Here is a 71,258-nt window from a genome sequence, read left to right as displayed (position 1 = left end):
CGCGCCCTCTGGCCGTCGTCGAGCCGGCCAGGCCCGCTCCCTTGACCGTCGTGGCGCCGGTGTCGGTGGCCGCCCCGGTCCCTCTCCCGCAGCCTCAGAGCCTGACGCTGGACTTCACCAAGCCGAACCTGACCATGTCGGGCGCGACGTCCGTGACGTCCACGTCCTTCTTCTCGTCGGTGACCGCCGGCGAGGGCAGCGTGTCCAAGGGCCGCAGCCTGGTCTCCGCCGGCAAGCCGCCGCTGTCCGGGCACAAGAGAAAGCCGTGCGCCGGCGCGCACTCCGAGGCCAACACCACCGGCAGCCGTTGCCACTGCTCCAAGAGAAGGAAGAACCGCGTGAAGACGACGGTGAGGGTGCCGGCGGTGAGCGCCAAGATCGCCGACATCCCGCCGGACGAGTACTCGTGGAGGAAGTACGGCCAGAAGCCCATCAAGGGATCCCCTTACCCACGGTAAATTCCTTCCCTCGCCGATTGATTCAACACCAACAATACGAAACAAGATTTCGACGAACTGTCGTCATGATGCGTGCAAGGATCTGACATGGTTTGATGTGTGGGTTTCAGGGGCTACTACAAGTGCAGCACAGTGCGAGGGTGCCCGGCTCGGAAGCACGTGGAGCGCGCCCTGGACGACCCGGCGATGCTGGTGGTGACCTACGAGGGCGAGCACCGCCACTCGCCGGGGCCGATGCCGATGCCGATGGCGCCGTCGCCGGTGCCGATGCCGATGGGCGCTCCCGTAGCCGTAGCTAGTGTGTCCGCCGGCAACGGGCACGTCTGACTTAGCTAAATTTTTTCTTTCTTGCCCCTTTTGGTGGGGGGTGCTTCGTTCGTTCGCTCGCAATCTGTCTGATGTCCGTGTAAAGAAGAAGAAAGATTGTAGAGAGACGGAGAGGGAAACTTAATGCCAGAGATTTTTACTATCTCCAGACTCCACTTCGTCCATACAGCACCATTTTTATTTGCTCGTCGTGCCATTCCATGACTTTGAGTTGAGCGGCGTAAGATAAGATTCAACGCCACCCCGCAAAAAAAAAAATCAACGCCGCGGATCTGGCTGGGCCTGGGCGTGACGAAACTGCCATGTACGCGCAGTGACAGTTAATAAGGACGGACCGGCGGCAAATGCCCCGACTTTTGACCTCATAAACTCCATTGATTGCTACTGGTACTACTAGTACAATACAGGGCGCCAACTAGGAGTATACTAGTACGTAGTTTTTTGAGGTATAGAAAAGTCGGGAGGGAGAAAAGAACAAGAAGTCATACGCGGCCCCGCATAAACAAGCGCAATAATTGAATTGAATACTTTGTCGTGGGGCTCCCTCCCCCCTCCCCCTCTGTGCAGAGGTCAAGGGTGGGCATCCGCACCGATTGATTTGTTTGTGCCAGCAATTATTATTATTGTTTACTCATCACTCACCCCCTCTCTCTCTCTCCCCTCCGTCCTCTGTGGGCCCCGCCGTCTGGGTGAGGGGAGTGGAGGGCCCCACGCGATGGGCTCCCGGTCAAAGGAGGCGGGTGCGGGGTCGCTTTCCGGCCTGCCCCCCGCGGTTGACCGCACCCTCCGGCCCATGCCCCGCGCCCAATCTCGTCCCGTCACGCAGCCCGCCCAGCAGTGAGACGACACAGAGAGCGCGCAGGAAGTGTTTCTCTTCCTCCTCCCACCGCTTTTACTTTCTCGTTGTTTAATATAATTGATTTAATAATAATAGTAAAAGAAACGGAAGCAAGGGCTGCGGGTGGGCCCCGCGCCAGCGCCAGGGCCCAAAGGAGGGGTCGCTCGCCGTGGATGGGGCTGGCTCAGCTCGCCGTTAGCATTTCGGTTTCAACTCCTCGGTTTGCTCGCCCGTCGTCCCCCCTCCTTCGTTGTTTTGTGTAGTACTACGATCCGTTGACCCGCCCTGCGTTCGGTGCGGTGCGGTGCGGCGGAGTCTTTGCTTTGCTTACGGGCTACGGCTGTCGACCCTCCCCAGCCCGTCACGTCGCTTCAACACGAGTGCAACTCCTACTCGATCAACGTATCCAGCACGGCTACTAAACCAACCCAACCGTGACAGTGTGAATCAAGCGACGGCTCAGCTAGTCAGTCAATCCGTGAAATTCTGTACTAGTATAGCATAGCACCTAATTTGCAGCTGGATTTGTGATGCTTAGTTTACTTTACTTTACACTACCCACTAGCATAAGAAAATGCTTGCGAGTTGTGTATTTTGTTTATGGCAGCCTCCTGTCTGTCTCCGTGAGCGCGAGTATACTAATGATGATGACGCCGCCCATGGTTAACTGGTGCCCACCACGAGTATTTATTTACCCGTGGTGCTACCATTTTTATACTAGCACGTACAACAATACTACCCGTGTGTACGCAACGCTACTGTTACAAGTCAATGGCTGGAGCCTCTAGCTATAGCTCGAGTCGTACTACTACTCCTGGCATACTACTTGCTGTGAGAGCTCAGAGCCACCTTCGCCAATCTCCACCGGTCGTAAAAGTAAAAGTAAAACCATTGCTGTTACTTTTATTCCAAGCGAGGGAGCCATGCTTGGTGGCCGGTGGAAGGGAAGAAAGGAGAGACAGCTGGGACATTCTTTGCATCTTCCCTGCTTTCGGCCTAACCCACTGTCAAACCCCCTTTGTTTAATCACACTCCTCCTCCATTAAACAATGCGTTAATCCCTGGCTGAGTTAGCCCCCTTCCCAGATCGGATCGACCAATGCGATATTATATACGCCATTAAACAAACACAGTGCAGGGGGTCCCATCCATGCCAAGCTAGTCCCGCCGGGTGAGCTGTCCAAGTGGACTTTTGTTTCATCATCGTGGGCTTGGTGCGACCTAAAGATACACTAGCAGGGTGTGGGTGATCATCTCATCTCTCTCTCTTTTTCAATTAGTAGCATTGTGTAAGCTTAATAGGATGGCATGTAGAGGTGGTTGTTAGGTCTGATGCCACATCTGGGATCTACCCCCGGAGCATCAGTACTGCTGCATGCTCAACTTTTTCCGCCTTGTTTGGTGATGCTCGCTCTGGGTTGGGTTGTCTGATCACTGATCACGGCCCTTGTCTCTGGTCCAGAGCAGTCAGCGTGAGTCACCACCATGTAGTAGTAGTACTGCAGCTAACATGTGAGTGGCCATGGTGGTATCTAATCTGCTCTGGTCCTTGGTTTTGTCAGTGCATCAATTTGGGCTGTTTGTGAGGTCATAACACCGCCATAAATTAAGGCCACCTCCAACGCACGTCAAACGGACGTCAGATTTGTCTGGATTTTATCCGTTTGAGTAGAGCAATTGGACGGCGGCCGCCCGTTTTTTCGGATGAGCTGGTTGTGCGCCCAACACACAGGATGCATCTGGTCTGGTCCGACCGCCCAACACACGGACGCATCTGGTCTGGTCCGACCGCCCAACACACAGTCTGTCTGAATTTTTGCAAATAGTTTTTTTGTCCACCGTAGCCGTAATTCATGCAAGCGGTCATAGTTTATGCCTGCAACAAATCCAGCGACTGGCAAACATATGCGAGCCTACAAAATGGTCAACCCCTAAGTTTTCACGCCGGTAACAAATCCAACATCCGACAAACTTATGCCAGCCTACAGAATCGTCAACCCCCAATGAGGGAGTCCTGGATTAGGGGGTGTCCGGATGGCCGGACTATACCTTCAGCCGGACTTCTGGACTACGAAGATACAAGATTGAAGACTTCGTCCTGTGTCCGGGAGAGACTTTCCTTGGCGTGGAAGGCAAGCTTGGCGATACAGATATGTAGATCTCCTACCATTGTAACCGACTTTGTGTAACCCTAAGCCTTTCCGGTGTCTATATAAACCGGAGGGTTATAGTCCGTAGGATAACATAGACAACAGCAATCATACCATAGGCTAGCTTCTAGGGTTTAGCCTCTCTGATCTCGTGGTAGATCTACTCTTGTACTACCCATATCATCAATATTAATCAAGTAGGACGTAGGGTTTTACCTCCATCGAGAGGGCCCGAACCTGGGTAAAACTTCGTGTCCCTTGCCTCCTGTTACCATCCGGCCTAGACGCATAGTTCGGGACCCCCTACCCGAGATCCGCCGGTTTTGACACCGACATTGGTGCTTTCATTAAGAGTTCCTCTATGTCGTCGCCGTCAGGCTCGATGGCTTCTACGATTATCAATAGCGATGCAGTCCAGGGTGAGACCTTCCTCCCCGGACAGATCTTCGTCTTTGGCGGCTTCGCACTGCGGGCCAATTCACTTGGCCATCTGGAGCAGATCGAAAGCTATGCCCCTGGCCGTCAGGTCAGATTCGGAAGTTTAAACTACACAGCTGACATCCGCGGGGACTTGATCTTCGACGGATTCGAGCCACCGCCGAGCGCGCCGCACTGTCCCGACGAGCATGATCTAGCTCTGCCGCCAAACAGTGCCCTGGAGGCCGCACCCGCATTGGTTTCGACCCTTAATTCGGAGCTAACTGCGCCGATTGAGGATGGGCGGTTGGACGCCGCCTCTGGGGCTGCGATCCCAACGGTGATCGAGCCGAACACCAGCCCCGCACTCCGCGAGACTCGTGATTCCAAGGAGCCGGACTCCTCTCCGGACTCCGAACCATTCACGCCTCCGCCGATCGAATCCGATTGGGCGCCGATCATGAAGTTTACTGTCGCGGACATCTTTCAGCACTCGCCCTTCGGCGATATTATGAAATCACTAAAGTCTCTCTCTTTATCAGGAGAGCCCTGGCCGGACTACGGTCAGTAAGATTGGGATACGGATGATGAAGAAATTCAAAGCCCACCCACCACCCACTTTGTAGCCACTGTAGACGATTTAACCGACATGCTCGACTTCGACTCCGAAGACATCGACTGTATGGACATCGATGAAGGAGACGATGAAGAACCAGCGCCTATTGGGCCCTGGAATGCCACCTCGTCATATGACGTATACATGGTGGACGCACCAAAAGATGATGACGAGGAGCGGAAGGACGCACCGAAAGCTTGTTCCCTCGAAAAGCAGTCAAACCGGCGACGCAAGCGCCGCCCCAAATCCCGCCTCGACAGAAATAGCGATCACACAGACCCAGCGCTGGAGCAGGGCAAACCGCTGCCGGACAACGGCAATCCGGATAATCAAACCGAACAAACAAATTCTATCAAGAATAATGGTTCGGATGACACAACACCGGACAGGCACCCGGAGCAGCAGAATGCCCGTAAAAGGCTTGTTGCCACCGCGAGGAGTCTTAAAAAGCAGAAGCAAAGGCTCAAGGCCGCGCAAGACACACTCGAAATCAGATGGAGTAAAATGCTCAACACTTCAGCGAGGTACGGCGACAATCGCCCCTCCAAGAGCTACCCAAAGCGGAAGCTGCTACCCGAATTCGATGAGGAGGCCTCAGACCCCCCACAACCAAATATCAAAGCAGCTACCTGGTCGGATAGACGACCCCTCTACCAACACAGAGCGGCATACAACGCCGCTCACAATACAACACACGACCCATGCGAGGGCTCGCACCCAAAGGACGGCGCAACAAGATCCATTTATGGACCACGCAAGCGCGCCCCAGCATACAATGCAACACAACAAACATCCGAACAACGCGGCACACCCAGCTACAGGGGCGCCGCACACTCCCTATGTTTCACCGATGAGGTGCTGGACCATGAATTTCTAGAGGAATTCAAGCCCGTAAACATAGAGGCATACGACGGAACAATAGACCCTGGGGTCTGGATTGAGGACTACATCCTTCATATCCATATGGCTCGAGGAGACGATCTCCACGCTATCAAGTACTTACCCCTCAAGCTCAAAGGGCCAGCTCGTCACTGGCTCAAAGGCCTCCCCGAAAGCTCCATTGGAAGTTGGAAAGAGCTCGAAGACGCCTTCCGGGCAAATTTTCAAGGGACTTATGTCCGACCTCCGGATGCGGACGATTTGAGTCATATAGCTCAACAGCCCGGAGAATCAGCCCGAAAGCTTTGGAACGGGTTTCTTACTAAAAAGAACCAGATTCTCGACTATCCGGACGCCGAAGCCTTGGCAGCTTTCAAGCATAGCGTCCGTGACAAATGGCTCGCCAGACACCTCAGCCAAAATAAGCCGAGAACGATGGCCGCATTAACAAACCTCATGACCCGCTTTTGTGCGGGTGAGGACAGCTGGCTAGCCAGATGCAGCACCGGCGACCCCAGTACATCTGAAGTTAGAAATGGAGACGGGAAATCACGGTGCAACAGCAATAACAAACGCCGGAATAAAGAAGACAACACGAAGGGCACGACAATAAATGCCGGATTCAAAAGCTCTCGGCCAGGTCAAAAGCCGCCCCCTAAAGGCACCAGGGGTGAACTGTCCAGCCTCAACAAAATTCTGGACCAAGTATGTCAGATTCATAGTACCCCTGGTAAACCTGCTAATCATACCCACAAAGAATGTTGGGTCTTCAAGCAGTCCGGCAAGCTCAACGCCGTACACAAAGGGGAGGATACGCCAAGTGAAGACGAGGACGAGCCTCCCAAGCAAGACACGGGGGAACAAAAGAAATTTCCACCAGAAGTCAAAACAGTAAACGTGTTACACGTGATCAAGGGAAAAAACAACGCGGCACTCCCAGGAAAATATACCCAAGTGCCTGTCATCGCGAAGTCCTGCCACTGGTCATCTCAACCGATCACTTTCGACCATCGCGATTACTCAGCAAGTATCCGACACGCAGGATGGGCTGCCCTGGTATTAGACCCAGTAATTGGCGGATATCACTTCACACGAGTCTTGATGGACGGCGGCAGTAGTCTAAACCTAATATATCAGGATACAATCCGCGGGATGGGGTTAGACCCAACACAAATTCTCCATAGCAATACTACCTTTAAAGGAGTAACGCCAGGCCCAGGGGCTCGTTGTACGGGCTCCCTCCTACTACAAGTTATATTCGGCTCCCCCGATAACTTCCGTCGCGAGCATTTAACTTTCCACATCGCTCCGGTTCAAAGTGGCTATCAAGCACTGCTCGGACGCGAAGCTTTCGCTCGCTTCAATGCAATACCACACTACGCCTTCCTCACACTTAAGATGCCCGGTCCACGTGGCATCATTTCAGTGCACGGAAATATCAAGCGATCCCTGCGCGCCGAAGAGAGTGAGGCTGCCTTGGCAGCCGCACACTAAAGGGGCCCGAACCAGCGAAAGCATCCAGTAGGTCGTCAAGACCTCAGACACAACTAATCAAGTCCGGCGCCGCTACTTATTCCGAATAAATGGTCACACCCCTATTTGTCGATACAAGGGGCTCAACGCGCGCAGACAAGTGGCAGTTTCTTCTCATCTTGAATTATACATGGTTTCTTTAAAAAACCATCTTTTTGCACGACAACTTTTTCACCTAAAATTCCTCTCTTTTACAGACGATCATCGTGCTACACCCGTCCAGGATACGGCACAACGGAGACACAGGCGCAGACGTGCAGCAGGGACCCGTTCCAAGGATTCTTTTTAGATTAAGACCCTGCGTAAACCTTTTTTACTGTCTCTTGTTGATACATATCCACCGTTGAAGAGGATGTTGACGTCTTGGCATGTGGCCACGCTAGAACAATGCACGTACCTAGACAGAAGGGGCTTCTTACAAAGGCCATTATTTAGGCCCGGTTTATACCACTAAGACCGAATACCTTAGGGAGTGTTCGGCGTCTTGAGTTTGCCTTATATGCATCAGCTCCGAATCATTGTCTTTGGTCAAATATTGGGTTTGCCCGGCTCCTGTGTTTTGGTGCCTTACGTTTCGCTTTACCGGCTAAGGTAGTACCAGGAGAACTACTGCGATTGTGCCCTGGTTTTTCCGGACGAGCACCTCAGTAGAGAAAGCCGAAAACTGACTGTCATGATATAGCGTGAGACTGGTCAACCACTCGATGACCTGTTGGAATGTTAGAATTCCTCTGCCTTAACGAAGGGCCGTTTTCCGGCCAGGCATGTACGCACCCGGGATTGGGAGAGTGCGGAGCCACCAGGGGCTATCTAGTAGCCCCACTGTCAAACTCCTATGGCTAAGTGAAAGTGCTAAAGCATTATAGTCCGGTTGCCTCGCTTGCTCCGCTATCACCTCCTTAATAGGACCAAGACGTTGGGTTAAGTGTGAACGCATGTTTTTGCAAGCACCTCCGCATTATATGCGTGGGGGTTGAAGCCGACGACTGCAATCTTTCAGGTTATACACATGTATACATAAACGCCCACCCAGGAGGCATCATACTACTTTTAGAAAAAAGTATAAAAATAGCCTTATAAAAATCTATAAAAGCATGTCGCTTACAATGAGATTACATATCACTCAAACATAATATTTTTTGAGCACTCGGTCTCTATCAAACGAGCACCCTCAAGAACTTCTTCAAAGTAGTGCTCAGCAGCCCTTCGACCTATGGCCGAATCCCGCGCTGCAACAGTGCTAGCATCCATCTCCGCCCAGTATGCTTTAACACGGGCAAAGGCCATTCGTGCGCCCTCTATGCACGCCGACCTCTTCATCGCATTAATGTGTGGCACCATGTCAAGGAACTGCTGCGCCAAGCTGAAATAGCTGTTCGGTTTTGACCTTTCCGGCCATAGCTGATCCACAACAGACCTCATAAAGAGTCCGGACAACCTATTTAGTTCGGCCCATTCGGCTAATTGGTCAGGCAATGAAAGCGGACGCTCGGGAGAATGGAATTGTCTCCAAAACAACTGGTCTACTTCACGGTCCGTCTGACCCTGGAAGTACTTGGCCGCATCGGCAGCGCTCGCTGCCAAATCCATATACACATCCTCCGAACTCCACAGTCGATCCAGAGGGGCATACCGTGGATCTCCGAACTTCCTCCGTAACATAAAGGATTTCCCAGCTACAATATCCCCGGCTTCCCGCGGCTCCTCCTTCTTTGCCCTCATAGCAGAGCGGAGGTCTTTTCTCGTCACAGCAGCCTTCTCAAGGTCCGATGCTTTCGCCTGGTTTTCCTTTTCAAGAACCCGGCAACGGTCGGCGGCGGCTTTTAATTCTATGGCCATCTTTGCCATCTTATCTCGGCTCTCGCCATGCGCGGCCTTCTCGGCTTGCAACTCTTCGGCCGCCTTCAAAGCAGCCGCATTACCCAACCTCGCTTGTTCCTTGGCTCGGGCAAGTTCTGCCCGCAAGGCTTCAACAGTGGCAGCTCCATCTGCAGTCACAACATATTAAAGATACTGGCATCATGCTGCTCTTCCTATGTGGCGTTTACCAGATAATGACACTTACCCTGTGCCTCGTCAAGCCTTTTGTTAACAAGCTCGATGTCGGCGTCTGCCGCATCCAACTGCCGTTCTAAATGGGCAAACTCGCTAGTCCGGCTAGCCACCGGAGCTTCCATCACCTGCACATAGAGGTAGTATGTTTATTTCCTGGGAATATGATCCTCTGTTCGTCGTCGTTTCCGACGACAACCAGAGTCTCAGGGGCTACTATTTACACATGGCACGCCTAGCATGTGCAGGACTATCATACATTATTTTACGTACCTCAAAGCCTGTCAGTAGACTCGTAAAAGCTTCATGCAATCCGCTTTCGGCGGACGTGATTCTCTCCACCACCGTATTCATCAGCATACGGTGTTCATCTGAGATGGTCGCTCGCCCCACTAACTCCCTCAGAACATCCGATCGCACACTAGACGGTGCCGGACTCTTTTGTCTGCTCTCTTCGGGATCCGGACATTGGGAGCTCCGGGGGTCAATGGGATTATCTTCTGGCCTCACCGGATTCGGAGAGGCCCTCTGCGACGACACTTCGGGGTCGCCCGCTTCCGGAGCGGAGGAGTCCGGAGGAGGCGTTTCGCTCTCCATCATCTCTGGAAGAAGATCCCCCGAAGACGAGCTCATTTGAGAGGGGCTAAGGCCCGAACTGCAAAAGATATATGCGGTGGTTATTTCCTTAGAAGAAAAGATGGCATACCTGTGCTATTACAGTATTTCGGGTCACTTACGACTCGCTGGAGAATTGATTCCCCCGCGGACTTTGTGCGGCAAAAGCACCCCCAAGGTAGGACCCTCTGTGGGAGACTTTTTCTCCCGTTTGGAAGCTTCGGCTTCCGAACCCTCGGGCGCAGTCCTTTTCCTCCTCCGGTCGTCTTCCTTCATGGAGACGCTCGCTCCCTCGGTTAGAATGGGCAGCATTGGGGGCCCGCGTCCGCCCGTATTATCCTCCCCGGTATGTTCCTTCAAGGGCTCCGGGCAGGGTGCGACCTGGAGCATCTTTTCCAGTACTGGATTTTCCAAACCCTCAGGGAGGGGGGCCGAACACCGAATCAACTTCGCCTTTGTTAGCCAGTCTTGGTCAAAAAGCGAACTCTCAGAGATAACTTCGTAACAAATGAGAGATAGTATATTCGGCCGGAAGATTCCTTACCTGTTCGGCGGCATGGTTACTACTCAGGCCCACGTCCTCGGTGATTTCCGGACACTCTACCTGAGGTCCGAAGAATGACTTGTAGATCTCCTCATGCGTCAGGCCGAGGAAATTTTGAATGACACGCGGTCCCTCGGGATTGAACTCCCACAAGCGAAGGGGCCGGCGTTTGCAAGGCTGGACTTGACGGACCAACATAACTTGTATTACCGCAACCAAACTGAAATCTCCATTAAAGAGATCTCGAATGTGGCTTTGCAGTATAGGCACGTCCTTGGCTGGACCCCAGCTCAGCCCTCTGCTAATCCATGACATCGGTTGTGGTGGAGGGCCCGAGCGAAAAACGGGGGCGGCCGCCCACTTGGCACTTCTAGGAGCCGTGATGTAGAACCACTCCTGTTGCCACAATTCAGACACCTCTGGAATGGAACCTTTGGGCCATGAAGCTCCCGTCATCTTGCGTATTGAGGCACCTCCACACGCCGCATGTTGCCCCTCGATCATCTTCGGCTTTACTTCAAAGGTCTTGAGCCATAGGCCAAAGTGAGGGGTAACCCGGAGGAAGGCCTCGCACACGACAATAAATGTCGTGATATGAAGAAAGGAGTCCGGAGCTAGGTCATGGAAATCTAGCCCGTAGTAAAACATCAAGCCCCTGACGAAAGGATCCAGAGCAAGGCCTAGACCTCGGAGGAAGTGGGAGACGAACACGACGCTCTCGTTGGGTTCGGGGGAGGGGACGGCCTGCCCCCGGGGAGGCAGCCGATGCAAAATCTCGGCGGTCAGATATCTGGCCTCCCTCAACTTTTTGATGTCTTCTTCCGTGACGGAGGAAGGCACCCATCGGCCTTGAAGGCTAGATCCGGACATGACTGAAGGTTCGGAGCACCTGACCTGAACTTTGGGCGTTTGAGCTTGAGGCAGCGGAAGGATTCGATTGAGCACGGGAGGGAAAAATAAAAGCCTTGTCCCTTTATAAAGAGGGTGAATATCAAGCGTCCTCTCCGTGTCCGTTTGGACTTGCCTATAATCTAGGAGTCCTAGAAGCGGTTGGGTTACCCACGCCCGTATTGATGAGAATCCCGGAATAAGGGGACACGATCTCTGCTTTAACAAGACGTGCCAAGGAAACCGCCTCGCATGACGCACTGAGGTGGGATAATGAAACGACTCGGATAAAGGCTTGGCCGTGGTGTGTCACACTATGGAATACGTCAGCAGATTAGATTTGTGTAAATATTATTCTCTCTATGGCAATATGTGGAAACTTATTTTGCAGAGCCGGACACTATCTTTGTGTTCAAAATCTTCTATGAAGTACTTGGAGGGGGAACCCGCCTTGCAATGCCGAAGACAATCTGCGCGCCGGACTCGTCGTCATTGAAGCCTGGTTCAGGGGCTACTAAGGGAGTCCTGGATTAGGGGGTGTCCGGATGGCCGGACTATGCCTTCAGCCGGACTCCTGGACTACAAAGATACAAGATTGAAGACTTCGTCCTGTGTCCGGGAGAGACTTTCCTTGGCGTGGAAGGCAAGCTTGGCGATACAGATATGTAGATCTCCTACCATTGTAACCGACTTTGTGTAACCCTAACCCTCTCCGGTATCTATATAAACCGGAAGGTTTTAGTCCGTAGGACAACATAGACAACAACAATCATACCATAGGCTAGCTTCTAGGTTTTAGCCTCTCTGATCTCGTGGTAGATCTACTCTTGTACTACCCATATCATCAATATTAATCAAGCAGGACGTAGGGTTTTACCTCCATCGAGAGGGCCCGAACCTGGGTAAAACTTCGTGTCCCTTGCCTCCGGTTACCATCCGGCCTAGATGCATAGTTCGGGACCCCCTACCCGAGATCCACCGGTTTTGACACCGACACCCAGGTTTTCACGCCAGCAACAAAAGCCACTAGCCACCAAACATATGTCAACCTACAGAATGGTCAACCCCCTAGTTTTCACGCCGGCAACAAAGCCTGCGGCCGGCAAACATATGGCATCCTTCAAAGTGAACTAGTTTTCTCGCTGGCAACAAAGCTAGCGGTTGACACACTTGCCAACCTTCAAAAAGAACAGCCATAGTCCACGGCTGAGGCCACCCTAGTTTAGGCCGTTTTGATCGAACATCTTCTTTTGCCAGTTCGCGAGCCAATTTCTTCTCTTCAGGGACATGTTGGTCAAGTTCACGCTTATGATTGCTAGAACCACCTCTTTTGCTTTGGTGTCGGCATTGGTGGCCTCGGTTGTGAGCTTCTTCGATTGGGCAGCCTCCTTCATGTCGAGCTTTCTCCTCTTGGCAGCCTCCTTCATGTCAAACTTCTTCATCTGGGGCTCCAAGTATATCTTCATCTGCTCCTCCTTTCCTTGGCGCTTCCCCTCCTCCCTCATTTCCTTTTAAGTCATCATGTCGTGCAAAGTTCCTTGCAAGGCGATAGATGTCACATCGCTTTTGGAATGCGTTGATGCCACGGTTGCTCGCAAACTTGTAGGACACAAACTTCCTCCGTTCATTAAAGGTTTTACAAACTCTCGTCCAAAAGACAGATCCTTGTTGCTCGGCGCCGGTCTTGGGATCTTGGCCTATCTTCATCCAACTCTTGCAAATCAAAGTCTCCTCCTCTTTGTTGTATGAACCCTCTGAATGCTTTGCTTCCTCCTTTGTGCCTCGCCTCTTTGGGAGAGCTCATCGATAAACAATGGCTCCTCCGCAATGTCGACCTCTTCTTCCTCATGTTCGCAGTACATGTCCTCATCTTGATACCATGATTTGCCATGGTCGTTGGCCTATTCTTCTTCATGGCACCGTAGTGGTCGGAACCATCTTGGCCGCGCCCGTCTTGGCTTTGGGTCTCCTTGGGATTGAAGCCTTGGCCTTGGCCATCGGGGTGGAAGGCCTGGCCACAACCCTCAAACATGATGTTCTCCATGAACGCGGTGTAGTCAGGGTCGTCAGCCGCTAGCGTCGGGATTGGCATTTCGTCGAACAGGTTGCGGGTGTCGGGAAGGTTGGCCGTAGAATTGACTGAGGCTGCTTCCTTTGCATCCAGTCGGTCGACTGACCAACGCCACTGTACCCAGGCGTGACACTGAGGTCGATGACGGCCGGGTTGGCCGGCACGATCATGCTGCCATCCGACGACGTGGAGAACCGTTTCTCCGGTGTTATTGAGGAGCTCAGCCACCGGTACCGCGGAGGGTGAACGGTCGATGAGCCTGTGCTCGCCGCGGCCATGGCGGCGGCGGAGAGAATGGTCGGCCCGGGTTGGCAACACCCTAACATGACGAGGGCATACGTCGTAGCTGCCTGCGTGGCCTTGGGGAGGATTGCCTCATTCTGGTCAATGGCGGCCTTGTGCTACGCGGCCGCGTCCTCGGCAACGTAGTCGACAGCGTCTTTCTTCTCCGCCACAACGGTCTATCAAGCCCTCCTCTTGGCCGATTCAATGTCGAGCCGCGCGACCTCCGTTAGCATGAGCTGTGACCACTCTTTCCTCCTCTTCTTCGTCGCGGGGTGGGCGGTGGTGGCGACGTGGTCGACGGGTTTCTTCGACACGCCGGCCATGGAGGAGGGAGGGGATGGAGGTTGCAGGAGGGTTTTTGGGAAAGACAAGGAAACTGGGCGCGTTGTGTCCCCGACGGGCGGATTATGGGAGGACAAGGGTGTGCACCCCGTCCGCCCGCGCGTTGTCTGTTTTGACGCAAATGCGGCCTTAATTTGGGCCGGGAATGGGTCGACAGCGGAAAAAAGGGACATTTATCCGTTTGCTCCAGCGCGTTAGGCCGTGATTTGTGTCCTTTTGTCCTTAAACGGACTTAACGGAACCATTTGTGGTTGCGTGTTGGAGTTGGCCTGAGTAAGCAAGAGACATCCGGGCGGAAGAAAGAGGGTGATAATTCGTGCGAGTGGCGGCGGAATTGTTAAAAGCTGGGGGCAGCCAGAATAATTTGACTTTTGATAGTCATCTCAACTCTCCATTGAGACGCCTTTAATTAGTAGCGCGTTTCCGTCGGTCTTCCAAGTTAAGCTCTCCGTCCACGGGCCTCTGATTGGCTACCGGCTGCGCTAATTGCCTAGCCAGGGCCACATAATTTGACTAATCGCCATGGTTATCTTATGTGGTGCCTAGCTAGGAAGGAAGACCTATCTATACATCTGCTCGGCGACTTGTTCGTTCATTTCTAGAATCAAATATAGCGCCTTGATGGGGCGCCAACAATTGGACCGAACGGAGTTGATTTCCGCCCGAATAGAATAGCACTACTAACAGTATAGTACAGGAGTACTTTGGTTGGGATCATCATCGTGAGAAGGGGACAGATCGCAATGAGTTTGTTATTAGTGAAAGAATATATGAAAAAATGGGTCGCCGGACAAGTTGCGGAGGGTGGCGCCCCCACCCCCCAGCAAGTTGGGCGTTGTTTAGCGTTTGTTCGCTCGCCATGTTCTTTTTCGTGGATTCGGATCTGCGAGGTCAAACTGTGCACAGACGTAGGTAGGGCCTGTCTTTTCTTTTTCTTTTTTGCCCTTTTTCAGTGTGTGTCTGGGTAACTGCTCCATTGACAATCGGGTGTTCAGTCAGTGGATGTCAATGACCGAATGACGCTCCGTTTGCAAAATTTGTGCGCGTTCAGTTAAATCGGCCGGTCAAAAGCTACGCCTGCCTCGCTGTAGGAGATGGTAGTACTTTACGCGTGCTGAGCGCGTTCACTTTTGTCTGCACCGTGTCCCTTGACTCGGCGCGGTCCGGCCGCACTGGCCATCGTCGTGCGAAGCAAATTGCCAAATTCTCAGGATTCAGCAACGAACGAGGCAGCATGCGTGCACTCGGGACGGCATGACGTGACGAACATAGGCGCGGAACAAATCCTCGGAACCGCGCGGGCGCGAGACGGCGGACAGAACCGCACGACACAAGAGACGGCACGACCAACGACATGATCGACGGATAAACGGTCAAGTATAAGGCGTCACGGGTCCGTGCTGCTTTTTTTTTAGAACAAAGGTTCAAGAAGAGCCTGATTTTAAATTAACAAAGTCATCAACCGCCAGGATTACAGGACTGCCACTTACAACAAGAAAACAAAGAGCGAAAATAAAGATACATTGTGCTCAGTAGAACAACTCGAAGGCATAGAAAGACATCGAACGCCGCTAAGCCGAAACCAGCTAACCTACTAAGGCTATGGAAGGAAGGCACCACCGTGCATATTTTGTGTCACTGATTGCCATCAGAAGGAAAACAGGGGCAACACATGACCTGACTCCGCCTCCGCAAAGGGCCCCTACCCTTTCACCCGGGCTCGACGGGTGCCGCACCGGCGGCCTGCGGAGTGGTTCACCCTAGAACCCAGATCAGCATTCTCAAGCAACCGAAGGAGAGGCACCAGGAACAAACCCACACGAAACAAGGAGCCGAACACCCAGTCACCGTTGCCGGCAGCAGCAAGGCAGAGCACCGGACGAGAGTTGTCGAGACGAAGGCGCTGAAAACCCCGGAGAAGGCCAAGAGTATGCAGCACCACGCATCGGTCAAGGATAGGAGGCACCATAGCCCATGGCACGAGAGAGGGACCCCGATCCCCTCGCACCAGCGGCTGAAGCCCTCCACACCTGGCCCCGAGCAAGTTGCCGAAGATGAAGATCAGGCCAATACAATCCGCCGTCGAACCACCACCGACTCCACCACCACTTGAGCACTTCCCTGACGACGCCTTCAGGAAGGTTCACGCCACCAAGGTGCCGTCGTCGCCATGAAACGAGGAACTGAGGCTTTTACCCAAGCTGCTGGGTGGGGTGGGAGGTGCAGGAAGCCCAACGAAACCTTCAGCAAGGAGAACGACGCCCAAAGGCGACATCTTCAGTGTGGCCGCCGCGCCGGCCAGGGGTTTCCCCCCGGATCCGCACCCAACCACCAGATCCGCACACCCGGTATCCAGAAAACAGCGGCCGGAGCCACCAGGGACAGGGGGCGGCGCGGATCGGAGCAGATCGAGGATGAGGACGCCGATTCTCCAAGGTACATCCAGCCTACGAGGAGCTGCTGCAGCCGCCGACGCCCGCCGCCTCCATGCCGCCCGCCCGACCGGGGAGGCGACCCACCTGCACCCTGCGGCGCCGCCCGCCGCACAGGCCACGCCGCTGGCCGCCGCCCGGGGCCGCCGCCCCGGATGCCGAGGCTCTCCACGCAAAGTGGATCCGCCAAAGTCCCCGCCGCCACCATCATGGGTGCCGAGCGGCCGCGCCGCTGGCCACCTCTGGCGGCGGCGGAGGGAGGGAGGGGGGCGGGGGGACTAGGTGGCGGCGGCTAGGGTTGGCCCCCGAGTCGCCTCGGAGGAGACGACGCGGGGGGGGGGGGCACCACAGCGATTCTTAATTTGATGGAAACAGTTCGGTCCGTGCTGCTCCGTGGGGACTCCGCGAAGTCCCAGGAGAATCATAGGCCATTCCAGCATCAAATCGCTACGACATTTCCTATTTGCGGGTCAGTGTTTTTTTTTCTTTCAGGATCTCTGTGCGGCAAACTGTGGACCTATCGCATGGGTCACGAACAAAAGGACTCAACTGGGCCGGCCCAGTTAAAGCCCTCCAGATACCTGTTTCGGAAACTTCTAGAAGCTTTCGGATTTTTTTTCCATTTACGGATTTATTCCTTTTCTCTTCTCCCTTTCGTTCAAATTTTTTCGTAATGGTTTGATCTTTATTAAAAAATGTGTAAAAGTATGAAAAAACGAACTCCTATTCAGGAAAATGTTGTTTTTCATAATAATGTTCGGTTTTCAAAAAATATTCCCAAATTTGGGAAAACTGTTCAAATTTTAAAAATCCTTCTGAATTTTCATAAATAATAGACAAACTGAACTCATGTTTAATCTTTTGCTTCAAATTTTTTTACCCATGTTTTATTTTGAAAAACAAATGAAAAAAATATACTAAAAACCAGACTGCTATAATAACCCGAACAGCTACTCCCTCCGTCCTAAAGAGTGGACTTCCAACCTTGTTGTAGGGTCAAAATATCTCAAAATTTGACCGAGTTTGTTCATAAATATATCAATGTTTATGAAACGAAATAGGTATATGATGAAAACATATTTTATAATGAATCTAATGCTACTAATTTGATGGCATAAATGTTGGTATATTATTGTATAAATATAATCAAACATAAAAAAATTTGACGTTGAAAGTACACTTTTTCCAGTATGAAGGAAATACAATAGTTGGCTTGCGGTGCCGCCGGTATAGCCCATTAGAGGGCGCCCCCTGTGCTATCTGAGCCACAGTTTCACACAGACAACCTCTCCCATAGGAGCTTCTAGAAGATATTACAATAAGCCCAAGAGATGAATTTTGCGTTGCATCGTATTGAATGTTAGCTTGGGTTGGCCACGTCTATGAAAGGTCCTATTATACCCCAACCTAAACGTCGAACAGCCACGAAATATGCACCCCCTTGTCCCTCCCGTACATAGTTTGGGCCGGATCAAGTGCGGAAAGGGGCGGCCCTTTTTCTACTTTTTTGTTTCTTTATGTTTGAGACTTCAAAAAGTTCTGAAAATAGAAAATATGTACAGGATTTCAAAATAAATTCCACTTAAAAATGTTTAGGAGTGTGAAAAAACTATTCAAAAGAGCAATAGGAGTTCGCAATTCTAAAAAATGTTCAAGATTTGGAAAACAATTTTTTGGTAAATCAAAAAAATTCGTGGTTTTGAAAAAATAACCACGATTTTCAATAATATTCATCTATTCAATAATATTCATGAATTTGACAAATGCTTACAAAACTGAAAATGTTATGATTTCAATAAATAGACAGGAAATACAAAAATATCCGCGTACTCATGTTTGTGTGAATTTGTATTTGGGAAATCATCAATTCTCCGCAGATTCAAATAATGTTTTTGATTTTGAAAAAAAGTCCAGAAAATCGAAAAACAATTGCGGATTGTGAAAATATTTGTGATTTTCAAAAATTATTTGCAATTTCATAACCTGTTAAAAATTTCATATATGTTTACAATTTTAACTTATTTTTTTGGAAAATTTGAAAAATTTCGAAAAGATGAAAAAGAGAAAAGTAAAGGACACCGATAGGTGCCACACGTGTGGGCGTTAGAGAGTCCGCCCACACATTTTGTGTGGTGTATAAGAGGAACAGCCCACACATCTACGTGTGGGCAAAACAATTAGCGCCCACACGCCTCTTTTTTTCCCTCCCAATCCCTCTCACACGCGTGCGTGTGGGCGAAGTTGATAACGCCCACACGCCCGTATGTCAGGCCTCGTACCTCCTGGTCCCGCACGCAACGCGTGACGGTCACCGCGCGCCCGCAGTTGCCATGGTCCAGACCCTCGTCCATGTTCGTTTAATTGTAGTTGCCATGTCGCTGAACTACGGTTGCCATGTCGGACAATTTCAGTTGCCATGGTTGCTCAACTGCAGTTGACATGTATGGTCTGATCTAATATAGTTGCCATGGTTTCATAATTTTAGAAGTTGCCACATACTAACACTAGGCAGTTGAGAGAGTTGCCATGTGCTCACAAGCATGCTAGGGCAGTTGCCATGTAAAAAGGAAGAGTTGCCATCTACTTACGTGCACGTTAGGGCAGTTGCCATGTACATGCACGTTAGGGTAGTTGCCATGTACCATGCAAAAACATATGGCAACTCGGTAAAAGAGAGTTGCCATATGCTTACGTGCACACTAGTCAGTTGCCGTGTATCCTGCAAAACACATGGCAAACTCGGGTAAAAAAGAGAGTTGCCACCTGCTTATAAAAGCACACTAGGGGCAGTTGCCATGTGCAGTGCAAAAACACGTGGCAACTAGTAGCTTGGATGTGGGACAGGAGAAGGGCGTGTGGGAAGATGCCAAATGCCCACACACTGGCTCTTGTGTGTGCGTGCAAAGTGGCGTGTGGACGAACTGCTGAATGCCCACACACCAGCCCCTCCTGTGTGGTGAAACGGCCGTGTGGGCGACCGGCTAAACGCCCACACACCAGGTCAGTCCTACGTGGCACTAGAAACATGCCAAGATTCATGCGCTCACGAACGGACGCGGATCCACGTGTGTGGGCGAGATACAAACGCCCACACGTGTGGGCGTTAACATTTCCGAAAGTAAAACAAAAAATAGAAATAAAAATAAATACAATACCAGGAAAAAACACAAAACGGGCTAGCCCATACAACGTCGTTCGTCACCCAGTGGTATGCGGGGAAGGGGGCTGCTATTTGGAATATCGAGAGCAACTAGTTAATGAGCGCTCCTTCGAGAGCCACGCAACGTTCAACGCCACTTGGCGTGCTCTCAGCCATTCGCCACGTGTCGCATTTTGGACACTCCCTCTAGATTTTCTTTCGCACGCGTTTTCGGCTTTTTAAACGGATTTTTCCAGGTTTTTTCGATGTTTTGGTTTTTCACCGGTCTTCCTTAGCTTTTCGATCAAAAAAATGTGCAAAAAAACGTATTTTTTTTCCTTCGTGAGAGTTACGATTTTGCTTTCGCGAGAGGTACGGTTTTTCTTTCGCGAGAGGTACGTCTGTGTCTCTCAGAAATGAAAAAAATGTGTTTTCTATTTTTTCCCCTTTCGCGAGAGGCACGGTGTGCTTTCGCAAGAGTAATGGCTGTGCCTCTTGGAAACGGAAAAAATGCGTTTTATGTTTTTCCTTTCATGAGAGTTACGGTTTTGCTTCTGCAAAAGGCACAGTTCTTCTTAAGCGAGAGTCACGGCCGTGCCTCTCGGGAACGAGAAAAAAATGTGTTTTCTGTTTTTTTCTCTTCGCGAGAGTCACGGTTTTGCTTCCGCGAGAGGCATGGTTGTGCTTTCGCAATAGTCACGGCCGTGCCTCTCGGAAGCGAAAAAAAACACGTTTTCCATTTTTTTTCTTTCGCGAGTCACGGCCATGCCTCCTCGAAAACAGAAAAAAACGCGTTTTCTCTTTTTTTTTTCACGAGAGTCACGGTTTTGGTTCCGCGAGAGGCGCGGTTGTGATTTCGTGAGATACACGGACGTGCCTTTTTCGGAAAGTGAAAAATCTCATGCTCCTGGTTCGGTTTTTTCGTCTGTTTTTCTTTTTGAAAAAAAGTTCGTCAAAACCTAGCAATATGGGATCTAATTTTGAAAATTTCGACGTGAGGAATCCAACATTGAAAGCGGTTTGAAATTTTTACACACGGTTGGAGAGATAAAACATTTTGAATAAACGGATCCAGAAAAAAAAGGAAAACTCTCAAGTTGCACCAAGTGGCGTGCTACGTGTGCGCAACTTGTCGTAGCCTGGGGGTTGAAGTGATCTTTGCAACGAATACTTTTTAACTAGTGATTTCGTGGAATATTCTATTTGCCGCTCGGCGCGTCAAAATGTCAGGGTACCACACACCTTCGATCAAGACGGGCTGGCCCGTTTAGAAGCAACGCATGTGTTCCACGATTCTGGTTTTGGGAACCTTCTAGCAGGTTCCTGAACTGGGTTTTTTCTGTTTCTTTTCTATCGTTTTCTTTTCTTTTTCAATTTTTTTTTCTAATTTTGTTCACGAATTAGAAATTGTTCATCTGTTTCGAAATTTGTCCAAAATTCAAAAAAAGTTATGGGAATTTTATTTGTTCTCAAATTTAAAAATGTTTGGGAATTTCAAATAATGTTTTAGCTTTCCAAATTTGTTCACGAATTCAAAAATGATCATGTTTTTAAATTTTTCTCGCAAACTAAAAAAATATTCGGGGGATTTAGGAAAAAATGAGTTCTGAAATAATAATTCATAATTTTGAGAATTGTTTTGTTTCTTAATTTTTGTTCTTGTCTCTCAAAAAATGTTTGTGTTTTCTACAAAATTGTTCGTAATTTCAAAAAATCTTCTCATTTGCAATTTCTTTCCCTTTTTGCCAATACAAAATGTGTTCATGTTTCCAAAATTTGTTCTAAAATTCAACAATTGTTCCATCCTCAAATTTTGCTTATGAGTTTGAAAAAAGTTCCTCTTTTTATTTTTATTATTTTTTGAAAAAAACCTGTTCGCGTTTTCAAATCGTGTTCACAGAATCAATAAAATTCCCTTTTTACCAAAAAAAGTTGAATTTTCTAAATTTAGTCCATAGATTTGAAAAATGTTCGTGTTTCTAAAAAGTTACCTCGTTGAAAAATATTCGTTCGAAATGTAAGAAGTTTCAGGTTTGCAGTTGTATTTGTTCTGGAGAACTCGCGCTAGTAAATCGTGAAGGTGCGAGATTAGCTCTGTTGGCTAGCAACGCTTCAGGCAGGGTCACTGTTTGACGCAAAACGCATCATTGGCTTCATCGAGCTAGGGCGTGTGCTCGCTTCTGGGGGCGTCCTAGACGGGCTAGCCCAGCCGCGGAGAGCCACGGCCTATTTTTTTCTTTCTGTTTTCTGCTATCATTTTCTTCTTTATTTTTGTATTTTTATTTATACTTTCAGATATTCTACAAGTATTACAAAAAACACACTTTTAAAAACACATTTGAAAAGATGTTAAATAAGTATTAAAAAATGTTGAACAATAATTTAGAAAATGTTGAACAAGTATTTGAAAAATATTGAATAAGTATTAACAATGTTGGTCATGTATTTGAAAAATGTTGAATAAGTATTAGAAAATATTGAACGAATATATGAAAAATGTTGAACAAGTTTTTGAAAATGTGGCATAAGTATTAAAATGTTGAACAAGTTTCTGAAAAATGTTGAACGTGTATACAAAAAATATTGATCACTTATTGAAAAATGTGTTTGGAATATATGAAAATGTAGAGTGAAAACAAAAAAAGCATAAAAAATGGAGAAAAGAGAGAAAAAACAGAGAAAAAGAAAAAAAATAAAAAAAACCCAGAAAATAACTAGTGAAAACCTCGGCTTGTTTTGAGTTAAGAAACACCGCCCTTCACATTTGTCACAAACACGTGGCTAGCACATTAGCTAGTCGCACCTCCTATGAATCGGTGAGAGCAGGGTTCGAATTCGGGCGCGCCCCATTTCTCCTGCCCTTTTTTCTTCATTGTCTGCCATCGAAAGGGTTGGCCGAATTACCAGACTCGTTCAGCGATAGATCCCCTTCGGGGAACAGGCACGACGACTATATCTCTTTGTGTTAAATAGCAGGGGCGCGACCTACTTGAGCCACTCGAGCCGGTTTTCCCGGTTTTCCCTGGATATCTTTTTCCTTTTCTTGCATCTTTTGTTTCTTCTCAATTTTTTTGTTCACCGTTTTGTTTTAATTTTTTGTTCTTCTCCATTTTTGTTTTTCTTTTGTTTTATCTTATGTTAATTTTTGTTTTCACTTTAGATTTTTGTATACGTCAATCACATTTTTGCAATAAATGATCAACATTTTTTGTATACACGTTCAACATTGTTTGAACACTTGTTCTACCATTTTTCAAATACTTGTCCAACATTTTAATACTTATTCAACATTTTCTAAATATTGTTCAATATTATCCAAATACTCGTTCAACATTTGTAATACTTATTAAAAATTATTCAAATACTTGTTCAACATTTTTAATACTTATTCAACATTTTCAATACTTATTCAACATTTTCAAATACTTGTTCAATATTTTTTATATAGTCATTATTATTTTCAATACTTATTCATCATTTTCCAAGTACATGTTTAACATTTTTAATACTTTTTCAATATTTTTTAATACTTATTAAACATTTTTGAAGTACTTGTTCAACATTTTTCAAATGTATATGTGAAGAGTATTTTTTGTAATTTATATATATGTTGAATAAGTACAAAAATAAAGCAAAAGCAAGAGGAAAAAGGAGAAAAGAAAAACAATATAGGTCGTGGCCTCCTGCGCGGCTCGGCCAGCCCATCTGGGGCTCCCCCACGTGAGAGCTTCCTCCTGTCTCGCATAAAGCGAGACATGGGGCGCCCGGAAATAGGATCCGCGCACATCTATAGTGTTGAGTATATTGTGTACATGTAAAATTGTGTGCAGGGTCTATCTTCTGTTTTTTGTATAGTTGAGGTTGCGGTCCATCTTTATATTTATATATACGTGCCTGATGCACCGATCAATACATCAAGATTGCACAACCCATAACTTATCCTTTTATATGGTATCTATCGCAGCACGATCCTAAACCCTAAAAGCCGCCGCCGCCGCCACGCTCTACACACCGCCGTCGCCGCCGCTACTCCCCGCCGCCGCCACCCTCCTCCTGGTCGCCGTCGCCGCTGCTGGTCGCCGCCGCCTTTCTCCACTACCTAGCACGTCGCTGGTCGCCGCCGCCTCTACCCGAGGCCGCCGCCGCCGCTTACTCCTACTTCCGCCTACGCCCTCCTTCTCCCACACCGTCCCCTCCCACCCGCGCCGCACCCGCACCACCCCACCCCCTTGCCACCTGCGCCGCCGCACCCCGTCTCCCTCCGCCCGCGCCGAGTCCCAAACCCTAACCCGCGCCATGAGCTCCTTCTCGTCCACCGTCTCCAACCCGTTCGCCGGTCCCGATGTCACTCTCGTCCGTGATCTCAACATCCATGAGCGTGTTCCGGTCAAGCTCGATCACACCACCGCGTCCTACTTCGCCTGGAAGCGATATTTTTTGCTTGTGTTCCGTGAGTACCTCCTGCATGGTCACGTGGACGGCACCATGGATTCGGCGCTCATGATCAACGACGAGGAGTGGATGATCCTCGACGCCACCATCATCCGCTGGTTCTACATCACCATCTCCAGCGACCTCTTCCACACCGTGGTGGACGACGAGAACGACGCCCATGCGGTCTGGACCAAGCTCAATGGCCTCTTCACTGACAACCGGCTGCAGCTGCTGCCCCTGACGGCCGCGCCGCCTCTCCCGCCGGCATCGTGGGACCCGGCCCTCCTGGCGGCTCTCCACAACACCCCTTCACCGTCCAGCTACACCGGCGGCGGCGACTGGTACATGGACAACGGCGCCACCGCTCACATGGCGGCGTATTCCGGTAACCTCAACACCGCTCATCCTGTCCACACTTCCAACCGCATCATCGTCGGTGACGGATCTTCTCTTCCTATCACCCATATTGGTCATGCCTATTTTCCGTCTAACTCCACTCCAATATCCATGCCTAATATTCTAGTTTCTTCTGAACTTATTAAAAATCTTGTTTCCGTTCATTGTCTTACACGTGAAAATCCGGTTACCGTTGAATTTGACGAATATGATTTTTCTGTTAAGGACGCTCGCACGCGGATGGTGCTTCACCGATGTGACAGCCCCGACGAGCTCTACCCAGTTCACTCCGTCACCTCCACCACTTCCGCCGCCCCTGTCGCTCTCGCCACCGGAGTGGATCTTTGGCATGCTCGCTTGGGTCATCCTAATCCTGCCACCCTTCACCACATACTTCGGAGTTTTTCTTTCACGTATAATAAGAACGAGGATCACTCGTGTCATGCATGTCGCCTCGGCAAACATGCTCGTCTTCCGTTTAGGGCTTCTTCTTTTGTTGCATCGTACCCGTTTGAGTTAATTCATAGTGATGTTTGGACCTCTCCTGTTGCCAGTAATACGGGCTTTCTTTATTATCTTGTCATACTTGATAATTTTTCGCATCATGTGTAAACCTTCCCGTTGCGTCGCAAGTGGGATGTTATATCCACTCTCGCCGCTTTCTACTCCTATGTTCTCATGCAGTTTGGTCGTCCCATTCTCGCGTTGCAGACAGACAACGGGAAGGAGTTTGACAACCTCGGTGTTCGTAATCTTCTCACCACACATGGCACAATTTTTCGTCTCACTTGCCCGTACACCTCGCAGCAGAACGGTCGCGCTGAGCGCATCCTTCGCACTCTCAATGACTGCGTTAGAACTCTTCTCTTTCATGCCAATGTGCCTCCGCGCTTTTGGCCTGACGCTCTCGCCACCGCTTCTCTCCTCATCAAGATCCGCCCATGTCGTACTCGCGGGAACTTTACACCTCATCATATTCTCTTCGGTGCACCCCCCTCTTATGATGGGCTTCGCATCTTCGACTGCCTTTGCTACCCTAGCATCGCCGCTACTGCGCCTCATAAGCTTGCACCCCGCTCCGTCGCCTGCATCTTTCTCGGCTACCTACCTAACACTAAGGGCTACCGCTGCTATGATCCCGTCTCCCATCGTGTTTTCACCTCCCGACACGTTTACTATGATGAGATGGTGTTTCCGTTTCAGCAGCAGGTACCTCTTGTCACCTCGTCACCGCCGGCCACCGGCGGCTCTTCGACGACTACGTCAGGCGGACGATCTCGTTCGGCCCGTGGACCGCCTCCGGGCTTTGGCGGTCCTCGCGCCCTCACGCCGGCGCCGGCCCCCTCGGCCTCCTCGGCCGACCCTGCCGGCACAGCTGGCGCCCCTCCTTCACCCGCCGCCCCTGACTCGGGCGCTGCTGGCTCGGCCGCTCCTTCAGCCGCCTTGACGCCGGCCTCCTCGCCGACTCCGACGCCGGCCACCACGCCGGCCTCCTCGCCGGCTCCGACGCCGGCAACCTCGCCGCCCTGACGCCGGCCTCCTCGCCGGCTTCCTCGTCGGCCTTGACGCCGGCCACCTCGCCGGCCCTGACGTCGGCCTCCTCGCCGGCTCCGACGCCGGCCACCTCGCCGGCCCTGACGTCGGCCTCCTCGCCGGCTCCGACGCCGGCCACCTCGCCGGCTCCGACGCCGGCCACCTCGCCGGCCCTGACGCCGGCCTCCTCGCCGGCTCCGACGCCGGCCACCTCGCCGGCTCCGACACCGGCAACCTCGCCGGCCCTGACGCCGGCCGGCTCGCCGGCCGCCTTGCCAGTGGCTCCGACGGCACCGGCTGGCCCAGTTACACGGGCTCGTACCGGCGTTCATCGTCCGAGCCTCCGATACTCGAGCGACGAGTATGTCCTCGCAGCCTCCACCGCGGAGCCATCGCCTCTTCCCGCGTCCGCTCGCGCCGCCCTCCGTGATCCTCACTGGCTTGCGGCGATGCAGGAAGAGTTCGATGCTCTTCTACGGAACCACACCTGGACACTGGTTCCCCGGCCTCCTCGCGCCAACGTCATCACCAGCAAGTGAGTCTTTCGCCATAAGACCCGCTCGGATGGTACTCTCGAGCGCTACAAGGCTCGCTGGGTGATCCGTGGTTTCCGCCAGCGCGCTAGAGTGGACTTCACTGAGACGTTTGCCCCGGTTGTAAAACCGGGCATGATCCGCACCGTCCTCCAGCTTGCCGTGTCCCGCGGCGGGCCCGTTCACCAGATGAATGTCTCCAACGCCTTTCTCCACGGCCATCTTGAGGAGCAGGTGTATTGTGAGAAACCCACCGGTTTCGTCGACGCCTCACTTCCTGGCCATGTGTGTCTGCTGTCCCGCTCTCTTTACGGGCTCAAGCAGGCACCCCGCGCCTGGTACCAGCGGATCACCGGGTTTCTTCAGACACTGGGCTTCAGCGTCACTCGCTCGGACGCCTCACTGTTTGTCTATCGCCACGGTGACACGACTGCATATTTGCTTCTTTACGTCGATGACATCATCCTGACGGCCTCCTCCGCAGCTCTTCTTCAGCAGATTACTCTCCGGCTGCGTGACGAGTTTGCCATTAAGGACTTGGGTGCTCTACATTATTTCCTTGGCATTGAGGTCGTTCGGCGTCCGGATGGTTTCTTTCTTCATCAGCAGAAGTATGCACATGAGCTTCTTGAGCGTGCTGGCATGCTCAACTGTCACCCCGTTGCTACTCCTGTTGACACGAAGGCCAAGGTCTCTGCTCTTGAGGGCTCGCCTACGTCGGATGCTCCTTTCTACCGGTCTATCATCGGCGCTCTTCAGTATTTGACTCTCACCAGACCGGATATTCAGTATGCTGTTCAGCAGGTGTGTCTCCACATGCACGCCCCTCGTGGCTCCCATTTGACTCTTGTGAAGCGGATCATTCGTTACATCCGCAGCACGATGACCCTCGGATTGACACTCACGGCGTCTACTTCTCTGGAGATGGTGGCCTACTCCGATGCAGACTGGGCTGGCTGCCCTGATACTTGTCGGTCCACCTCCGGCTACTGCGTCTACCTCGGTCCTTCACTCGTCTAGTGGTCGTCAAAGCGACAACCCATGGTTTCGCGCTCCAGCGCGGAGGCTGAGTACCGAGCTGTGGCCAACGCTGTTGCCGAGTGCACCTGGCTACGACAGTTACTTCAGGAGCTGCATCACGACGTCTCCCAGGCTACGATTGTCTACCGCGACAACGTTTCTGCGGTGTACCTCTCCGCCAACCCCGTTCATCATCGCCGGACCAAACACATTGAGCTGGACATTCACTTTGTGCGCGAGCAGGTGGATCTTGGACGTATTCGGGTTCTCCATGTGCCGACTGCACAACAGTTCGCCGATGTGATGACGAAGGGACTGCCGACTTCTACCTTCGAGGAGTTCCGGGGGGGTGTTAAGTATATTGTGTGCGTGTATATTTGTGTGTAGGGCCCACCTCCTGTTTCCTTTGTATAGTTGAGGTTGTGGCCCACCTCTGTACTTATATATACGTGTCTGGTGCACCGATCAATACATCGAGATTGCACAGCCCATAACTTGTCCTTCTACATATAGCTCTCTACAACAAGATGCAATGTAGCATCTCAAAGAGAGCCCGTAGTGGACTTGTCAGCAGGGAGTCATTGCTTCGGCTCATAAGTAACTTGTTTATAGTTTGTTTGTATCGTAGGCGTCATCTGATAAATTTAGGTCCCTCACCTTCGGCTGCCATCTTGGCGCTGAGAGGTGGGGGGACCTCAGATCTTCAAGGCATCTATGTTCTTCCTGCACATCTAGTGATCGTCATACTTTTATGAGAATAAATTTCTTCTCGTTCTTTTGGCGATATCATGCGGTTAGAGAGTTTTCCATCCTTGCAGATCTGATGAGTTTATGTTGATATGTCAAGGTTTTTTCTGTTGGTTTGGTTCTTTATGAAGGTGATTTTTTTTTCATCGACACCATAGTGAAGATATAGTAATTCGACGACCTGCGCTTCTAGGGGATCAACCCCTGTCCAAGTACGATCAAGGCTTCTTATCTTTTTGGATGAGTGACTCTAGGCGCTTTCAAAAACAATTATCGGTAATGTTCTTGCGGGTGAAAGAGTGACAAACGTCGTTCCTCCAGTCCAATTACAGCCCCTTTACCGAAATCTTTGCAATATTTCTTCAAGCAGAGATAGATACCGTGAAGAAGGTTTTTTCAAGAGATTTCACTGTAATTCTTTTCATAGGCGTTAGTTTGTATTTTCTTGGATCTTAGGTCCAATTTAGTGTACCTGTAATTGTTATGAGTAAGAATAAAGTAACAAGTGTTAAAGAAAAGAGTTAGTCTGTATCCAACAGCATGTGGATTTTGAGCAATAAAACTTCGTGGTACCCTAAAAAAAGTAGTTTGTTCGCTTCGATTTTTCCATTTTGTTTTCACATTTTTTTTGTGGTCTTAGTTCAAATTTAAACTAAAACCATGACAAGAATTATGAAATGGAGGAAGTATTTCAGAAACTATGCAACATATTTTTTCTAAATGTTCACCGCAAATTAAAATGTCCTTGCAGTGTAACAATTTTTTGGTGCATTATTTTCGAAAACATTGTGACATATTCAGACGTTCAAAAATATGATCATGGCAATCTAAATATATATTCATGAAAATGAACAAAAAAAATTCACGTTGTTTTAAAATATTCATATGGTTCAAAATTTGGTTTAGCACATTTATAAAAATGTTCACACATTTTAAAATATGTTTCATGACAGTTTTTTTAAAATCATAAATTTAAAAAATTTGTCAACTCAGTTTTACAAAAACTTTCATGACATATAAAAGAATGTTTGTGCTATTGTAAAACAATGTTGCAACATATAATAAAATGTTTGCACATTTAGAAAAATATTGATGACACTTTTGAAAAATGTTCAAACATGTGTTTGTAAATGTTCACCATGTATTAAAAGAAATTTAATTCTAATTTTGCAAATGTTTAACATGTACTGTGATAAAGGATCTACGTATATGTGAAAAATGTACAACCTATACACATAAATTGTTCAACGTGTGCGAACCAACCTGTGGTTCGATGGTTAGAGGGACAGTGGTATCCCCAGTCCACCAGGGTTCAAGTCCCGGTGCTCGCATTATTCCTGAATTGATTTCAGGATTTCCGGCGATGCGCTTTCAGTGAGAGAAGACGTTTCTGTCGACGATGAGGCGCCTACGATGAGTGTATGTGCGTATGTATGAGCGCTTGCATATGTACTGTGTTTAAAAATATATATTTGTTCAACACGTATTTTTGAAAATTGACCCGTATTTGGAAAATAGAAAAAAGAAAGAAAACCAATAAAAAAAGGAATGAATTAAAGAATCCCCAAACTAAACCATAAGAGAAAACCAAAAGAGAACAATTGCACGAAAGGTCCTAAAAACGGCCCAACCCAGCTTTATGGAAGCTTCCCATAAATTGCTTCTTGAGTCGACCCACTTCAATGCTCGAGCAATTGAAATTCCTAGGGAGTTGTACGTTTGTGCATTGATTAGATTGTTCATTTTTTGAAGCTGCAGATGCATGCCACATTTGCAAAAGACCCCGCTGTATGCTAAACATCCTGAGCGCCTTCCCTAATGTGAAAGAAATCTAAAACTATTATAGCCTTGACTATAGCCTTGCACAACGCAAGAACACTTCCTGAGCATCCCCGTAAAAACATTTAAATATGATGTAACATTTCAATCACACTTGCACAACCAAAGTTTGGGCATGCAACACATCCCTGTTCATTGAAATGTTCCGCAAAGATACAATATGAAACTGAACACAATCAACAAATGAGAATAACATATGCAACAATGAGATTCACAAACATTCATTTTTCGAAATACACATCCATAATCATTGCAACATATGTTGGAACCTTCAGAGTGGATAAGGACACGAAAGTGCTCTTTTGATCCCGAGCTCATATGCTCCCGCATGAATAGTAAAATAAAAAAATAGTTAAAAAATTCAAAAAAAAACTGATTTTTTTTGATAGAAATTGATGAATGTTCTAATTGCGTGCAAAATTTCAGGTTGAAATGACATTCGTGTAGGTCTGGGCAAAAATAACAAAATTGATGCTCCAAAATGCTTCCAAGAATAGTCTTTTTGGACCATTGATTTTATTTTTTTGCCCAGACCTCCACGAATGTCATTTCAACTTGAAATTTTACACGCAATTAGAGAATTTATCAATGTTCATCACAAAAAAAAATCAGATTTTTTTTAAGTTTTTAACATTTTTTTTTCAATTTTACTGTTCGTGCGGGAGTATATGAGCTCGGGATCAAATACTCCATGTCCATAAGGACACATGTTTTTGTGCACCGGCCTTTGGTGATTCAGGCTCGCTTGAACCCTTCGAAGCTAGACAAGTTGACCCCAAACTCATTGCCCTCAACCCACCATCTTTCATGTGCTCGAGAACTCAGTAAACTTCTGCATCGAGCTTCGGTCTCCATGGAGGATATGGGAGTGAGATCTGTAAGCTTGATGCAAGGCTACGTGAGAGAGTGCGAGAGAGGGTGAGGCTCGAGCACCCATGGAAGTGAAGTAGACAATCAGTCTCCGTCACGGGGTTTCCATGCCGACCTCCTAAATAGAGCAAATAGGATGGATACATGATGAAAAACACACCAAAGAAGTTGAAAAATGGAAGGCATTTGTTTAGAGGATGAGCGAGTAGTCTGGGCACTGGAGTTCTGTTCAAAAACCTTATACGACCGAGAAAGAACGACACAACATGTTGGAATCTAATAAACTGCTCTATTGGGTGAAGGGAATCATTTCTCTAGAAAAATATATAGCTGAAGAAAAAGAGAATATGAAAAGGAGAACAAGGAAAACAAAGAAGAAAAACAAGTGGACTTGTAGCAAAACAAACCACAGGCAGAAAACTGAGGACCATGTTGTCCCTCCTGCCTCTTCGCTTGCCGTCCCCCGTAGCCAGCACGCTCCCAGGCGCCGCCTACCTCCTCCCCGGCCTCGCCAGGATTCCCATCCTCCGAACCCCACCGCGAGCCAGCATGAGCGCGGCCGCCTCCACGCCGGACGCAGTCCCGTCTCCCGCCGCCGCCGCCGCCGCTGTCGGCGAGGAAGCGAGGAAGGAGGCCGAGGACGTGGTGGTGCAGTACGTGGTGCTGCGGCGCGACCTGGCGGACGCGTGGCCGCTGGGGAGCGTGGTGGCGCAGGGGTGCCACGCCGCCGTGGCCGCCGTCTGGGCGCACCGCGACCACCCGGACACCGCCGCCTACTGCGCGCCCGGCAACCTCGACAGCATGCACAAGGCATGTTCGACCTTTTGCCCCACCCGAACTCGCGCCCGTTGTTTGCCACTTCTCTCCCCTTATCTTCAGCGTCCGCATTTCGCTATTAAACAAATATGAATCTGCATCGCACCTCCCTCGAACAATAGTAGGCATTCGCATTTTTTTTCCACATAGGTTTGCTGGCTGATTAGCTCATGAAGCCATTCATTCATCTGCATTGCACCGTGATATTGTGATAGGGGCTGTGGAGGCTTTGACATCATATAATAAATACATTGTGTTCTTGTAGTTCCAGTTTGGAGGTGCTTCCTGTGACTTGAACATCGAAACTAGAAAGCCATGAATGCCGTAAACAAGGAGATGGTTCTGTGTACTCCTCTGAACTCGGGTACAATTACTGTATCTGAGACGATGCTTGTGATGACACAAGGTGGTTCTAGTATGTCCAGCCCACAAAATAAGTTTGGAAACCCCAAGTGGAATTCTCTGTTATGCTGGTGCTTAATTTTGTTTGGCTTAGATATTCCTGCACAAAGGAATTGAGCACGAATTTTTTAAATTCAGTACTTCTACCCTTCATTCCATTCTTCTTGCTACGGCCTGACTGGGCTATTATATAGTTTCATGTTCATTAATCCTTGTTTTGATCTGGGAACTTTTTGCAATCAGGTAACATTGGAGGTGAAAGGGGAGACACAGCTGAAGAACTTGGCTGAGAAACTGGAAGCAGCTGGTGTACGGCACAAGCTGTGGATAGAGCAGCCCGAGAACATCCCGACTTGCATAGCCACAGCACCCTGCCCAAAGTCGCAGGTAGCTTCGTTCTTTAGGAAGCTAAAACTTTGCAAATGACTGAAGAGTAATACCTATCCAGGTTGCTGATCTTGGTTGTTATGGGATGACATTAGTAGCTTTGCTGCATTGAGGTCACACATTTTAGTCCCATGTTATTGGTGATACCTGTTTCAGTCTTTCATCAACTGATTGTTCCTGTTTAAGAAATGGATGTGCTCGTATTGGCATGACAAATAATAGTGAATCGATGAGTTTTGTGTTGGATCCAACTGCTTGGCACCGTACTGATTGATTCTGTTCCAGCAATGAGTATACTGGGTTGGATATAGTGATGAGTCAGAATTTACGTCTTCAGTCTTTGATGATCTGGTGAATTTTTAGCCAGCATGTTTTTTTTTTCTGAGGAGCCTTCATGGAGGTTACTCCTCTACTGTCTTGAGTGTTGAATGCTCAAAGGTAATAACGAAGGGAAGACATCAATGCAGGTGTTTTGGTAAGTAAATTGCGCACTCATATACTATATGCACAAAGCAGTTCTTATCAAGCTTAAATTGCACTGATGACAATCATTCCAGGATCGTGATTAGAAAATGTCATTTTCTGTTGAGTAAAGTGAGTTGTAATATTGGACCGTGTTTTCATTTAAAATACTACTGTATTAAAAATTTAAAACTTGTGTTGACCAAACTGAGCTGGAAATAGTCCAAACCTCAAACTTTATGTTCATTCAACACATAAAGGATTGCATTCCAAACCTCAAGCTTTATGTTCATTCAACATATAAAGGATTACAATTTCACTCAAAATCCACTGCACTTACAAAAGCATCTGTAAGACTGTAACGAGTAAACAAAAATACAGAAGGAAAGTAAAAGCGCTCTTCTTTGTTTCTATGTACATCAATGCCCTATTGTACTACTATACACTACTGTATATATATATACCTCTTCAGACATATGTACACACCTGCAGAAACAGCAGCACCTAGGAGCATTTCATCTGAATACTTGAAGGATCAAACCACTTACAAAGTGGACCACCCTTAATGATGCTTGGGCGAATCTCTCCGTGGCGAGAAGAGCCGTCGTGGCGAAAGCATGGAGAGGAACCCCGGAGATGCGGAGCCGTTGAGTGAGTGGTAATCCGACATTGAGAAGCCCTCAGAGTTGTCGTGGGCACTCTTGCGTCCGGGAGTCATCCGCCCGGAGAAGGTGTTGTACTTGACCATCCTGGGCAGCCACCCCTTCTTCTTCTTGGCGTTGACGCCGGTGCCGTTCATCCTGGAGCTGAGGTAGGTACGCATGGCGTCAAGGCTCTGCTCGACGATGTCCATAGGCGGGCAGACGAGCGGGTTCCCGACGGCGCTGAACTTGTTGAGCTTGGCTAGGCAGCCCATGGAGTCTGGGAGCACGGAGATGGAGTTGTAGCTGATGTCAAGCTCCCGGAGCGAGGTGAGGAGCCCCAGGCCGTAGGGCAGCTCCCTAAGGAAGTGGAAGTTCTGGCTGACGTTGAGCACCTCGAGGTTGACGAGGTTCTCGAGGCCCTCGGGGAGGGCGCGGATGCAGTTGAGGCGCGCGTCCAGGGCCCGCAGCGCCGTCATGTGGGACGTGGAGAAGGGGAGGCTGGTGAGCTTGTTGGAGTTGACGGAGAGCCTCCGGAGGCTGTGGAGCTCGAAGCCCAGCGTGTCCGGCAGCCGCGTCAGCTGGTTGAAGTTGGCGTTCAGCTCCTCCAGCGCACTGCACCCATGCCAACGTCACACAGGTTAGTCAAAGGCATTCCTAGTTGTGCTCGGTGGTTTTCTTTATTTATAAAGCAGGGCGAAAGCCTTTTTCGGTAAAAGCATTCCTAATTTTCCTACCCTAGTAGCTTATGGGTGTTGTTGGCGAGTGAGCGAGAATTGCGGGTGGCAGCGCGCTTACCGGCACTCCTCGATGGTGGCGGGAAGGGACTGGAGCAGGTTGCCGGAGACGTTGAGGACCCGGAGCTTGGAGAGGCAGCCGATGGAGTTGGGCAGCGACTTGAGCTGGTTGGAGCGCACGTCCAGCACCACCACGTTCAGCAGCCGCGCGATCATTGACTCTGGAATGCTCTGCAGTTTTTAAAACACATCGTGTCAGGACGTGAGCCTGTGACGATCGAAGCGGCATATCCCCAGGAAAAATGCTTCAGGATGTAGACACCATGATACTCTTTGCCCCTGAGTCGACAAGGGCCGTGAGAAGGGACATCGTGGAAGAAGATAGTAAAAGATTGCCATGGGTGATACTATATGGCAGTGCTGGAGCATATACTAGTCGTCCAGTTGAGTACGTGACTAGGCTTCATGTATTAATAATCGGCCTTGCTTATCTTATCATCATATATGGTAGAAGAAAAATGACACCGCCGTTTGTAGATACGTTCTTGCTAGTTATCCATTCAAAACGGACGGAGCAAGAGACAAGGATGAGCGTTTCAGAAGACAAAACGATGGAGGCAAACTGACAAGAAAAAGTCTATACTAGACGATGGAGGCAAACTGACAAGAAAAAGTCTAATAACCGGTAGTACTCCTTTTCTTCGCATCAGGTCTATACTAGACGATTGTTCAAAAACAAGTGATTAGCAGAATTGTCGACGAAGGACGTAAAAGATAGTCGTGACACAAGAAAAATAACATACCTCGAGATTGTTGTTGGAGAGGTCCAAGGTGGTGATGTGGCCAAGGGACATGGTGAGGTGCGGGATAGTGTCCATGGACAGGCCGCTCATGTCGAGCTTCTTCTCCTTGACCTCCTGCTCATGCTCTCCATGCTGCAACCCTCCTCCTGCGCCTGCCCCGAACGGCACGACGTTGGCATGCCCGTGCCCATGCCCATGCCTTGATCTCCTCTCTGCCATGTCCCTCATGCTACTGGCTTCTCCCACGTCTGGTGCGTCGATGTATCAATTTAAACTGCAAAGAGATTGTGCCGTTGGTAACATATCAGATCAAGGAGACTTCTGACACACCAGCGATTAGTATAATTAAGCCAAAGGTGTACGTTGAACAGTATGCGAGTAATTAAAGATTGACACACACATGAGGCATGAGGCGGAGACCTGTACCAACAAGGAAGCACAAGGACGGCCAGCATTAACTGCATGTTGCAATCAGAAATGCCGACTAGTGCTACCGCTAAGTCCAGTCATCGCAAATATAGGGGAAATAATACTTTCTGGTGTGGCTTAAGTTAAGTCTAGCTAGTCATCGCAAATATAGAGGAAATAATACTTTCTGGTGTGGCTTTAGCTAAGTCTAGCTAGTCATCGCAAATATAGAGGAAATAATACTTTCTGGTGTGGCTTAAGTTAAGTCTAGTCATTGCAAACATAGAGGAAATAAGTACTTTCTGGTGTGGCTTAAGAAGAAGGAAAAAGGGTTGGTGGGTGATACGTAGCGCAAGTGGCACACTGGTGGTGATAGAAAAGGGGTTTTCTCTAACTGTAGCCAGTGTTTGTTGCTAGGCAACCTCAAGCTGCATCTAACGTTGCGAGCCCATCGGTCGTGCGCCGTGTTCTCCTGCAGTTTCATGGTGAGAGCACACACTCAATTTCGCAAAGAAGAAGAAAACGGAATGAACAAATGAGGCTGAGGTGAATCACTCTCATCGTGCCTACATCGATCGCCAACGAGAGCGTTGAAACCCAACTAACGGACCAAGCTAACCAATGAAAAGTTAATAACATGCTCCTTGATTCCTTCTGTATGCTGTTTTTTTTCCCTAGCAGAAGTTCCAAAACTTAGCTATCAAAAGCAAGAAAATGCATGGTGATTGTCAACAAATAGATTAACCAAGTGAAAAGAGTGGAAGAAGATTGATTTCTCAAAGTAGTACTTGTGGGTTAACGGAAACCGCGGTGAGCGACCACCTCCCCAAAAGAGGTTGTTGACCACAAGAGTATTCTCGGAAGAAAGCGAGTTGAGGCAGTACGTAACACAGGGTGAGAAGCTTGTCACAATCTGCTCTCTTCCTCTCAGAAGAACAAATTGAGATCGCAGGTAAAGAAAAACAAATTGAGATAGAAGAAAACTGCAAGAACAATCCAGCATGCAGAGAAGAGAGAGAGAGAGAGAGAGGAAAACTAGAACAAGAGCGGTTCTGGCTGGAGCAGATCGATCGATGCATATGCATGCCAGCAAAACCCCATCAAATCAACCAAGATCGAAGCATGAATAAAACTCTCACCTCACCTGAAGGCGGTGTTAGTTCCTGCCGAGAAGGAGTCTGCAAGCTGCAACAAGTAAGGCAGCAGCAGCAGACGCAGCTGCAGTTGGAGGCGAAGAGAGAGGGAGGGAGCTGGAGCTTGGAGCTGGAGAGGAGGAGATGGGCAAGGCGAGGCGAGGTGAGGTGAGGAAGGTGCTGACCCTTACAAGCATAGGCTTTGGCATATAAGTAGCGGGAGGTGGAGAGGTGAGGGACGGGGAGGCAACCGATCTAGCGGAGGGCTGACCCTGCGAACCCTCTCCACACCCTGCAGCGTCCATGCTTGTGTGTGTGACTGGCTAGCTTGCTTAATTATCTAAGCTAGGATCTGATTTATTTTTCCTTTGTAGAGAAAAGATGGCTGAAAGTACTAGTGCGAGTGACTCCAAGTCTCGGCCGACCCGGTACGGCCGTACGTACGTACTATACGTCTATACGTACACATCTCATCTCCCTCCTCTCTCTCTCTGCATATTATTTGCCAGTTTGGGCGGCTGCTTAATTTTGGAAGGTCAAGCGCATCGGATAACGGAAGAGGAAGGGAGATGGAAGATGCCATGCCACAGCGGGCCAATGGGGGTTACATCTCCATCAGAAGTTCATCGGGACTGCTAAACGTACAGCTAGCTAGCACGACTATGATGAGTATGGATACGCGAGTCTTGAGATGTGATAGTAGGTGCAAATGGATAATCCCTCGTTTTCAAGTTTCAAGGTCTACATGCATTTCCTAGTCAACCTTGTTTGCAAATCTGGAAAACAAATATTGACCAAAAATACAAAGTAGGGGCCGGATGCGTGTAAACTTTTGTAAAGAAAACTATGATCGTTTAGTTGAAAATAGAAGTGAAGATGTGTCTTTGGCGGATCTTTGTGGAATTCGTTTGTGTTGGAAATACGAGCAATTTACCAAATAATTTTACTAACGGAAATGCTAGATAAAGCATCAATAATATAGCAGAGATAAAGCAAGTCATGCAATCTGACAGAGAGAAGGTAAATAGCATCTGCATATATGAACTTAAACTGAACACATCTAGAACATACACTAGATCAAGTTGCATATATGAAGTAGAACCTAACATATGTAGGGCAGACACTAGAACAAGGAACTGTGGCAGAACCTCTAACAGAAAGAGCAAGAACACGTACGGGACAACAGCGGCAGCAGTAGCACTGGACTTGGGGTCGGTGTCCTCGCCAGCCATGTCGTTGAGGAGGTTGTCGACGTCGGGGAAGAAGTCATTGTCGGGGAAGTAGTCATAGGAGTCCGGGGCGTCCGTGACGAAGAAGTCAGTAGTCGCGCAAAGCGCTCCCCAAAAACCTTATCACCCTTCTCCCGTACATGACTCAAAGAGGTGCGGTTTCGGAGGCCTACTGTCCCGACCCGCGGTGCACGCCGCAAGCCGGGATGGGGAAAAACGTAGCAGCAGCGCAGTGCTCAGAAACTTGGTGGTGAAAGGGAGATGATCTTTTGGTGCATCTCTCTGGGAGGAGCGACCTTCTTAATAGGCACAGGAGAAGAAGGCGAGAGGGCAGCGACGGGAGATGAAACGAAGAGAGGGAGGTGAAGTGAACAGCCAGCAGCCGAAGGGATGCGTCGTTCGCATTCAGTCTCCACTATAGCAAAAATCTTTTCAACTTCCATGTGACCTTTCGTATACCAGTCGTGTGTGGCAAAAATTTAGACATCGTCTCGGCTCATTCCCGCAATCCGCGGCGCTTGTGACGAGGCAGGCGGCGGCGGAGGAGCGCACGTGAATGTCTCTCTTATTCTCATGCTCATACATATGGGGAAACATCCTCCCTTATAAGGAGGTCCAACTCCCACCAAACTAGCAATGTGGGACTAAACTTTAGTTCCACCTCTTGCCTTGCACGAATGGGCTGCGTGGGCCTCTAGGATTTATTAGGAATTCCTGAAAATGCTATTGGGCTGGCCCAAAATAGACAAAATTCCAGCAATCCCCCACCAGATCCCAGAGGCACACAAAATTTGCCTTTGATTCCAAAACACTGTTTTATATACCGGTACTGCAGTGGAGACTGTTAAGTTGAAATTCCACCTAGAACTCTATGCTACACTAGTAAGGAACTTGAACGGTGGACTCGGCCTTGAGCTGCAAGTTTTCTGCGAATCTAGCTTCACACAAAGCCTTGACTGATACTTTGCTACCGTGGGTCTTCCCTGCGGGTGGAGCTTATGCGTCATACTCCGAGACCTTTCATGAGTTTACTAGAGATAACCCTACTCTCATAGATTGCGACGTTTAACAATCAGACTCATATAGGTGTGTTCTTCAAAAGATATTATGCAGGACAACATCTTTGCTTCAGTGAGCCACTTAGAACACATTAAGATATACATCAACCTGCCATGCAGATTTAGGAGAGTATTGCATCTTCATGGAGTGGTATTGTTAATATTAAGGATACTCTACTCTCAGTTGACCAACAACTTGTCTTCCACATCTAATTCACGGGATCTCCGATCACATAGACTAGGTTACCACTATGAACAACTCATATTGTGGGTCTCATACCCATCTCCCTCGATGCATTATCTATCACATTACGTGATAGACCCTTAGTAAAAGGATCTACTAGATTTTTAGATGTTTGGATATAATCCAATGCAATAACTCTGGAGTTTCTCATTTTTCTGACAAACTTTAACCTTCTCTGAATGTGTCTTGACGATTTCATGTTATCCTCTGAGCTACTCACTTTCGTGATCATAGTTTGATTGTCGCAGTTTATAAGGATACCCCGTACAGGTTTCTCAACAACCGGCAAGTCATTCAAGAGCCGACGAAGCCAATCTGCTTCGACCGTAGCTGTATCTAGCGCTGTGAGTTCTGCTTCCATAGTTGACCTCATTAAGATGGTCTGCTTGCAAGACTTCCAAGAAACAGCGCCACCTCCATGAGTGAATACATATCCGTTCGTCTCCTTTATCTCATTAGCATATGAGATCCAGTTTGAGTCACTATACCCTTCAAGCACCTTTGGGTGCCCAGTGTAGTGAATTCCATAATTCACAGTGCCTTTCAAATAACGCAAAACTCTCTCTAGAGCTTTGCAATGCACATCTCCTGGTTTTGAGACAAACCGACTCAGCTTGCTAACAGCAAAAGAGATGTCAGGTCTTGTAGCACTGGCGAAGTACATAAGCGAGCCAATAATCTAAGAATATTTCAATTGATCTTTAGCAATTCTTCGATTCTTTCGAAGCAACACACTAGCATCATATGGTGTTGGAGAGGGCTTGCAGTCACTATAGCCAAAGCGACTCAAGATCTTTTCCACATAGTGAGATTGAAGCAATGTAATCCCACCATCATCTTCTCTCAACAACTTGATGTTCAGAATGACATCAGCCACACCTAAATCCTTCATCTCAAAACAACGAGATAGGAAATCCTTGACCTCCTTAATAACATTCAGATTTGTTCCGAAAATCTGTATGTCATCAACATACAAGCAAATGATAACTCCCTGGCCCCCACCATGGTGATGGTACACACATTTATCAGCTTCGTTTACAACAAAGCCTGCAGCTGTTAAAGTTCTTTCAAACTTCTCATGCCACTGCTTGGGTGCTGGCTTAAGTCCATACAAAGACTTCAACAAGTTGCACACTTTTCCTTCCTGACCATCTACTACAAACCCATCTGGTTGCTCCATGTAAATTTCCTTATCCAACTCTCCATTTAGGAAAGAAGTCTTAACATCCATCTGATGAACGTGAAGACCATGTGAGGCCGCTAGAGGAAGTAGTACTCGAATAGTGGTCAGTCGAGCCACATGTGAGTAAGTATCAAAGAAGTCTTCTCCTTCATTTTGGGTATAACCCTTGGCCACGAGATGTGCCATGTATTTCTCAATAGTACCATCAGGCCTAAGTTTCTTCTTGAATACCCATTTGCACCCTATAGGTTTGCACCCATAAGGACGATCAGTGGTCTCCCAAGTTTCATTTGCCAGGATGGAATCCATCTCACTACGGACCGCTTCCTTCCAGTAGTCAGCATCTTCAGATGCATAGACCTCTAAAATAGAACTGGGAGTGTCATCTATGAGATACACAAGAAAATCATCACAAAAGGACTTTGCAGTCCTCTGTCTGTTGCTCCTAGTGAGAACTTCATTGTTCTTCTCCACAGGACTTTCAAAGTGTTTCATCAAAATGAAAGGTTCAGTAATTGTAACTGGGTCCTGATTCGGTGAACTAGGCATCTCCTGATTAGATGAGGTAGTCACATCCTTCGTGGGAAAGATATCTTCAAAGAAAGTCGCATCATTCGACTCCATGATCATACCGACATGCATGTCAGGTACCTCAGATTTTACAACCAAGAATCTATACCCAATGCTATGGAAAGCATATCGCAGGAAAACACAATCCACAGTCTTTGGTCCAAGCTTCCGCTTCTTTGGAATTGGAACATTGACTTTCGCCAAACAACCCCATGTTCGTAGATAAGAGAGCTTTAACCTTTTGTTCTCCCATTCCTTGAATGGAGTTATCTCTTTGTTCTTTGTGGGAACTCGGTTTAGGACATGACATGCCGTCAATATCGCCTCCCCCACCATGCCTTGGAGAGACCCGATGTGTCTAACATGGCGTTAACCAAATCAGTTAGAGTACGGTTCTTTATTTCGGCCACCCCATTTGACTGCGGTGAATAGGGAGCATCCTCTCATGGATTATACCATATTCCGCACAAAAGGAATCAAATTCATTTGAGAAATACTCTCCACCACGATTGGACCTAAGCCTCTTGATCTTTCGATCAAGTTGGTTTTCCGCTTCAACTTTATAGATCTTGAAATAGTTCAAAGCCTCATCCTTAGATTTCAGAAGATACACATGACAATATCTAGTGGATTCATCAATTAAGGTCATAAAATACTTCTTTCCACCTTTTGTCAAAGCACCATTCATTTCACATAGATCTGAATGTATGAGCTCTAGTGGTGCAAGATTTCTCATTTCTGCAGTCACATGAGACTTACGCGGTTGCTTAGCTTGCACACACACTTGACACTTAGATCCCTTGACAGTGGTGAAACTAGGGATTAAGTTCAACTTCACTAGTCACGACATGCAACCAAAGTTAATATGACAAAGACGTGAATGCCACACATTTGATTCACTATTGTCGCAAACATGATTAACAACTTTATTGCAAACGTCTGATAAGGATAAACGAAACAAGCCTCCTGACTCATAAACTTTACCAACAAAGGTTCCATACTTGGATATTACAAATTTATTCAACTCAAAGACAAGCTTGTAGCCATCTCTACATAGAAGAGATCCGCTAACAAGATTCTTATTGATGGAGGGGACATAATGCATGTTCTTCAGCCGCACGATCTTCCCCGAAGTAAACTTCAGACAGACCGTGCCAACACCACGAACAGAAGCACTTGAACCATTGCCCATCAGCATGGTAGAAGTCCCTGCGGTCTGATAAGACGAAAACATAGAAATATCACCGCATACATGCACCTTAGCACCTGTGTCAATCAACCAATCAGGAGAATGACATACTAAAAGAATGGTGGGAAATATACCATACCCAACATCCTTCATGTCATTGTCTCCAATGACAACATTAACGGTCTTTCCACCTTTCCCAAGATGATGCTTGTCATAGCGATTAGGGCAACTAGGAGCCCAATGATCAGGATCTCCACACACATGACAAACACCTTTCTTCTTGTCATTCTTCTTCTTGAAGTTTGTATGCTGCACAGCCTTGTTCTTCCCATCAAACCTTGCTTTACCATCAAACTTGCCCTTATTCTTGAACTTGTGGGGCTGGAAGTTCTTCTTCTGTACCAGATTGGCACTAGATCCTCCCTCAATACCTCGAGTATGTGTGTCCTTTGCTCCCGCCTTTTCTTCCACATCAAGAGTACCAATGAGATCCGGAACAGAAAACTCCTGTCTCTTATGCTTCAGTAAGGTAGCAAAGTTCCTCCAGGAAGGAGGAAGCTTAGTGATGATACCTCCGGCAACAAACTTGTCCGGTAGCATACACTTGAAGTTCTCAAGTTCTCTAGCAAATGATTGTATATCATGAGCTTGTTCAACCACAGAGCGCTCTTCAGTCATCTTGTAATCGTAGAATTGCTCCGTGATGTACAGCTCAGTGCCAGCATCTGAGACCCCAAACTTGTCCTCGAGTGCATCCCACATATCTTTTCCATTATCAATTGACGCATAAGCATCAACTATGTTCTCATCAAGAACACTCAAGAGAGCAACCTTAAACAGGGTATCCATTTTTGGAAAAGCTTGTTCCTATTGAGCATCATATTCTCCTTAAGGTTTGTCAAGAGTGGCGTCATAGCAACTCATGGTTTGAAACCATAAGACTGCTCTCACACGCCACCTCTTATAGTGGATACCCTCAAACATAGGAGGTCTCATGGAAGCAGCAAAACCAATCGGGGTAAATTAACTATATAAGGTTTTTGGGTTGTTGGAAATATGAGCAATTTACCAAATAATTTTACTAACAAAAATACTAGACAAAGCATGAATAATATAGCAGAGATAAAGCAAGTCATGCAATCTGACAGAGAGAAGGTAAATAACATCTGCATATATGAACTTGAACTGAACACATCTAGAACAGACACTAGATCAAGTTGCATATATGAAGTAGAACCTAACATATGTAGGGCGGACACTAGAACAAGGAACTGTGGCAGGACCTCTAACAGAAAGAGCAAGAACACGTATGGGACAGTAGCGGCAGCAGTAGCACTGGACTTGGGGTCGGTGTCCTCGCCAGCCATCTCGTTGAGGAGGTTGTCGACATTGGGGAAGAAGTCGTCGTTGGGGAAGTAGTCATCGGAGTCCGGGGCGTCCGTGACAAAGAAGTCAGTAGTCGCACAGAGCGCTCCCCAAAAACCTTATCACCACTCTCCCATACAGGACTCAAAGAGGTGCGGTTTCAGAGGCCTACTGTCCCGACCTGCGGTGCACGCCGCAAGCCGGGATGGGGAAGAACGTAGTAGCAGCGCAGTGCTCATGAACTTGGTGGCGAAAGGGAGATGATCTTCTGGTGCGTCTCTCTGGATGCACCGTTCGCATTATGTCTCCACTATAGCAAAAATCTTTTCAACTTCCGTGTGACCTTTCATATACCAGTCGTGCGTGGCAAAAATTTAGACATCGGCTCAGCTCATTCCCGCAACCCGTGGTGCGTCGTGACGAGGCGGGCGACGGAGGAGCGCGCGTGAATGTCCCTCTTTTCTCATGCTCATACATGTGGGGAAACATCCTTCCTTATAAGGAGGTCCAACTCCCACCAAACTAGCAATGTGGGACTAAACTTTAGTTCCACCTCTTGACTTGCATGAATGGGCTGCGTGGGCCTCTAGGATTTATTAGGAATTCCTGAAAATGCTATTGGGCTGGCCCAAAATAGACAAAATTCCAGTAGTTTGGATAAGGGTCCCCTAATACACTGCTGAGTGTCATCGGGCCATTGGCAAATGGGCCTGCTTGGAACCTGTCCCACGTATCAGTGGTCCAATGGCACCTTGCAGTATGTCAGGGGATCTGCGTCTGATTCGTTGTGTTGGTCTTCCGTAGAACTATTTAGATTCAATCTTTTTTAGGGTGTTTGGATTCAATCTTTGTTCGTGTGTTTTCATGTTGCTTGGATCCTTCCGATCTATGCTACTCTTCATCAACGATGGTGTTGTTATGGCGTGCTAGTCCTATGAGCTATGAGGCCTTAGCACAACGACTTCCCAAATGTCTACTACAACAAGATTTATCTGGCTCTGGTGAGGGATGTGTGATGATGGCGGCGCATGAGGGAGTCCTGGATTAGGGGGTGTCCGGATGGCCGGACTATACCTTCAGCCGGACTCCTAGACTATGAAGATACAAGATTGAAGACTTCGTCCCGTGTCCGGAAGGGACTTTCCTTGGCGTGGAAGGCAAGCTTGGCGATACGGATATGCAGATCTCCTACCATTGTAACCAACTTTGTGTAACCCTAACCCTCTCCGGTGTCTATATAAACCGGAGGGTTTTAGTCCGTAGGACAACATACACAACACAATCATACCATAGGCTAGCTTCTAGGGTTTAGCCTCTCTGATCTCGTGGTAGATCTACTCTTGTACTACCCATATCATCAATATTAATCAAGCAGGACGTAGGGTTTTACCTCCATCGAGAGGGCCCGAACCTGGGTAAAACTTCGTGTCCCTTGCCTCCTGTTACCATCCGGCCTAGACGCACAGTTCGGGACCCCCTACCCGAGATCCGCCGGTTTTGACACCGACATTGGTGCTTTCATTGAGAGTTCCTCTGTGTCGTCGCCGTCAGGCTTGATGGCTCCTACGATCATCAATGGCGATGCAGTCCAGGGTGAGACCTTCCTCCCTGGACAGATCTTCGTCTTCGGCGGCTTCGCACTGCGGGCCAATTCACTTGGCCATCTGGAGCAGATCGAAAGCTAGGCCCCTGGCCGTCAGGTCAGATTTGGAAACTTAAACTACACGGCTGACATCCGCGGGGACTTGATCTTCGACGGATTCGAGCCACTGCCGAGCGCGCCGCACTGTCACGATGAGCATGATCTAGCTCTGCCGCCGAACAGTGCCCTGGAGGCCGCACCCGCATCGGCTTCGACCCTTAATTCGGAGCCAACTGCGCCGATCGAGGATGGGTGGTTGGATGCCGCCTCGGGGGTTGCGATCCCAACGACGATCGAGCGGAACACCAGCCCCGCACTCTGCGAGACTCGTGACTCCAAGGAGCCGGACTCCTCTCCGGACTCCAAACCCTCTGCGCCCCTGCCGATCGAATCCGATTGGGCGCCGATCATGGAGTTTACTGCCGCGGACATCTTTCAGCACTCGCCTTTCGGCGATATTCTGAAGACACTGAAATCTCTCTCTTTATCAGGAGAGCCCTGGCCGGACTACGGTCAGCAAGGTTGGGATTCAGACGATGAAGAAATTCAAAGCCCACCCACCACCCACTTTGTAGCCACTGTCGACGACTTAACCGACATGCTCGACTTCGACTTCGAAGACATCAACGGTATGGACGCCGATGAAGGAGAAGATGAAGAACCAACGCCTATCAGGCCCTGGAAAGCCACCTTGTCATATGACATATACATGGTGGACACCCCAAAAGAAGGAGATGGCGATGGAACAACGGAGGATGACCCCTCCAAGAAACAGCCTAAGCGCCGGCGTCAGCGGCGCCGCTCAAAATCCCGCCAAAACAAATACGGTGATTCCAGCATGGGAGATAATAATACTCCGGAAAGTGCAGAAGAAAACCCCCTCCAGCAAGATTTAGCACAGGAGGATGGAGAAACCAACCCTCATGAGAGAGCGGCAGACAGAGAGGTCGAGGACGATAATTATATGCCTCCCTCCAAAGACGAGGCAAGCCTCGACGACGACGAATTCATCGTGTCAGAGGATCCCGTCGAGCAAGAGCGTTTTCAACACAGGCTTATGGCCATGGCAAGAAGCCTCAAGAAAAAACAACAACAGCTTAGAGCTGACCAAGATTTGCTAGTCGACAGATGGACTGAAGTCCTTGCAGCCGAAGAGCATAAACTCGAACGCCCCTCCAAGAGCTACCCAAAGAGCAGGTTGCTACCCCGATTAGAGGAGGAAACACTTGATGCGGCCGACCGGCCACCTCGTGGCCGCGACAGAGAGGCCTCTCGGCCCTCCACTCAAGCCGCACCTCGTACCAAGGCACGGGAATATGCGTCGGACTTACGAGATATGTTGGAGGACAAGGCAAGGCAAACAAGATCGATCTACGGATCGCGTGGGCGCCCCACGGCTCGAGACGGTAACCGTCACGCCGATCACAAATTCGGCAGGGCCGAACACAGTAGACAAAGCTCATTGGAGCTATGTCGTGATATAGCCCAGTACAGAGGCGCCGCACATCCACTATGCTTCACAGACGAAATAATGGATCATCAAATCCCCGAGGGTTTCAAACCCGTAAACATCGAATCATATGATGGCACAACAGATCCTGCGGTATGGATCGAGGATTATCTCCTTCATATCCACATGGCCCGCGGCGATGATTTCCACGCCATCAAATACCTCCCACTCAAGCTTAAAGGACCAGCTCGGCATTGGCTTAACAGCTTGCCAACAGGATCAATCAGCTGTTGGGAGGACCTCGAAGCCGCATTCCTCGACAATTTCCAAGGCACTTATGTGTGACCCCCAGACGCCGATGACCTAAGTCACGTAATTCAGCAGCCAGAGGAATCGGCCAGGCAATTCTGGACACGGTTCCTAACAAAGAAAAATCAAATAGTCGACTGTCCGGATGCTGAGGACCTAGCAGCCTTCAAGCACAATATCCGTGATGAGTGGCTTGCCCGGCACCTTGGACAGGAAAAGCCGAAGTCTATGTCAGCACTCACGATACTCATGACCCGCTTTTGCACGGGAGAAGACAGCTGGCTTGCTCGTATCAACAATATGACCAAGAACCCTGGTAATTCGGATACCAGGGACAGAAGTGGCAGGTCGCGTCGCAACAAGCAGAAGCGCCGCATTAACGGCAACAATGCTGAGGATACGTCAGTTAATGCCGGATTCAGAGGCTCTAAATCCAGTCAGCGGAAAAAGCCATTCAAAAGGAATCCTAGGGGCCCGTCCAGTTTGGACCGAATACTCGACCGCTTATGCCAGATACATGGCACCCCCGAAAAGCCGGCCAATCACACCAATAGGGATTGTTGGGTGTTCAAGCAGGCAGGCAAGTTAAATGCCGAAAATGAAGACAAGGGGCTGCATAGCGATGACGACGAGGAGCCCCGGCCGCCAAACAACAGTGGACAGAAGGGTTTTCCCCCACAAGTGCGGACGGTGAACATGATATACGCAACCCACGTCCCCAAAAGGGAGCGGAAGCGCGCGTTAAGGGACGTATACGCGGTAGATTCAGTCGCCCCAAAGTTCAACCCATGGTCCTCCTGCCCGATCACCTTTGATCAAAGGGACCATCCCACTAGCATCCGTCATGGCGGATTCTCCGCATTGGTTCTAGACCCAATTATTGACGGATTTCATCTCACTAGAGTCCTTATGGACGGCGGCAGCAGCCTGAACCTGCTTTACCAGGATATAGTGCGGAAAATGGGCATAGATCCCTCGAGGATTAAGCCCACCAAAACGACCTTTAAAGGCGTAATACCAGGTATAGAGGCCAACTGTACAGGCTCAGTCACACTTGAAGTGGTCTTCGGATCTCCGGATAATTTCCGAAGCGAGGAGTTAATCTTCGACATAGTACCATTCCGCAGTGGCTATCACGCACTGCTCGGGCGAACCACATTCGCCAAGTTCAATGCGGTACCGCACTACGCATACCTTAAGCTCAAAATTCCAGGCCCTCGAGGAGTAATTACGGTCAATTTGGAAACACCGAACGCTCCCTCCGGACGGAGGAGCACACGGCGGCCCTTGCAGCAGAAGTACAAAGCAGCCTCTCCAGGCAGTTCTCCAGTCTGGCCATTAAACGACCGGACACCGTCAAGCTATTGGAAATATGCCCTAGAGGCAATAATAAAAGGATTATTATTATATTTCCTTGTTCATGATAATTGTCTTTTATTCATGCTATAATTGTGTTATCCGGAAATCGTAATACATGTGTGAATACATAGACACCAACATGTCCCTAGTAAGCCTCTAGTTGACTTGCTCGTTTATCAACAGATAGTCATGGTTTCCTGACTATGGACATTGGATGTCATTGATAACGAGATCACATCATTGGGAGAATGATGTGATGGACAAGACCCAATCCTAAACATAGCACAAGATCGTATAGTTCGTTTGCTAGAGTTTTTCCAATGTCAAGTATCTTTTCCTTAGACCATGAGATCGTGTAACTCCCGGATACCGTAGGAGTGCTCTGGGTGTACCAAACGTCACAACGTAACTGGGTGACTATAAAGGTATACTACGGGTATCTCCGAAAGTGTCTGTTGGGTTGGCACGGATCAAGACTGGGATTTGTCACTCCGTATGACGGAGAGGTATCTCTGGGCCCACTCGGTAATGCATCATCATAATGAGGTCAAAGTGACCAAGTGTCTGGTCACAGGATCATGCATTACGGTACGAGTAAAGTGACTTGCCGGTAACGAGATTGAACGAGGTATTGGGATACCGACGATCGAATCTCGGGCAAGTAACGTACCGATTGACAAAGGGAATTGTATACGGGGTTGCTTGAATCCTCGACATCGTGGTTCATCTGATGAGATCATCGAGGAGCATGTGGGAGCCAACATGGGTATCCAGATCCCGCTGTTGGTTATTGACCGAAGAGCCATCTCGGTCATGTCTACATGTCTCCCGAACCCGTAGGGTCTACACACTTAAGGTTCGGTGACGCTAGGGTTGTAGAGATATGTATATGCAGTAACCCGAAAGTTGTTCGGAGTCCCGGATGAGATCCCGGACGTCACGAGGAGTTCCGGAATGGTCCGGAGGTAAAGAATTATATATAGGAAGTGCTATTTCGGCCATCGGGACAAGTTTTGGGGTCACCGGTATTGTACCGGGACCACCGGAAGGGTCCCGGGGGTCCACCGGGTGGGGCCACCTATCCCGGAGGGCCCCATGGGCTAAAGTGGGAGGGGAACCAGCCCCTAGTGGGCTGGTGCACCCCCCCTTGGGCCTTCCCCCTGCGCCTAGGGTTGGGAACCCTAGGGTGGGGCGCGCCCCACTTGCCTTGGGGGGCACTCCACCCCCCTTGGCCGCCGTCCCCTTGGGAGATTGGATCTCCAGGGCCGGCGCCCCCCTGGGGACCCTATATATAGAGGGGGGGAGGGAGGGCAGCCGCACCCCATGCCCCTGGCGCCTCCCTCTCCCCTCCAAGACCTCCTCCTCCTCCGTAGAGAACGGCGAAGCCCTGCTGCGGTGACTGCTGCATCCACCACCACGCCGTCGTGCTGCTGGATCTTCATCAACCTCTCCTCCCCCCTTGCTGGATCAAGAAGGAGGAGACTTCGCGCTGACCGTACGTGTGTTGAACGCGGAGGTGCCGTCCGTTCGGCGCTAGGATCTCCGGTGATTTGGATCATGTCGAGTACTACTTCCTCATCCCCGTTCTTTGAACGCTTCCGCGCGTGATCTACAAAGGTATGTAGATGCAATACGATCACTTTGTGCTAGATGAACTCATAGATGGATCTTGGTGAAACCGTAGGAAATTTTTTGTTTTCTGCAACGTTACCCAACAGTGGCATCATGAGCTAGGTCTATGCGTAGTTCTCTTTGCACGAGTAGAACACAATTTGTTGTGGGCGTAGATGTTGTCAACTTTCTTGCCGCTACTAGTCTTATTTTGCTTCAGTGGTATTGTGGGATGAAGCGGCCCGGACCGACCTTACACGTACGCTTACGTGAGACTGGTTCCACCGACTGACATGCACTAGTTGCATAAGGTGGCTAGCGGGTGTCTGTCTCTCCCACTTTAGTTGGAGCGGATTCGATGAAAAGGGTCCTTATGAAGGGCAAATAGAAGTTGACAAATCACGTTGTGGCTTTTACGTAGGTAAGAAAACGTTCTTGCTAGAACCCTATTGCAGCCACGTAAAACTTGCAACAACAATTAGAGGACGTCTAACTTGTTTTTGCAGCAAGTGCTTTGTGATGTGATATGGCCAAAGTTGTGATGAATGATGAATGATATATATGTGATGTATGAGATCATGTTCTTGTAATAGGAATCATGACTTGCATGTCGATGAGTATGACAACCAGCAGGAGCCATAGGAGTTGTCTTTATTTTTTGTATGACCTGCGTGTCATTGAGAAACGCCATGTAAATTACTTTACTTTATTGCTAAACGTGTTAGCCATAGTAGTAGAAGTAATAGTTGGCGAGCAACTTCATGGAGACACGATGATGGAGATCATGATGATGGAGATCATGGTGTCATGCCGGTGACAAGATGACCATGGAGCCCCAAGATGGAGATCAAAGGAGCTATGTGATATTGGCCATATCATGTCACTATTATTATTTGATTGCATGCGATGTTTATCATGTTTTTGCATCTTGTTTACTTAGAACGATGGTAGTAAATAAGATGATCCCTCATAATAATTTCAAGAAAGTGTTCCCCCTAACTATGCACCGTTGCGACAGTTCGTTGTTTCGAAGCACCACGTGATGATCGGGTGTGATAGATTCCAACGTTCACATACAATGGGTGTAAGACAGATTTACAAATGCAAACACTTAGGTTGACTTGACGAGCCTAGCATGTACAGACATGGCCTCAGAACACAGAAGACCAAAAGGTCGAGCATGAGTCGTATAGAAGATACGATCAACATGAAGATGTTCACCGATGTTGACTAGTCCGTCTCACGTGATGATCGGACACGGCCTAGTTAACTCGGATCATGTTATACTTAGATGACTAGAGGGATGTCTATCTGAGTGGGAGTTCATTAAATAATTTGATTAGATGAACTTAATTATCATGAACTTAGTCTAAAATCTTTACAATATGTCTTGTAGATCAAATGGCCAACGTTGTCCTCAACTTCAACGCGTTCCTAGAGAAAACCAAGCTGAAAGACGATGGCAGCAACTATATGGACTGGGTCCGGAACCTGAGGATCATCCTCATAGCTGCCAAGAAAGATTATGTCCTACAAGCACCGCTAGGTGACGCACCCGTCCCACAGAACCAAGACGTTATGAACGCTTGGCAGACACGTGCTGATGATTACTCCCTCGTTCAGTGCGGCATGCTTTACAGCTTAGAACCGGGGCTCCAAAAGCGTTTTGAGCGACACGGAGCATATGAGATGTTCGAAGAGCTGAAAATGGTTTTCCAAGCTCATGCCCGGGTCGAGAGATATGAAGTCTCCGACAAGTTCTTCAGCTGTAAGATGGAGGAAAATAGTTCTGTCAGTGAGCACATACTCACTATGTCTGGATTACATAACCGCTTAACTCAGCTGGGAGTTAATCTCCCGGATGACGCGGTCATTGACAGAATCCTTTAGTCGCTTCCACCGAGCTACAAGAGCTTTGTGATGAACTTCAATATGCAGGGGATGGAAAAGACCATTCCTGAAGTATTTGCAATGCTGAAATCAGCAGAGGTAGAAGTCAAAAAGGAACATCAAGTGTTGATGGTGAATAAAACCACTAAGTTCAAGAAAGGCAAGGGTAAGAAGAACTTCAAGAAGGACAATAAGGGAGTTGCCGCGCCCGGTAAGCAAGCTGCCGGGAAGAAGCCAAAGAATGGACCCAAGCCTGAGACTGAGTGTTTTTATTGCAAGGGAAGTGGTCACTGGAAGCGGAACTGCCCCAAATACTTAGCGGACAAGAAGGCCGGCAAATCGAAAGGTATATGTGATATACATGTAATTGAGTGTACCTTACCAGCACTTGTAGTAGCTCCTGGGTATTTGATACCGGTGCAGTTGCTCACATTTGTAACTCAAAGCAGGAGCTGCGGAATAAACGGAGACTGGCGAAGGACGAGGTGACGATGCACGTCGGGAATGGTTCCAAGGTCGATGTGATCGCCGTCGGCACGCTACCTCTACATTTACCTACGGGATTAGTTTTGAAACTCAATAATTGTTATTTAGTGCCAAGTTTGAGCATGAACATTGTATCAGGATCTCGTTTAATACGAGATGGCTACTCATTTAAATCCGAGAATAATGGTTGTTCTATTTATATGAGAGATATGTTTTATGGTCATGCTCCGATGGTGAATGGTTTATTCGTAATGAATCTCGAGCGTAATGCTACACATATTCATAGTGTGAATACCAAAAGATGTAAAGTTGATAACGATAGTCCCACATACTTGTGGCATTGCCGCCTTGGCCGCATAGGTGTCAAACGCATGAAGAAGCTCCATGCAGATGGACTTTTAGAGTCTCTTGATTACGAATCATTTGACACGTGCGAACCATGCCTCATGGGTAAAATGACCAAGACTCCGTTCTCAGGAACAATGGAGCGAGCAACCAACCTATTGGAAATCATACATACTGATGTGTGCGGTCCAATGAGTGTTGAGGCTCGTGGTGGCTATCATTATGTTCTCACCCTCACTGATGACTTGAGTAGATATGGGTATGTCTACTTAATGAAACACAAGTCTGAAACCTTTGAAAAGTTCAAGGAATTTCAGAGTGAGGTTGAGAATCAACGTGACAGAAAAATCAAGTTTTTGCGATCAGATCGTGGAGGAGAATACTTGAGTCACGAATTTGGCACACACTTAAGAAAATGTGGAATAGTTTCACAACTCACGCCGCCTGGAACACCTCAGCGTAATGGTGTGTCCGAACGTCGTAATCGCACTCTATTGGATATGGTGCGATCTATGATGTCTCTTACCGATTTACCGCTGTCATTTTGGGGCTACGCTTTAGAGACTGCCGCATTCACTTTAAATAGGGCTCCATCGAAATCCGTTGAGACGACACTGTATGAATTATGGTTTGGGAAGAAACCTAAGCTGTCATTTCTAAAAGTTTGGGGATGCGATGCTTATGTCAAGAAACTTCAACCTGAAAAGCTCGAACCCAAGTCGGAAAATGCGTCTTCATAGGATACCCTAAAGAAACTATTGGGTATACCTTCTACCTCAGATCCGAAGGCAAGATCTTTGTTGCCAAGAATGGATCCTTTCTAGAGAAAGAGTTTCTCTCGAAAGAAATAAGTGGGAGGAAAGTAGAACTTGATGAAGTATTACCTCTTGAACCGGAAAATGGCGCAACTCAAGAAAATGTTCCTGAGGTGCCTGCACCGACTAGAGAGGAAGTTAATGATGATGATCATGAAACTTCAGATCAAGTTGCTACTGAACTTCGTAGGTCCACAAGGACACATTCCGCACCAGAGTGGTACGGCAACCCTGTCTTGGAAATCATGTTGTTAGACAACGGTGAACCTTCTAACTATGAAGAAGCGATGGCAGGCCCAGATTCTGACAAATGGCTTTAAGCCATGAAATCCGAGATAGGATCCATGTATGAAAACGAAGTATGGACTTTGACTGACTTGCCCGATGATCGGCGAGCCATAGAAAATAAATGGATCTTTAAGAAGAAGACAGACGTGGATGGTAATGTGACCATCTATAAAGCTAGGCTTGTTGCTAAGGGTTATCGACAAGTTCAAGGGGTTGACTATGATGAGACATTCTCTCCCGTGGAAAAGCTGAAGTCCGTCCGAATCATGTTAGCAATTGCCGCATACTATGATTATGAGATATGGCAAATGGACGTCAAAACGGCATTCCTTAACGGTTATCTTAAGGAAGAACTTTATATGATGCAGCCGGAAGGTTTTGTCGATCCTAAGAATGCTGACAAGGTGTGCAAGCTCCAACGCTCGATTTATGGGCTGGTGCAAGCATCTCGGAGTTGGAACATTCGCTTTGATGAGATGATCAAAGCATTTGGGTTTATGCAGACTTATGGAGAAGCCTGCGTTTACAAGAAAGTGAGTGGGAGCTTTGTAGCATTTCTCATATTATATGTAGATGACATACTTTTGATGGGAAATGATATAGAACTTTTGGACAACATTAAGGCCTACTTGAATAAGAGTTTTTCAATGAAGGAACTTGGAGAAGCTGCTTATATATTAGGCATCAAGATCTATAGAGATAGATCAAGACGCCTCATAGGTCTTTCGCAAAACACATACCTTGATAAGATATTGAAGAAGTTCAATATGGATCAGTCTAAGAAGGGGTTCTTGCCTGTGTTGCAAGGTATGAAATTGAGCTCAGCTCAATGTCCGACCACGGCAGAAGATATAGAAGAGATGAGTGTCATCCCCTATGCCTCAGCCATAGGTTCTATTATGTATGCCATGCTGTGTACCAGACCTGATGTAAACCTTGCTGTAAGTTTGGTAGGTAGGTACCAAAGTAATCCCGGCAAGGAACACTGGACAGCGGTCAAGAATATCCTGAAGTACCTGAAAAGGACTAAGGAAATGTTTCTCGTTTATGGAGGTGACGAAGAGCTCGTCGTAAAGGGTTACGTCGACGCTAGCTTCGACACAGATCTGGATGACTCTAAGTCACAAACCAGATACATGTATATTTTGAATGGTGGGGCAGTAAGCTGGTGCAGTTGCAAGCAAAGCGTTGTGGCGGGATCTACATGTGAAGCGGAGTACATGGAGGCCTCGGAGGCAGCACACGAAGCGGTCTGGGTGAAGGAGTTCATTACCGACCTAGGAGTCATACACAATGCGTCGGGCCCGATGACTCTCTTCTGTGACAACACTGGAGCTATTGCCCTTGCCAAGGAGCCCAGGTTTCACAGGAAGACCAGGCATATCAAGCGTCGCTTCAACTCCATTCGTGAAAGTGTTCAAAATGGAGACATAGAGATTTGTAAAGTACATACAGACCTGAATGTAGCAGATCCGTTGACTAAACCTCTCCCTAGAGCAAAACATGATCAACACCAGAATTCCATGGGTGTTCGATTCATCACAATCTAACTAGATTATTGACTCTAGTGCAAGTTTGAGACTATTGGAAATATGCCCTAGAGGCAATAATAAAAGGATTATTATTATATTTACTTGTTGATGATAATTGTCTTTTATTCATTCTATAATTATGTTATCCGGAAATCGTAATACATGTGTGAATACATAGACACCAACATGTCCCTAGTAAGCCTCTAGTTGACTAGCTCGTTGATCAACAAATAGTCATGGTTTCCTGACTATGGACATTGGATGTCATTGATAACGAGATCACATCATTAGGAGAATGATGTGATGGACAAGACCCAATCCTAAACATAGCACAAGATTGTATAGTTCGTTTGCTAGAGTTTTTCCAATGTCAAGTATCTTTTCCTTAGACCATGAGATCGTGTAACTCCCGGATACCGTAGGAGTGCTCTGGGTGTACCAAACGTCACAACGTAACTGGGTGACTATAAAGGTATACTACGGGTATCTCCGAAAGTGTCTGTTGGGTTGACACGGATCAAGACTGGGATTTGTCACTCCGTATGACGGAGAGGTATCTCTGGGCCCACTCGGTAATGCATCATCATAATGAGCTCAAAGTGACCAAGTGTATGGTCACGGTATCATGCATTACGGTACAAGTAAAGTGACTTGCCGGTAACGAGATTGAACGAGGTATTGGGATACCGACGATCGAATCTCGGGCAAGTAACGTACCGATTGACAAAGGGAATTGTATACGGGGTTGCTTGAATCCTCGACATCGTGGTTCATCCGATGAGATCATCGAGGAGCATGTGGGAGCCAACATGGGTATCTAGATGCCGCTGTTGGTTATTGACCGGAGAGCCATCTCGGTCATGTCTACATGTCCCCCGAACCCGTAGGGTCTACACACTTAAGGTTCGGTGACGCTAGGGTTGTAGAGATATGTATATGCAGTAACCTGAAAGTTGTTCGGAGTCCCGGATGAGATCCCGGACATCACGCGGAGTTCCGGAATGGTCCGGAGGTAAAGAATTATATATAGGAAGTGCTATTTCGGCCATCGGGACAAGTTTCGGGGTCACCGGTATTGTACCGGGACCACCGGAAGGGTCCCGGGGGTCCACCGGGTGGGGCCACCTATCCCGGAGGGCCCCATGGGCTGAAGTGGGAGGGGAACCAGCCCCTAGTGGGCTGGTGCGCCCCCCCTTGGGCCTTCCCCCTGCGCCTAGGGTTGGGAACCCTAGGGTGGGGGGCTCCCCACTTGCCTTGGGGGGCACTCCACCCCCCTTGGCCGCCGCCCCCTTGGGAGATTGGATCTCCAGGGCCGGCGTCCCCCTGGGGACCCTATATATAGAGGGGGGAGGGAGGGCAGCCGTAGCCCATGCCCCTGGCGCCTCCCTCTCTCCTCCAAGACCTCCTTCTCCTCCGTAGAGAACAGCGAAGCCCTGCTGCGGTGACGGCTGCATCCACCACCACGCCGTCATGCTGCTGGATCTTCATCAACCTCTCCTTCCCCCTTGCTGGATCAAGAAGGAGGAGACGTCACGCTGACCGTACGTGTGTTGAACGCGGAGGTGCCGTCCGTTCGGCGCTAGGATCTCCGGTGATTTGGATCACGTCGAGTACGACTTCCTCATCCCCGTTCTTTGAACGCTTCCGCGCGTGATCTACAAAGGTATGTAGATGCAATCCGATCACTCGTTGCTAGATGAACTCATAGATGGATCTTGGTGAAACCGTAGGAAATTTTTTGTTTTCTGCAACGTTACCCAACACAAGTGCGCCCGGAGTAACCTACAACAAGACTGCCTGGCACGACCCGAGCAGGCGTAGCAATGCGGCCCCAACCCCAGCCCTCGCAAAAATGCGATACCAGTACTTCGCGTACATAACTACGCTCTAGAAATACCATGGGTACAGGGGGAGGGGCACCATCACGGCATGCCCAAAACACGGCTTAAACTGCACCAGGGGCTGCCGATTTTTTAATTTTCTCTTACTTTCAGGACTCCACTCTTCGGAAGGCCTGTTCGGCAGTTCAACTGCCGCACAAACGATGCAAGAACCAGGGAAGCAGACAAGCCACGCCAAATTACGGAACTCCCAGGTGGTCTCTATCACGAGCAGTATACCTGTTTCGCATACTATTCCGCAGCTTGCCCCTGGAACGGACATGTTACATAGTCCAACCTTTTGCTTATCGCATTATTTGTATCGTTCTGCTTTGATCGCAGCCCTCTTTAATAAACAATGCATAGCTTTTGTCTATTTTTGCATTACTTTTTTTAATATATGTTCCTTAACGACATGTTGCATCCGTACACTTTGGTAGGACCAAAATACGCCAGGGGCTTTAGTACCCCTCAATATGGTGTGAGAAGTTCGAACACTTTAACAAGTGCGGCAGCCCGAACTTATAGCATTATATGCATCGGCTCTGAATCATGTCTTGGGTCAATAGTTGGGTTTGCCCGGCTCCTATGTTTTGGTGCCTTACGTTCCGCTATATCGGCTAAGGTAGCACTAGGAGAACCACTGCGATTGTGCCCCAGTTGAGCTGGGTCGAGAACCTCAGTGGAGAAAGCTAAAACTGACTGTCATGATGAAGCGAGAGCTGGTCGCTATTCGAGAGGTTTTTCGAGTCCCTAAAGACTTATGCCGCTTAGGGTGAGGAGCCGGCTCTGTCCGGCCAAGGCGTGGATAGCGCCCCAAACTCGGTCTTCTGAATACCAGGGGCTTCGCCAAAATTTAAAATTATAGAATTCTATGGCTAAGTGAGAGTGTTCACGCATTATAGTCCGATTGCCTTGTTCGTTGGGCTGAGCGCCTCCCTCGAAGGACCCAAACATGGGAAAAAGAGCGCTCAGGTTTATCCCCGAACACCCCAGCACTAGCGGCACGGGGGCAGAAGCCGACGACTTGCCATCTCTCAGAATTGATAAACAGCCGCACAGAAGGTAATATTTTAAATTCCAATAGCATTGCTTAGCGCATATGAACAAGTTTTTAGCGCACAGGACAAAACGAGCAAGTTTCACTCAAAAATTACATCCCTAGAACATTTATCCGCCACAAGGCAGGCACCCTTCAGAACATCCTTATAATAATTCTCGGGCTTGTGATGCTCTTTCCCCGGCGGTGGCCCGTCCTTCACAAGCTTCTCAGCATCCAGCTTGCCCTAGTGCACCTTAGCACGGGCAAGGGCCCTACGGGCACCTTCAATGCAGACGGAGCGCTTGATGACTTCGAGCCTTGGACAGGCCTCCACCAGCCGCCGCACCAGCCCGAAATAGCTCCCAGGCTAAGCCTCTTCAGGCCACAGCCAAACTATGAGGCCCTTCATGGCCTGTTCGGCCGCCTTGTGGAGCTCGACCAGTTGCTTCAGCTGGTCGCTCAGGGGCACGGGGTGTCCGGCCTCAGCATACTGAGACCAGAACACCTTCTCTGTCGAGCTGCCCTCCTCGGCTCGATAGAATGCGGCGGCATCGGACACGCTATGGGGAAGATCTGCGAACGCTCCTCGAGAGCTCCGGATTCGGGTAAGTAACAAGTAACTCACGTTTATGTGTTTGCTTTGCATAAAGAATGCCTTACCCGCCGCTATCTTTTTCGCCTCATCCAACTCCTAGAGGGTCTTCTGGGATTCGGCCTTGGCAGACTTGGCATTTTCAATAGTCACCACGAGCTCGGACGCTCGCATCTGTCAAGCTCCAAACTCTCATGTTTTTCCATAAGAGCCTGGAGCTCTTGCCGCACCTTGCCAACCTCGGCCTCATACTTCTCCCGCTCGGTGCGCTCCGCGGCCGCCGTCTTCTCGGCCTCGAGCAACGCTTGCTTAAGGGTCGCCACCTCAGACATGGCCCCTACAATAGCCATGATAATCCTGTCATTTTTTGCAATTGCACCTTTTTATATATATATATTTAAACAAGGTATTTCTTACCTTCATTGTCCTCGAGCTGCTTCTTGGCACGCCCGAGCTCTTGCTCGGACCGCTCGAGGTTCTGCTTTAGCGTGTCCACTTCCGCAGTCAGTGCGGCGGACGCAAGCAGAGAAGCCTACATACGCATATTGACTCCTTTTTGTTAGACTCCTGCGAATTTTATTTGATCCTCTATTCGACTTTTCTTCCCAAACGGCAAACAGAGCATCAGGGGCTACTGTCTATGCGGTAATATTATTTACACATTCTTTACTTACCTCAAAGCCTATCAAAAGGCTAGTACAAGCTTCAGTCAGTCCGCTTTTGGCGGACTGAACCTTCTGGACCACCACACTCATAATGGTGCGGTGCTCCTCGTCGATGGAGGCGCCCTTGAGCACCTCCAACAGATTGTCCGGCGTCTCCAGTTGGACGGGGGTCACCGGCACGGAGGGCCTGCTCCTCTTGGAGGGAGGTCGCCCGCTGGACTCTGGAACCTTTGAAGGTTCCGGAGCGGTGTCCGGCCTAGAACCGGACTTGGAGCCCTGGGAGATTTTTTCCCCGTCACCCCTGGAGTCCGGGAGGTCGCCTTGCGGCGCCTCCAGGACCACCTCCTCCTGGCTTGGAACCTGTTGGGACAACACTTCGGCGTCGTCTGTAGGGCGGGGGGAGGAAGCCGTCGGAAGCGAATTCACATCCGACGAGTCCAGTGAACCGCTCGACGACGCGTCGAGCCGGTCTTTGGGTGGGCTGCATAATCATATTCGACATAAGGGAAAGCTGTGCAATAAAGGAATACTATGAATTACTCTGGTATCCGGATACTTACGATTTCGCCAGGGGCTTGGCCCTGGTCGGCCACTCCTCTTTGCCGTCGTCGACGTTGGCGGAGTAGTCCAGAGGAAGGGTTTTCCCCTTCTTGGACCCTTCGGCCTCCCCAGTTGGGGCGGCCTTCCTTTTCTTCCCTTCTCCCGCTGGAGGAGGAGAGGTCTCTTCTTCCTCCTCCTCGTATTCATGGGAGGAGTGCGTCTTGGAGCCGTCGGATGATGGATCCGACGCCTCCTGGCGCCGGGCACTCTTTTGAGTCCCTGCGGCCTTCTTCTTGGCCTTCTTCTCCGGCACCACATAGGGTGCCGAAACCAGCAGCTTCGCCAAGCGGGCATCAGCTGGGTCTTCGGGCAAGGGAGCCGGACAGTCGATCTGTCCGGACTTCGCCTTCCAACTCTGTCAAAGGGAAGGGAGCTTAGATCCCACATTGAGTTAAACTATGGAAAACCAATACCCTGTAAAAAGGTACAAACAACTTACCGCGCTAGCGTGACGCTGCACGCTGAATCCGCGATCCTCGATGGCGGATGCGGGGGCCTCGGCGCCCTTGAAAAGCACCTTCCAGGCATCTTCGTACATAGTGTCGAAGAGCCTGCTCAGAGTTCGGTGCTGTGCTGGGTTGAACTCCCACAGATTGAAGGCCCGTTGTTGACACGGGAGGATCAGGCGGATGAGCATAACCTGGACTACGTTGACAAGTTTGAGCTTCTTGTCCACCAGGGTTTGGACGCATGTTTGGAGTCTGGTCAGCTCTCCTTTTTTACGGCATGACAGGCCCGTCTCCTTCCAGGAGGTGAGCCGCATAGGGGGTCCGGATCGAAACTCGGGGGCTGTGACCCATTCGGGGTCGCGCGGCTCGGTGATGTAAAACCACCCCGATTGCCACCCCTTCAGGGTCTCCACAAAGGAGCCCTCGAGCCATAAGACGTTGGCCATCTTGCCCACCATGGCGCCTCCGCACTCCGCCTGGTTGCCGCGCACCACCTTCGGCTTGACATTGAAAGTCTTGAGCCATAGGCTGAAATGGGGGCGGATGCGGAGGAAAGACTCGCACACGACGATAAACGCCAAGATGTTGAGGACAAAGTTCGGGGCCAGATCGTGGAAATCCAGGCCATAGTAGAACATGAGCCCCTGGACAAATGGGTGAAGAGGGAAGCCCAGTCCGCGGAGGAAATGGGGGAGGAACACCACCCTCTCATGGGGCCTAGGGGTGGGGATGAGATGCCCCTTTTCGGGAAGCCAGTACGCAATGTCGTTAGACAAGTATCCGGCCTTCCTCAGTTTTTTGATGTGTCCCTCCGTGACGGAGGAGACCATCCACTTGCCTCCCGCTCCGGACATGGCTGGAGAAGGTTGAGGTAGGGAGTGCGGACTTGGGCGCTGGAGCTCGAGTGCGCGAGAATGGATAAGCAAGGGAGGAAGAAGGCGTAGATGAAAAGGTCGATCCTTATCCCCTTATATGGGTGGACGCAACTACGTGTCCCCACCAGCCTGGTAAAACTCGCTTATCTCCAAGCGCCGTAATCAATGGCGCGGTTGGGTTACCCACGCTCATATTGATGAGAATCCCGGAATAAGGGGACACGATCTCTGCTTTAACAAGACGTGCCAAGGAAACCGCCTCGCATGACGCGCTGAGGTGGGATAATGAAACGACTCGGATAAAGGCTTGGCCGTGGTGTGTCACACTACGGAATATGTCAGCAGATTAGATTTGTGTAAATATTATTCTCTCTATGGCAATATGTGGAAACTTATTTTGCAGAGCCGGACACTATCTTTGTGTTCAAAATCTTCTATGAAGTACTTGGAGGAGGAACCCACCTTGCAATGCCGAAGACAATCTGCGCGCCGGACTCGTCGTCATTGAAGCCTAGTTCAGGGGCTACTGAGGGAGTCCTAGATTAGGGGGTGTCCGGATAGCCGGACTATACCTTCAGCCGGACTCCTGGACTATGAAGATACAAGATTGAAGACTTCGTCCCGTGTCCGGAAGGGACTTTCCTTGGCGTGGAAGGCAAGCTTGGCGATACGGATATGCAGATCTCCTACCATTGTAACCGACTTTGTGTAACCCTAACCCTCTCCGGTGTCTATATAAACCGGAGGGTTTTAGTCCATAGGACAACATACACAACACAATCATACCATAGGCTAGCTTCTAGGGTTTAGCCTCTCTGATCTCGTGGTAGATCTACTCTTGTACTACCCATATCATCAATATTAATCAAGCAGGACGTAGGGTTTTACCTCCATCGAGAGGGCCCGAACCTGGGTAAAACTTCGTGTCCCTTGCCTCCTGTTACCATCCGGCCTAGACGCATAGTTCGGGACCCCCTACCCGAGATCCGCCGGTTTTGACACCGACAGCGCACCTTCGGCTCGTTTCAGTTCTTGTAGTCATCGCTAGGTGGTTGACAAACCTTGTTACAATTCTTGTTACTTCTAGTGTTCTTCGTACTGCCACGACTAATGGTGAATAGATCGGAAGTTTTTTCGCAAAAAGAAGTGCATCCATGGAGGCTTGATTTCAGGTTTTTACATAGAAGACAAAATCCTACCAAACTCCAGAAATGCCTTCAACAAAGAAATGATATGGAACACCACCATTGCCAAGTACAACTAGTACAGGTCAGACCTGGTGCTTTTACTACGGATCTTGAAACTCTACTCCAAAGTACCACTGCCTTTACTTTCATTGAAGAAGCCACTGCTGCAAACCAGGTTGTCATGCATCGACAGTCGTACATGCTCATAGTCCCAACGTGGACATCAACACACAATCGGACGGATCAATGGTTTAGGAACGTCGAGCATTCAAGTAAATGAAACTGTTGGGTAGGCATCGCGAGTGTCTGATAACTCATCTTGCGCCATGTGCGTCACTCACTTCTGTTGGGGAACACAATATTTCAAAAAGATTCCTACGATCACGCAAGATCTATCTAGGAGATGCATAGTAAGGAGACAGGAGAGTGTGTCCACGTACCATCATAGACCGAAAGCGGAAGCATTTAGTAACGCGGTTGATGTAGTCGAACGTCTTCACGATCCAACTGATCCAAGTACCGAACGTACGACACCTCCGAGTTCTGCACACGTTCAACATGATGACGTCCCTCGAGCTCTTGATCCAGTTGAGGACAAGGGAGAGTTCCGTCAGCATGATGGCATGGCAACGATGATGATGAAGTTACCGGCGCAGGGCTTCGCCTAAGCACTACGACGATATGACCGAGGTGGTAAACTGTGGAGGGGGGCACCGCACACGGCTAAGAGATTGTCTGTTGTGCTATTGGGGTGCCCCTGGCCACGTATATAAAGGATGGAGGGAGAGAGGAGGCCATCCAGGTTGCACACGCCAGGGGAGGAGTCCTATTTGGACTCCTAGTCCAAGTAGGATTCGCCCCCTTTTCCTTTCTTCCACGGGAAGGAAAGGAAGGAGGGGAGAAGGAGAAGGAAGGAGGGGGCCGCTGTCGGTGTCAAAACCGGCGGATCTCAGGTAGGGGGTCCCGAACTGTGCGTCTAAGGTCGATGGTAATAGGAGACAAGGGACACGATGTTTACCCAGGTTCGGGCCCTCTCTACGGAGGTACTACCCTACGTCCTGCTTGATTGATATTGATGAATATGTGTGTTACAAGAGTTGATCTACCTCGAGATCGTAATGGCTAAACCCTAGAGGTCTAGCGTGTATGGCTATGATAATGAGTGTCCTATCCGGACTAAGTCCTCCGGTTTATATAGACATCGGGAGGATCTAGGGTTACACAAGGTCGGTTACAAAGAAGGGAATCTACATATCCGGTCGCCAAGCTTGCCTTCCACGCCAAGGAGAGTCCCATCCAGACACGGGCGTAGTCTTCGGTCTTCGTATCTTCATAGCCCATCAGTCCGGCCCATGTCTAACAGGCCGGATGCCCGAGGACCCCTTAGTCCAGGACTCCCTTAGTAGCCCCTGAACCTGGCTTCAATGACAAGGTATCCGAAGCGTAGTGCTGTCTTCGGCATTGCAAGGCAGGTTCCCCCTTCCGAACTCCAAAATAGTCTTCGGACGAATTGATCGTGTCCGTACCTGTAACACACACCACACACAACCGTAGAGAATATAATAATACACGAGTCCAATCTGCTGACAACTTTTACAACATGACATCACGTCCATCCGGTCATAATTTCGAACCGTTTTTTGCCTGCCGCTCCATATTTCAAGACGCGGTTGCTATTGGCATGTCTTGTCAAGGCAGAGATCGTGTCCCCTTATTACGGAATTCTCATCAATACGGGCGTGGGTAACCCAACCATGCCATTTATACAGCCCTCGGGAGCAGGTGAATTTTGAGGCGAGTAGGGTGGCAATTTAATATTCACTGTCCTTATAAAGGAGATAAGGTTCTTCCTTCGTCACCCACGCCTTCTTCCTGCCTTTCCACCCTTGAGCTCCAGCGCCCAAGTTCTCATCCGCTTCCCACTCGAGAAAGCACTCAACCATGTCCGAATCCAGAGGTCAAGGCAAGTGTCGGTGTCAAAACCGGCAGATCTCGGGTAGGGGGTCCCGAACTGTGCGTCTAGGCCGGATGGTAACAGGAGGCAAGGGACACGAAGTTTTACCCAGGTTCGGTCCCTCTTGATGGAGGTAAAACCCTACGTCCTGCTTGATTAATATTGAAGATATGGGTGTTCCAAGAGTAGATCTACCACGAGATCAGAGAGGCTAAACCCTAAAAGCTAGCCTATGGTATGATTGTATGTTGTGATTGTTGTCCTACGGACTAAAACCCTTCGGTTTATATAGACACCGAAGGGGGTTAGGGTTACACAAGGTCGGTTACAAAGGAGGAGATATCCATATACGTATTGCCTAGCTTGCCTTCCACACCAAGTAGAGTCCCATCCGGACACAAGACGAAGTCTTCAATCTTGTATCTTCATAGTCTAACAGTGCGGCCAATGGAGATAGTCCGGCTGTCCGGAGACCCCCTAATCTAGGACTCCCTCAGTAGCCCCTGAACCAGGCTTCAATGACGATGAGTCCGGCGCGCAGTTGTCTTCGGCATTGCAAGGCGGGTTCCTTCTCCGAATACATCGCAGAAGAATTTGAATACGAGGATAGTGTCCGACCCTGCAAAATAAGTTCCACATTTCACCATAGAGAGAATAATGTTTTCGCAGATCTAATCCGCTAGCTTGTTTTGGCAACATGACGTTACGTCATGGCCCAGTGATTATTCGAACCGTTTCTTTTAACCAGCCCCGCACATATCGTGAGGCAGTTTTTTGACACGTCTTGTCAAAGCAGAGACCGTTTCCCCTTATTACGGAATTCTCATCAATACGGGCGTGGGTAACCCAACCGCGCCATCAATTGCGGCGCTTGGGGGATAAGCGAGTTTTACCAGGCAAGTGGGGACGTTTAATTTTGTCCGCCCATATAAAGGGATAAGGATTCACCTTTCTATCCACGCCTTCTTCCTCCTCTGCTCATCCGCTCCCGCACACTCGAGCTCTAACGTCCAAGTCCTCACTTCCATCTCAACCTTCTCCAACAATGTCCGGAGCGGGAGGCAAGTGGATGGTCTCCTCCGTCACGGATGGAGACGTCAAGAAACTGAGGAGAGCCGGATACCTGCCCGACGATATCGCGCACCGGCTCCCAAATGAGGGACAACTCATCCCCACCCCCGAGCCCCATGAGAGGGTGGTATTCCTCACCCATTTCCTCCGCGGACTGGGATTCCCTCTCCATCCCTTCATCCGGGGATCATGTTTTATTACGACCTGGATTTCCACGATCTGGCCCCAAACTTCATCCTCAACATCTTGGCGTTTATTGTGGTGTGCGAGGCCTTCCTCCGCATCAAGCCCCACTTTGGCTTATGGCTGAAGACCTTCAATGTCAAGCCGAAGGTAGTGAGCGGCCGCCAGGCGGAGTGCGGAGGCGCCATGGTGGGCAAGATGCCCAACATCACATGGCTCAAGGGCACCTTCGTGGACACCATAAAGGGGTGGCAATCGGGGTGGTTCTATATCACCGAGCCACGCGACCCCGCATGGGTAGCGACCCAACAATGGGAGTTTACCTTGTGGGAGTTCAATCCGGCACATCACCGAACTCCGAACAGGCTCTTCGACACGACTCATGAAGATGCCTGGAAGGTGCTGTTCAAGGGCGCCGTGGTCCCTCCCCCCATTACTGAGGATCGCAGATTCAGCGCGAAGCGCCATGCCAGTGCGGTAAGTTGTTTTACCTTTCACAGGATACTTGTTTTCTATATAGATTAATTCTAAGCAGGATCTAAACTCCCGTGCCGTTAACAGGACTGGCAGAAGATGGCCGGACAAATCGACTGTCCGACTCCCTTGCCCGAAGGCCCTGCAGACACCCTTCTGGCGAAGATGTTGACTCCGGCCCCTTATAAGGTGCCGGAGAAGACCAAGAAGGCTAAGGGAGCTCGAAAGAGTTCCCGACGCCAGGCATTGTCGGACTCACCATCCGATGAGTCTGCGGCGCACTCTTCCCCCGAAGACGAGGAAGAGGAAGAAGAGGCTCCCCCACCGACTGGGGGAGACAAGAAAGGAAGCCCCCCCCCCCAGCGGGGGAGGCCGGAGGGTCCAAGAAGGAAAGGACGCTCCTTCCGGACAGCTCTATCGCCGACGACGAAAGTGAAGACGAGTGGTTGCCCAGGGCCAAGCCCCAGGGGAGATCGTAAGTATTCGGATACCAAAGTAATCCATAGGATTCCTTTGTCGCATTGCTTTCCCTAACGCCAAACTCAATTGTGCAGGCCGCCCCGAGCCAATATCGAGGTATCCCCGGACGGCTCCCTGGGCTCGTCGGACATGGATAGCGATCTAGTCCCGACCGCCACCTCCCCTCATCCAGCCGACGACGCCGAGGTGCTGTCTCAAGAGGCACCGGATCGAGGGGGGATAGTCACGGAGGCGCCTCAAGGTGACCTTCCGAACTCCAGGAGCCGAGGGGACGGGGTCCTCGAGAGCTCCGAGTTCGGCCCTCAGCCGAACACCACACCGGACCCTCCAACAGCTCCGAGCTTGGGCATGCGGTCCCCTTCTAAGGGGGGTGAGCCGCCTGTGCCGGTGACCTCTGTCCATCCAGAGGCGCCAGACACTATGTTGGAAGCGCTTCGCAGCGCTTCCATCGAGGAGGAGCACCGCACTATCATGAGTGCGGTGATCCAGAAGGTTCAGTCCGCCAAGAGCGAATTGACTGAAGCCTGTACTAGCCTTCTAACAGGCTTCGAGGTAAGTGTTTTAAAATGTAGTATAAATATTACCGCATAGACAGTAGCCCCTGATGCTTTGTTCGGTGTTCACAAAGAAAAGACGAACAGAGGATCAAATAATATCGCAGGAGTCTAATATAAGTATGTCAATATGCATATACAGGCTTCGCTGCTGGCGTCCGCCGCACTAACTGCGGAGGTCGCCGTACTGAAGGAGGCCCTCGAGGGGTCCCAAAAAGAGCTCGGCCTTGCTAAGAGGCAGCTCGAGGAGAACAAGGGTAAGTAATACCCCGTCTATAGATGAGGAAAAGGACGCGATTGCTAAATGACAGGATCATTATATGTTTGCCAGGGGCCACGACCGAGGTGGCGACCTTGAAGCAGGCGCTGTCCCAGGCCGAAGAGAAGGCGGCCCAGGAGCGCACCAAGTGAGAGAGGCACGAGGCTTGGGTGGGCGAGGTGCAGCAAGAGCTCCAGGCTCTCATGACGAAGCACGAGGCGTTGGAGCTTGACTTGAAGACGCGAGAGTCTGAGCTTGCCACGGCCCGTGAGAGCGCGAAGAGTGCCAAGGCCGAGGCCTAGAAGGCCCTTCAGGAGATCGACGCGATAAAGAAGATAGCGGCGGGTAAGGCTTTCTATATGCAAAGCAAGCATGTAAAAGTAAATTATCGATTACTTACCCGGATCCGGAGCTCTTCAGGAGCATTCGTAGATTTTCCCCGCAGTGTGTCCGATGCCGCACAATTTTACCAGGCCGAGGACAGAAGCTCGACGGAGAAGATGTTCTGGTCTCAGTATGCCAAGGCCGAACATCCGGTGCCGATGAGTGACTAGCTGAAGCAGATGGCCGAGCTACATAAGGCGGCCGATCAGGCCATGAAGGGCTTCATAGTCCGGTTGTGGCCTGGCGATGCCCTTCTGAACAGCTTCTTTGGCCTGGTGAGGCGGCTTGTGGATGCCTTCCCACGGCTGGAGGTTGTCAAGCGATCCGTCTGCATTGAAGGTGCACGCTGGGCCTTCGCCCGTGTAAAAACGCAGTGGGTCAAGCTAGACGCCGTGAAGCTGATCAAGGAGGGGCCGCCGGAGGGCAAGGAGCACCGCCACCCCGAGATGTACTATGAGGGTGTTCTGCCGGGCGCCCGTCTTATCGCGGATGAGTGTTCGCAAAATGTAATATTTGAATGAGACTTGCTCGGTTTGTCCTGTGTGTATGAAAACTTGTATCGTATTCGCTATGCAACGCTTGTGTGAATTTAAAATATTACCTTCTGTTTGGCTGTTTATCTAATCTGAGAGATGGCTAGTCCTCGGCTTCTGCCCCCATGCCACGAGTGCCGGGGTGTCCGGGATAAACCTGAGCACTCTTGTTCCCATATTTGGGTCCTTCGAGGGAGGTGCTCAGCACAACGAACAAGACAACCAGACTAATAATGCTTTATCACTCTCACTTAGCCATAGAATTCTATAATTTTAAATTTCGGCGAAGCCCCTGGTATTCACAAGACCGAATTCGGGGCGCGATACACGCCTATAAGCCGGACGGAGCCGGCCCCTCGCCCTAAGCGGCATAAGTCTTTAGGGACTCGAAAAACCTCGCCGAACAGCGACCAGTCTCTCGCCTTATCATGACAGTTAGTTTTAGCTTTCTCTACTGAGGTGCTCGGCCCGGCAGAACCAGGGCACAATCGCAGTAGTTCTCCTAGCGCTACCTTAGCCGATAGAGCGGAACATAAGGTACCAAAACATAGGAGCCAGGCAAATGCAACATTTGACCAAAGACATGATTCAGAGCTGATGCATATAATGCTATAAGTTCGGGGTGCCGCACTTGTGGAAGTGTTCAGACTTTTCACACCATATTGTGGGTACGTAAGCCCCTGGTGCATTGGCCGTACCAGAGTGTACGGTTGCTAGGCGTCATTAATGAACACATAGATATGTATACATATAACAAAAATGCGATAATAGTCGTAATGTCATGAATTGTATATTAAAAAATTGCATTAAAGCAGAGTGATACAGATAGTGTAATAAGCAAAAAGAGTAGGACTATGTCCCTTCCAAGGGCGAGCTGAGGAATTATATGAAATCTGTAATCCACCTGGGAATTCCGTAGTTGTCGGCCTCCTTGGTTGCTGTATCATGTGTTCGGCAATAGAGCTGCCGGACAGTGTTTCCAGAGATTGAAGTCCTGAAAGAAAAAGAAAAATAACCAAACGGGAATCCCCTGGTGCGGTTTAGGCCGCGTTTTGGGGCGTGCCGTAGTTGTGCCCCTCTCCCCACCTATGCCCATGGTATTTTTAATGCGTAATTATGTACGCGCGGCATGAACAATGCCGTTGGACTGGGATTGGGGTGGCCGCCATATTGCTACGCGAGCTCAGATCGCGCCAGGCGGTCTGTTTGCCGATTGCCCCGAGCGCGCTTGAAGGTGTCCGGGCTTTGAAACGCCGAACTGGTAGATTGCCTTGAGAGGCTTCTTTGCGCTTCTGCTGCGAGGGCCGCGGTGTGCTCCTCTGTTCGGAGAGAGCGCTCTGTGTTTCCATTGACTGTAATAACTCCGTGAGGTCCTAGCATCTTGAGCTTGAGGTATGCATAATGTGGCACCGCATTGAATCTAGCGAATGCGGTTCGTCCGAGCAGCGCGTGATAACCACTTCGGAACGGGACTATATCGAAGATAAACTCTTCGCTTCGGAAGTTATCCGGGGATCCGAAGACCACTTCCAGTGTAATTGAGCCTGTGCAGTGGGCCTGTACGCCTGGAATGACGCCCTTAAAGGTCGTCTTTGTGGGTTTGATCCTTGAGGGGTCTATACACATTTTGCGCACTGTGTCCTGATAAAGCAGGTTCAGGCTGCTGCCGCCGTCCATAAGGACTCGAGTGAGGTGAAATCCATCGATGATTGGGTCTAGGACCAGTGCGGCGAATCCGCCGTGATGGATACTAGTGGGGTGGTCCCTGCGATCGAAGGTGATCGGACAGGAGGACAAAGGGTTGAACTTTGGGGCAACTCGCTCCAACGCATATACGTCCCTGAGCGCACGCTTCCGCTCCCTCTTGGGGATGTGGGTTGCGTATATCATGTTCACCGTCCGCACTTGCGGGGGAAACCTCTTCTGTCCTCCAGTGTGCGGCTGTCGGGGTTCTTCCTCGTCATCGCTATGCGGCCCCTTGTCCTTGTTTTCGGCAATTAACTTGCCGGCCTGCTTGAACACTTAACAATCCCTATTGGTGTGATTGGTTGGCTTGTCTGGGGTGCCGTGTATTTGACATGAGCGATCGAGTATACGGTCCAAGCTGGACGGACCCGGCGTGCTTTGTTTGAATGGCTTTTTCCGCTGACCGGGTTTAGAGCCTTTGAATCTTCCATTGACTGCCGTATCCTTAGTACTTTCGCCGTTAATGCGGCGCTTATGCTTGTTGCGATGTGATCTGCTCTTGCCGTACTTGGTATCTAAGGTACCATGGTTCTTTGATATGTTGTTACTGCGAGCCAACTAGCTGTCTTCTCCCGCAGAAAAGCGGGTCATGAGCGTCGTGAGGGCTGCCATAGATTTTGGTTTTTCCTGACCAAGGTGCCGGGCTAGCCACTCGTCTCGGATGTTGTGCTTGAAAGCCGCTAAGGCCTCCGCATCCGGACAATCAACGATTTGATTTTTCTTTGTAAGGAACCGCGTCCAGAATTGCCTGGCCGACTCTTCTGGCTGCTGAATTATGTGGTCAAGTCATCGGCGTCTGGTGGTCGCACATAAGTGCCCTGAAAGTTGTCGAGGAATGCGGCGCTGGTCCTTTGGAAAGCTATTAAGCCAATGCCGCGCTGGTCCTTTGAGTTTTAGTTGGACGTATTTGATGGCATGTAAGTCATCACCGCGGGCCATGTGGATGTGGAGGAGGATGTCCTCAATCCATACCGCGGGATCTGTTGTGCCGTCGTATGATTCAATGTTTACAGGTTTG

General features: G+C 49.3%; 3 protein-coding genes across 5 annotated transcripts in view; 2 read left to right on the top strand and 1 right to left on the bottom strand.

Moving 5' to 3' along the window:
- LOC125539564 (WRKY transcription factor WRKY51-like) overlaps positions 1 to 927 on the top strand; it is a 1,327-nt gene extending 400 nt beyond the window's left edge. Inside the window, exons 1-2 of the mRNA XM_048703053.1 lie at positions 1 to 454; positions 569 to 927. The exon at positions 1 to 454 is cut by the window's left edge and continues 400 nt beyond it. Coding sequence (XP_048559010.1) covers positions 1 to 454; positions 569 to 785 — 671 coding nt within the window. The 3' untranslated portion in view covers positions 786 to 927. The remainder of the gene's footprint in view (positions 455 to 568) is intronic.
- Positions 928 to 31,344: 30,417 nt separating this feature from the next.
- Positions 31,345 to 32,814, top strand: LOC125539563 (putative peptidyl-tRNA hydrolase PTRHD1). The gene is made up of 2 exons (XM_048703052.1): positions 31,345 to 31,768; positions 32,420 to 32,814. Exons 1-2 carry the CDS (start codon positions 31,388 to 31,390, stop codon positions 32,600 to 32,602), a joined length of 564 nt encoding a protein of 187 aa, XP_048559009.1. The 5' UTR covers positions 31,345 to 31,387; the 3' UTR covers positions 32,603 to 32,814.
- A 473-nt stretch (positions 32,815 to 33,287) lies between these two features.
- LOC125539562 (plant intracellular Ras-group-related LRR protein 1-like) lies at positions 33,288 to 37,057 on the bottom strand. Of its 3 annotated transcripts, none has more exons than XM_048703049.1 (4): positions 36,754 to 37,057; positions 35,207 to 35,480; positions 34,465 to 34,634; positions 33,288 to 34,281 (listed from the first exon to the last, which is right to left on the bottom strand). In XM_048703049.1, the coding sequence occupies exons 2-4, from the start codon at positions 35,432 to 35,434 to the stop codon at positions 33,588 to 33,590; spliced, it is 1,092 nt and encodes a 363-aa protein (XP_048559006.1). In that variant the 5' UTR covers positions 35,435 to 35,480; positions 36,754 to 37,057; the 3' UTR covers positions 33,288 to 33,587. The 3 variants fall into 3 exon arrangements, with proteins under 3 accessions (XP_048559006.1, XP_048559007.1, XP_048559008.1); XM_048703050.1 differs by having other exon boundaries at positions 36,759 to 37,057; XM_048703051.1 differs by lacking the exon at positions 36,754 to 37,057 and adding an exon at positions 36,037 to 36,061.
- Positions 37,058 to 71,258: the final 34,201 nt, after the last annotated feature.

Source organism: Triticum urartu, chromosome 2 (assembly GCF_003073215.2).
Source record: "Triticum urartu cultivar G1812 chromosome 2, Tu2.1, whole genome shotgun sequence".
NCBI classification, from domain to species: Eukaryota; Viridiplantae; Streptophyta; class Magnoliopsida; order Poales; family Poaceae; genus Triticum; species Triticum urartu.
Note: the sequence above shows the minus strand (reverse complement) of the source record. Positions and strands in the feature narration are given on the sequence as shown.

What these genes read in the sequence shown, in the direction of transcription:
- LOC125539563 (XM_048703052.1), top strand. Translation starts at nt 31,388, where the DNA reads ATGTTGTCCCTCCTGCCTCTTCGCTTGCCGTCCCCCGTAGCCAGCACG. An exon ending in ACCTCGACAGCATGCACAAG is followed by an intron (nt 31,769 to 32,419) that starts GCATGTTCGACC and finishes TTTTGCAATCAG; the next exon opens with GTAACATTGGAGGTGAAAGG.
- LOC125539562 (XM_048703049.1), bottom strand. Translation starts at nt 35,434, where the DNA reads ATGAGGGACATGGCAGAGAGGAGATCAAGGCATGGGCATGGGCACGGG. An exon ending in TCTCCAACAACAATCTCGAG is followed by an intron (nt 34,635 to 35,206) that starts GTATGTTATTTT and finishes TAAAAACTGCAG; the next exon opens with AGCATTCCAGAGTCAATGAT. An exon ending in GCCACCATCGAGGAGTGCCG is followed by an intron (nt 34,282 to 34,464) that starts GTAAGCGCGCTG and finishes GCATGGGTGCAG; the next exon opens with TGCGCTGGAGGAGCTGAACG.